The 55,342-nt window shown below is 40.8% G+C and overlaps 1 protein-coding gene across 1 annotated transcript; it reads left to right on the forward strand.

Moving 5' to 3' along the window:
* The first annotated feature begins 386 nt into the window (after positions 1-386).
* On the forward strand, positions 387-49,637 carry LOC139673555 (mucin-5AC-like). The gene is made up of 38 exons (XM_071559312.1): positions 387-507; positions 1,169-1,330; positions 12,326-12,391; positions 12,764-13,025; positions 13,434-13,548; positions 14,170-14,260; positions 15,560-15,669; positions 15,910-16,126; positions 16,992-17,117; positions 17,595-17,712; positions 18,908-19,046; positions 20,095-20,205; positions 21,378-21,447; positions 22,106-22,243; positions 22,327-22,491; positions 22,995-23,089; positions 23,886-24,012; positions 24,755-25,010; positions 26,655-26,707; positions 27,098-27,198; positions 28,003-28,154; positions 28,585-28,723; positions 28,811-28,915; positions 29,436-29,615; positions 30,838-31,077; positions 31,715-31,871; positions 32,854-32,982; positions 33,328-33,454; positions 34,138-34,181; positions 34,265-34,459; positions 35,726-43,207; positions 44,579-44,740; positions 46,032-46,075; positions 46,913-47,035; positions 47,136-47,234; positions 47,606-47,728; positions 49,063-49,108; positions 49,522-49,637. Exons 1-38 carry the CDS (start codon positions 387-389, stop codon positions 49,635-49,637), a joined length of 12,306 nt encoding a protein of 4,101 aa, XP_071415413.1.
* Positions 49,638-55,342: the final 5,705 nt, after the last annotated feature.

Below are 55,342 nucleotides of genomic sequence, written 5' to 3' on the forward strand. Positions count from 1 at the left end.
GGAGAAGCTTCCGGCAGCTTCTCACAGAAGTCACACCTGTAATCCCCCTGCTCCAAAAACCTTGCCAATACAACAATGAATCTGAGGACATTAAACAAGGTAATTATTCAGCACATACATATATACATTTTCCCAATTTAAAAAATGGCACCCAAACCTATTGAGGTAATACAAGGCATGACAGCTTTTCTAGCAGCCTGCTGCAGTCACCATGAAATGGAGGTTCCTTAGGGCAGTGAGGTGGGCGTACAGCAAGCTTGGACTAAAAGAGAGCAGATTTTGGCTGTTTTGGGAATCTGCTTGGTAGAGTGCCATGGGATAAAGGCCCAGAGGGCCCAAGAAAGCTGATTTATATTCAAGGACTTCCTCATCCAAGCTCAGGGGCGATGTACGCCAGTAAAGAGGAAGTCAGGCAAAAACACCTGGAGGTCTGCATAGATGAACAAGGAGCTCCTGGACAAAATCAAACACAAAAAGGAAGTCTACAGAGGGTTGAAGCTATGACAGGTAGACTGAGAGGAATACAGAGAGATTGTCAGAGCAATCAGGGATCAGGTTAGGAAAGGTAAAGCCCTGATAGAAGCCCTGACCAAGGATTTCAACAGCAACATGAAAGCCTTCTAAAATGCATTGGTGATAAAAGGAAGACTAATGAAATTGTGGGCCCTCTCTGGAAGAGAACAGAAGACCTGGTTACCTGGGATATGAAGAAGGCTGAGGTATTCAATTACTTTCTTGCCTCAGTCTTCAATGGCAAGTGTTCCAGCCCCACTCCCCAAGCTGCAGAAATCAAAGGCAGGAGAATGATCAGTTTCCCACTGTAGGAGAAGATCAGTTTCAAGACCATCTAAGGAACTGAAGATGCACAGGTCTATGGGACCTCATAAAATACATGCACAGGTCCTGAGGGAACTGACATAGGAAGTGGCTGAGCCACCATCCATATTTGAGAAGTTTTGGCAGCCTGGTGAATCTAGTGGCCTTCTGTGTTGGCCTTATGATGTATGTTGATGAGGGAAGAATGACTGACATTATCTGCTTGGACCTGTGCAAAGCATTTGAAACTGTCCCACATGACAACCTTGTAGCTAAATTTGAGAGACATGGATTTGATGGGTGGACCACTCAGTGGATAAGCAACCAGTTGATTGCATTCAAAATGTTGCAGTCAACAGCTCAACATCTAAGTGGAAACCAGTAACAAGTCGCATTCCTCAGGGATCAGTATTGGGACTGACATTGTTTAACGTCTTTGTTGGTGACATGAACAGTGGGATTGAGCATGTTTGCCAATGGCACCAAGATTTGCAGTGCAGTCAACATGCTGAAGGTAAGGGATTGGCCATCAAGAGGGAGCTTGAGAGTCTTGAGAGGTGGGTCCGTAAGAAATTCATGAAGTTCAAGAAGGCTAAGTGTGAGGTTCCTGCACTTGGGTCAGGGCAACTCCAAGTAGATACACTGGCTGAGCAGAGAATGGATCAAGAGCAGATCTGAGGAGGAGGTGCTGGTGTATGAGAAGTTGGACATGATTCAACATTGTGCCCTTGCAGGCCAGAAAGCCAACGGCACCCTGGGCTGCATCAAAAGCAGAGTGGCCAGCAGGCTGAGGAACATGATTTTGCCTCTCAACAGCACTATTAAGAGATCCCATCCAGCTCTGGGGCTCCCAGTATGAGAAGAACATAAACCTCTTGGATTAGGTCTAGAGGAGTGCCTCAAAGATAATCACAGGGCTGGAGCACCTCTTCTATGAGGAAAGGCTGACAGAGTTGGGGTTGTTCAGACTGGAGAAGAGAAGGTTTCAGAGAGGTCTATAAGAAAGCTGGAGAGGAAATTTTGAGAAGGGCATGTATCGAGGAAATGGCTTCAGACTGAAAGAGGATGGGTTTAGATTAGAAACAAGGAAGAAAATCTTTATACTGGGAGTGTGGTGAAGTGTTCAAGGCAGGTTGGATGGGCCTTTGAGCAACTTGTCCTGTTCATGGCAGGGAGGTTCGAACTAGATGATTTTTAAAGTTCTTTCCAACCTAAATCTATGATTTTATGGAAATTATTAAAAGTTTATCCTGATATTTTTAAAGCATGACAATTAGATAAAAAAATTATTCAGCCGGTATAGCTGAGTACTCACATAGTAAAAGTCCAAAAATCACAAAAAAAGAGCAAGAATCACAAAAAAACCAACCAACCAAACAAACAAAACCAACAAAACAAAACAAAACAAACCACAAAAAAGAGCAAGAATCACAAAGGAGGTGTTAAGCTCACCTAGGCACTATACTGATCTTAGAAGCCAAGCAAGCTATGTGCTTAAGAGCTGTTACATTTGAAACCCATGAATGACCACATTTCATTAATTCAATTTGAAATGTGTTAAAGCCATTGTTGCCCAGGTATTAGACATGAGTTTCATTTATTTTTCTTGCATTTCATTCCCCTTAGTTAAAGTGAACAGAGCAAGAGCTCTGCTTTTCCTTACCTGTCAACAGCTCAAGATACCAGTTACAGCCTCCTCTTCTAAATTCTTTGAAACAGAACGAAGAAAACTGAAGACATCACAACCGTACACTTTAATGTGTCACTCTGTAATTAAGGAACTTTGACTAATGTTACTGGCAAATGAGGCAACGTAGTTCATTTCTTCTAACCTTCAATATTCTTAGCTCTCACCTCTTTTTACATTTCAACGATCTAATCTCCATAGACAGTTTTCTTCCACATTTCATAGTACCTTGCATAAACAGTTCTAAAGTTTCTGTAACAAAGTGAAAAGCTGTAACAACAACATATAACACAGAGCTCATGGGCTCTACATGAATTTAACACTCTCTCCCCATGAGGCTGTGTGCAGCTTTGCTTTCTATGGAGAAACCTCTGTGAGATTTCTCAAGTGGTGTGACATGCTGTACTAAACAGAAAACAGACTGCAAAATCTATTCTAATATCCCTTCATAGTCTATGGCCAAAGAGCACCCATCATTTTCTTCCACAGTGGCAGTGCACATATTTATTGTAGGGCAATTAACAGGCCATTGAAAGAAAGGGTGGAGAGTGAACATGAATCCCTGGGTAGGGCTGGAAAGCAAAACCCTGGTGAGTCACCTGTAGACTGATGGAAGGAAAGAATGATTGAGACTATCAGAGAAAGGTGAGGAAAGCTTGACCAGGACAAGCCAAGGAGAGCAACTAAACCTTTACAGAGCTAGGTGGAAAGGGTGTGCCGGATCCTCTGCTTAAGTTAATATCAACTTAGTTTACGTTAATTGAACGCTGTCATTACATTACCTTACTTTGCTTACACACCACAATAGCGTCTCCTCTGACCAATCCAGCTTTTCATTTTGCCAGTTGTCATGGCAAGCAAGGATTGAGACACAATGCACAGGTAAAATCCAACCCAGGCAGAAAACCTGTGTCCCAACTTTCTCTGGGTATCACATTTGTGAAGAGGTAGATGTTCTTAACACTAGTGGAGTTGTAATCTGAACACAGAAGGCCAATGAATATGGCTTTCATTAAGAGCCTTAATAGTACCACTACCTAACTTCTGAATGTTTATCTTTGCCACTCTCTTGTTATATGATCTGCTTTCAGGTTGTAATTACAGTATTTAAAGTATATACAATATTCACATTTTATCTGGCATTTGAAATTTTACACTAAACTAGTATAACTGATTTCTCAAGTTTTGTCCATACTTCCAAGTAAGAAACCAAGGGGAAAAGGTAAAATTAGAGATATTATATCCATACTCAAAATTATTTGATTTACTGTTATGAGAGGTACTTCTAGTGATTAATCCATTGATATAGATTTTTGATACAAAATCAAAATAAGAGAAGAATATTTGTCAGCTATATCCTTGGCTGTTGCAATTACCTTCTAATAACTTTCCAATAAATGGTGCCTGTCAACTCTATGGATCTCTCCTGAATTCATTGCCATGTTAGTTGATCCTGAGATGTCAAGATAAGCTTCTGGGTTTCACATATATTAGAACAGAGAAAAACAGCCAAAAATGCAGGAAAGAATCAATAATGCTTTAAAAACCTCCCTGAACATTCCCTCTTGGAAAAAAGTACTTAGTTTTAGTGCCAGCAATACCAAAAACTGTGGTACCTTAGTGCATTCCTGGGCTACATTAACAATAAAAACAGCCTCTTAAGTTTCTGTTATTAAAATAGTTCAAAACTTGCTTCTGGGATTTCTTTGTCCTCATACAACTGAAGAGGAGAGCTTGGTCCTCCCTACCTATGTAAGTAAGTTCTTTTCACTGTATTATGTGGAAAACTCAAAAGTACTTAAATTAATTTCTTTTATTCCACAAGAACCACTTGGAACCATCACACTATCACACTATCCATGTGACCAGTGAACAAGTTTACTTAAACCTTTCTGGTTTTTATGATACTTTCATCTACAGTTATGATTCCCCCAGCAGGCAGTAAAATTTCAAATTTGCATATGCCACCTAACTAGTGACTCGAATTTCTCCTGCACCTGTTACGTTATCAACAATTTCACCCTCTCCTTATGGTGGAGTGGGAGGAAGAGAGAGAGGCTGTATGGTTGGATAGGCTGAATTCTAGAACATCATCTGACCGTCACTATTCCCTGGGGATCTAAAATTTTGGTCTAAGCAGTAGAAATCTTAACAACTCCAAAACACATAAATGTTTGAGAGAAACATCTGGGCACCATCTTTTGAAGAATGTCTTTGGATACAACTGGAACATACTTCACAACAACCACGGTGCACTGGTAAATACTTAGTAAAATAGCATAATCAAGTCTGATATGCATTGCTTTAGTCACAAAGAGTTCTAATGAGTGAAAATTAAAAACTGTCTTAGAAGAAAAAAAGTCTTAGATCCCAACGCTCTGCTTAGCAACAATTCCAGTAGGAGAGACAGGACCAAGGAAAAAGCAGCCATGACCCCACTGACAAACCTAGTCATCCTAAGTATAGATACCTTCCTCACCTTTACTAGAGGAGTAGAAAAAGCACTAATACACCCAATAGAAAACAAGGAGTTCTCTCTGAATGTTCCAAAGTAACACAAGAAGATCTTGACTTTCTGTTATGCCTTTCATGTAGAGGTGGGTGTAACTGAGAAGTGACGCAAGATCTGCTACTTCTAACCATCGCAAGTAGCCTATTGCTAAAGGTATAGGCACATTAGTTGCTGAAAGCCTTATTTGTTTGGTGGCTTATTTAATTGTTTATGTGAGACTAAAGTATATTTATTTAATGCAGCTAACTAGTCACATAAACAAGAAATCATTTGCCTTCTCTATGTACAGATGAATTTATATTCATTATGAGTACTGGCACAGAATAAAATAATGTTCTATGGGCAGGAAATGCAGTATTTTCTTTTCTCCTGGTTTATTGAAGCATAAAGATACAGATCTAGGGTGTGTAAATAGCTTACTACAGACTATGAAGATGTAACTTCATTAAACATCCTGGACATTTTGACAGAGAACATGTTTCATAGAAGGCCAAAATGTTGACTTAAGTACCCCAACATTGCCATGGCAAGCTACCATCAGTTTCCATCCAGAAATCAAAGCCAATAAAACTTCATAAAGAAACTATTATTTCTTTACCTTATAATACTAAATGAGTGAGGGTCTGATATATTGGGAGCTAAACAAAAGTAGTAATAGGGGCTGAACTGAAATAAATTGAAAGAAAATTACACCATTCTGTTAAGTAACACCGGAATGAAATATTGTACTATTACTCTCCTATTCTTTTATGGAAATATTTTAAACTGTATAATTGTGGGAGACAATTTTGGTAAGAATGCAAGGCAGTTAGGTGTCTGGCTGCGATCACACTTTACAACTAGAGCACCTTCCTGACTATGCCTCCTTCCCCTGCTTCAGCAGAAATTATAAACATCAGCAGAGACTGCAGAACTGAACCTTACCAGACATGTAGAAGGTAAAATTCCGATTTTACCCAGAGAATGTCCTTTGTACACATCCTCTCTACACCTTTTAGTATACTTTTTTTTTGGCTCCTTACTTGTGTGGTTCCCCCACCTCAATTATGTATCCCAGGTCCATCTTGCTAAATCCCCCACTGAGCAGCAGTCTTCCTTCCATTTCTTATGACAAGATTTTTTAATCCATCAACTACCTTCATTCTTGTAAACTGGTAGGATGCTGAAGCTGAAGATGAACTCAAGGAAAATGTTATATCAAGTGCTGGACTGTGCATAGTTTTTGCCACACCTAGCAGTTCTAAAAGAATAGTTTCACTGACTTTGAGTACTTTTGTCCATCTTTTACTATATTAAAGTAAGGTCTTTTGACCTTGAAAAGAGACAAATCTGCCCAGAGCAACTCATTCTACCTATCTCCAATGCCAAGATAAAAAAAGATAAAAAGACATGAAGCAGTAATACCATCCATGTTTATCGTAGTATACATTCATTCCTGCCTTTGAAATGATAATTCAGTAAAACTGCAAAAAACCAAAGTTCAGTAAAGAAAATCTGTTAAATCTTTACTAGCAAACATTTATAGGCTTGATTCATTGCCTGTTTCTCTAATTTGTAGTTCTCATAATTCTATGATATGAATGGAATTAAACAGGAGTGATACTGAAACCATGCAATCATAATCACACGTCATAATCAATCTTTTTAGTCCTATAAAGCTGGTATAAATCTGTCTGTCTGTCTGAAATTACTCCTGATATTTTCTATGAGAAGGCAAAATCAGATTACACAAAGAACTGAGAAGTAGATTGCAAGGTTTAAGCCCATCTCTAACAAATACAGTGCAGGTGAAGCTGGCTCAGTCTTACACAAATGGATGTCTAATGCCTATCAGTGTCACAGAGGGGTTTCCATAGCTTACATTCAGAGTGACCATGTGAGAGTGCAGGGCTCTTCAAGGTTATTATTCTGTTCTTTTTACAACATTAACTGCCCCAATAAGCACAGAGTAACTTCTTAATGCTGAGTCTCCACATATGAAATACTCCACAGCTCCTCAGACTACAGAACTCAGTGGGATTTTTTACCAATGATCTGCTTGGAATCAATTATAATACTGAAAAATTTAGAACAGTTACTTGCATGCTATCTGCGTAACTGTAAAGCAACACCAATTAAATTTGTTCAGGACCTCTTATTTTTGGAGAAGGAGTTGTATTTTATTTCCAGTCATGTTATGTTTCTTTATTAGAATGAACTTTAACGAAGTATATGTACGCAAATGTATTTACTCCTCCCAAAATGCAAATATGATCAGTCAGTTTCTGAGGAAGGAAGAGCATCCTCTGTTTACCTGTTCCTTTGCTAAAATCCCCCAAACCCCACCTTTCCACACTCTCTGAATCAACCTGGGACTGAAGCCAAAGTCACCTACTATATAAAAGTGACAAAGCACAGGTGAACTACTCCTGATCAACTTTAGACTCAACATCCTTGTGCCAAACTCCACTCAAGATGGGGTTTGGCAGGGGGATATGGTTACCAGAATGGGCTTTCCTGTTAGCAGTTTGCTTTATCCATCAGATAGGTAAGAAGTTGTCTTTTTTATTGGGAAAAGAAAATTAATCAGTATAGATCTAATAATATATTTCAAACAACTATACTCACTGATTCTTTTAACAGATGGTTGCATTAAACAAGATTTCTTTATATATTTTCATGGAATATTTAATGTCTGTCTATTAATTGGACTGATTTAATTTAATATTGTCTCAAACTTCTGCATGTAACTACATTTGGAAGATAGCCTTGAAGATCAAATCCAAAAGAACCATTATTCACATCTTAAAATGTCAGTTTTTCAGTATCACTTACACCTTACTAAAGCATTTTATTTCTGTTGCATTTTGCATTAGGATTCATTATGGGTGTTATGATTTTTTATGAAATCTAAACACTACATTTTCCAGCTAGATCAGAGCACTGGTCAATGTTTTCCAGTATTTTGTCACCTACCAGAGGCTAATACCAGATTCCTCAAGGTTTCCTGCAACTTCTTTTGCAAAAGAGAGTAGGAGGGAATATTCACATAGCAAGGATTTTTAGTAACTAACTGTGCACTTCTAATAGCCTATGGGAAATAGTCACATATAAACTCCAGATATGGAGTATAAGCAGGACAGGGAGATTTTTGTGATACTTGCAATCCTCATTTTGTGTCATTTTTTTATTCCTGTCAATATTATTTCCATCAGGGCTGGTCTTGGCAGTTTTTTTTAACATGCGTAATCCTGCTAAGTCAATGGAACCACTCAAATTGCAGCTACTTGCATGAGTACAAACTTGATACATCAGTCCCATTGATGTATAGTAATTTCTGCCCTGTCAGCTAACATTTTTAAATCTGCAGATTGCCTGTGTAAATTTATCTTGCATATTATTTGTGAAACATTGACAAGTGCAAATATCATTTTAGGCTGCTTTGTAGTTCATACAATAAACACCGAAATACTGAGAAGTTGATTTATATTATACTTGAAAATATAACAGTCATGTAGACTATAAATTTGTGTTTAGAATTATGCAACATCAGTAAAAAGCATTAATTGGACAAAAAAATTCTTTCTCCTGTGTAGTCCTAATCTTCTAAGCTACTTTTAAAAATGACTTGTGGTTAGACAGTGTCCAGCAAATATGTCTTGATTTGAATCACACCCTGTGGAAAATAGTGTCCAATGTTCTGACCAAAGAATATTGGTCCTATCCTATGCCATCTCCTCAAATATTCTGTGCCTACCTTTATATTTTGTGTCAAATATAAGCTTTTATAGATTGATGAAAACAATAATTGCATATGTGGATTGGCAGCTGGATATAGACTTAGCAAGATGCAGTCACATATTCTTAATAATTACATTAATTTTCAAATTATCAAAGAATTAATTACTTTAACTATTCTTACCACTGAGAGACTTATTTTTATAATAGTCAACAACACGGCATTGTGCAATTGCTAAACAAACCAATGCAGCTAGAATTTCCTTGGGAATTTTGTATTTGATAAGTAAACAAAATCCCCTACTGTTTCCTTGAGAAAAATTAACAGACCAAAATACATGCACATACTATTTTGTTCTCTTAAAACGTTCCCACGCTAGAATAAACAAACCTTCTATGATTCTAATCCTGCTGAGATTCCTATAGATGTGTTATGCGAGAGCAAACTTTGTCCTATTATTGAGACTTCAAAAGTATTTCTCTTACCTGCTCAATCTCAATTTTTCTCACCTGTAAAGTATCAATTATAATGATATAATGCACTTACTTAGTGTTATTATCTATGCTATTTCAAGATGAGCAAGAAATGGAAAATTGTTAAACTCTGTCTTATGTTATTTTTTTGTACATCACTAGTGGTCACACTAAAAAAAGTCTGCAGCTGAAAGAAATTCCAGACACTGCAGGAACTTCAAGTTATGGTGGGGCTGCCCAGAACCCTTTCCCCCAAAGCTTTGTTTCTTGGGGTACTCTTTGGGAGTGGGGGCTTGAATTCCTTCAGACAGGCATTCTTCAGCTCTGGAATCAAGTACTAAATCTGCTTACATTGTTGACACAGTCAGAACTTACATTAGAAAAATAATTTTAAAAAGAGGTGCTCCTAATCCAGTTATTTTAATGGCAAAGATAGTCATTCAGCTTTCATGGAAGTATGTGGGCTGAGCTTCTTCAGTGGAGGAAATGTTCAGCAAGGAATGTAAGCACCAAAGGGAACTGAGGTTTATGACACTCCTGGCTTCAGCACTTCCTCCTCTTTCACCAGAGTGGCTCCCATTTCAGTGAGATGGGTCTTAGGGATCAGGTCTGAGTCAGTGAACTCTTCTCACATATTGCGTAAGGAAAAAGGAGACTTCATTTATGGCTAAATTACTCGGGCAGTTCTGCTTTGACTGAGAAATTCTCAAAACACCCAGAGTGCTCACTCACATAATCCAGACAAGGATTCAGATACCAGTCATTTCATCACTTAAAACCTGTGAGGATTTAGACTTGGCAGGTTATAGGTATGTGTTAGTCAGCATGTTCCAAGCACAGTTATTCCATGCTGACTGTTTCAGTCCTTCACAAAATAAAGTAGTGGCCCTTCAACTTTTACAGGAAATGCCTGCCATGTTTACATACAGAACACAAGAGCTTAGAGCACTAACCTAGGAGGTCAGTGTCAGTCTTTTTCTAGGCATCAAAGCATTCAGGTCAGAGTTTGAGACCTCTCAAAAGTCTTTGCCTGAGGTGGGGCATCAAGAACCTTTGGTCAAATACATTTACACTATGATGCTTAAGGGCTGTCCCATGGTGTAATGGAGAGCACTCTGGACTCTGAATCCCAAGGCTGTGAGTTCAAGTCTCAGTAGGAACCGTCCCCTGGACAGTTAAATGCCTCCCTGTCATCCAATCCTGTCAGATCTTGGATGCTTAGCAGGGTCAGCCCCGGTTAGTACCGGGTGCTGTGATAGTCCTGAGGACTTCACTGTCACTGTCCAAGCTCGCTCAGCCGTGGCAGATGGACCTTAGGACTTAAACAGTGGAGCCAGTTCTGCGCACACTGTGCCTCACCTAAAAAATCCACTGCACAGGCTGGAAGGGCACACCCATGTGGGGAGAGCCCTTCATAAATTTTCGTTCATGAAGTTTGGCTATACATATATGATGCTTAAGGTTTTCTGCAAAGATGTGAGTTTGAACCACCTCAGAGCAAGTAGAGGGGTGGAAAAGGAACCTTCATTCTTCTTGTTGCTTCTCCTGTGTTACTGGTCCACCTATAGCCCTTGTGTTTTCCTCAGAGGTACCTTATCGTATCCAGATATAAAGCAAACTTAGATCCCTGATTGAGGCTTCAGATTTGCTCCCAGAGAAAAGGCCATGTGTTTAGACATTAAAGAAACTGTCATATAAATATCTGCAGCCATCAGTGGATCAAGCTCAAACTCCCTTGATTCTTTTAACCATTTCTATGCCTTTTCTTATTATAACCTAGTTACTACACAACAATTTTAATAAATTACTTGCCTACATTTTGTGAATTCTTCCTGTATTGTTTCACATATTAGTGAGATTCAGTGCAGCATTGAAATAAGGGCTGCTAACTAGTCATTAGAATCTCTTGCAGTGAATTTTGAGAGAACCAAAGAAAGCAGATATACTTGATATGTTATTTAGATTTCAAAATTTGTGCATTTGTAATAGAAAGTCTCTTTCTAGAATTACATTTTAGCTTTTTTGGAGAGCACGTTTCATTTTTTCTGATGTGATAAAGGACTCTTCCCTTAGCTTTACAGAGATGTATCTGGGTACTTTAATACTATCAAAATGCTTTGCTTTAAAAGTTCAGATACAGGATGTTACTCTTAATATGTTTTTTACTTTTTTTTTCACAGGAGGTCAAATTGGAATCCAAATACAAAGCCAAAATGGTACATTTATTTATACTGTATATTTGTATTTATTTATACTAAATAATAAAAATGCCTAAAAAACTCCTTAGCATATTGCCAGTAGTGTTAAATAAAGAGAAGTGTGTGTTAACAAGCTTCTCTGTCTAAGAACAAAAATAGATTTATTAGACACCAACTACTACACACAGATGGAGTATGCTTATATTTGTATAGTCATAGTTAGCTAAGAAAAAAATGTGTTTGTAGAGGCTGTATGCATCTGTGCATGAACATATTTATATTAAAATCAGAGTGGAATATATATGTGCAGGTCATTTTTTCCTTACAAACAAGGAAATGAAACCACTTTGACCTGGTGTAAAGTTAACAGCTGATCCTGGGAAATCAAAATGGCAATCTATCATGATTGATTTTTCCCATGTAATGATTTGTGACCATCCTTGACAAACAATTTCTGGTCATTTCTAAGGGTTTTCAGTCCCCTAACAGAAAAATATAAAACAGAGCAAAGGTGATCACTTTGTATTGCCTCCTTAGAAATAAAAAAAATATAATAAAAAGCCAGCTCTGCCTTTGTACCAGTAAGAGGCTAATTTTGTACAGCTTAGCCCTTTGTATTTTTCTGTCTGAAGCACTCCAATATGCAGAGCTGTAAATTTCTGCCTTCCTAATGCAACACAAAGTTTCATACTACAGTCAAAATTAAAGCAGAAAATTCAGATCCTCAGAGTTGAAAAGAACTCTGTATAATTTAACTATTTTGAGTTTGAATTTTAGTACGCACCTTTAACCTGACCTGTGTGAAATAAAACAGGCTTAACATTGTTTTATTGGATCTCTCTAGTCCTTTCTAGGTCTATCCTATGTTCAAAGTTTGTATTGTTATACTAGTTTTTGTTTTCTTTCTTACTTTTTTCCTAGCTTCTCTCGCAGCTTCGGCTAAGTTGAACCTCATCCCATCAATGCTGACAAATCTAGTAGTAACACGTAAGTAAAGGAAATAAAATGTATTCAGTAAGTGTTCAGTCTTAGGGGCGATAGAAAGAGGAATCTAAATCAAATGGGGAAAGACTCTGGTAAAGGAAGTAATGGGTAATTAAGAGGATAAACAGGGTGATTAAAAAATATAATCTTATACTGTTGTCCCAGCTGAACATAAAGATTTATAGGGTTATATGAGTAACAGTATGAGATGAGTGATGAATGAATACATGGAATTATAATGGATAGAACATAACGAATGGAGGTAGACAGGCAAAAACTGTTCAGTATAAAAATGAAGTCTTGGACAAGCTGATTGTCACCATGTTAATGCTGGGAATTATAAGTCATTCTTTAACATCCACTTTTAATTCACAGCTTCCAATCCTGCTCACAATGGCCGTGTATGCAGCACATGGGGCAACTTCCACTTCAAGACCTTCGATGGAGACATATTCACCTTCCCTGGGCTCTGTAATTATGTTTTTGCCTCCCATTGCAACACTCCCTACGAGGACTTCAATATCCAGATTAGGCGTGAAGTGGTGGCAAATGCTCCAACAATCAGCCGTATCATCATGAAGCTTGAAGGTGTAGTTGCTGAACTAACAAAGGGTGTTGTCATGATCAACAGCAATAGGTAAGTTTATTCATAAGACTTGTTTAGTAACCACAGGCTTTTTTTTTTTTCAAAATTGCCAAGTATTTTGGTGTATTTGGGGTGAAACAGTTAGGTGTTCTTCAATAAACCTGACAATTTCATCAACTTAAATAATGAATAAAATGCTATTGATTCTATTACAAAAATCAATCCTTCCTTTAAATGTTACCTCAAAAATAGAATTTAGGTGAAAAATAATGAGAAGTTGGATCCAAATTTAGATCTATATTTGATAATATTGGACCATCTTAGTTTAAGTTGCTTTTCTTTCAATCAAAACGCATTACTTTAGAATTCCTACAGATCCTGGACACCACAAGCCTTTATTTTCTTCTCCTCAAACATTTGAATCAGAAATTAACTGGCATTCTTTCTGCCTTTTCCCAGAGTTCAACTGCCATATAGTCAATCTGGTATTACAATAGAGAAAAGCAGCATTTACTTGAAAGTTGGCAGCAAAATCGGTATTGTGTTATTATGGAATGAAGATGACAGCATCCTGGTAAGAACTGCTCCTGGACCTGTCTACACCTTCAGGGACAAGAGCTGATCATTGACTGGGCCAGTCCCTGTCTGTTTAGGGAGTTGCTACTGCCTTCTTACATCATATTGTTGAGCAATTCTTTCCTAGTAAAGATAGGCATGCATCCAGGTAGTCCTAAAGAAAATTATATGGATTTACATCTAGTGGATAGCAGATCTCTGCTTAAAATAGGACAAAAAATCACTTTCATTATATCATTAGCTATTGGTATTTTTGTAGGGCCTAATTACCCCTTCAAATACATGTGTTTCTAGAAGAATTTCACTCTCCTAGGACTTAATTTTTGCTGTGGATTTGATTTTCTTCCTGAATAATTAATAGAAAGAGGTTGAGAGCAGTATAGATACTAAAGTGAAAACTTAAGTCTGTGTCAACAGCATCAGTAGCTTAGGCTCTGCATTTTAAGTCAAATTCAAGCCAGCTCTTTATTCTATCCTCTGTATTTGAATACAACTGCTGGATAAAATATCACAGATATGAACTAAAATACTTAGAGACGGCAGGTGTGTTTCCTGTGGTTGTGAATATATTTCAGAATGTTCATACTAAACTTCTATCAACTTACTATCCATCATTTAGCTGGAATTGAATGAGAAATATGCCAATCAGACCTGTGGGCTTTGTGGGGACTTCAATGGCTTTCCAATTTACAATGAGTTCATTTCAAACAGTAAGTTTTTTAAATCATAATTTGGTTTACAGGGCCTCCAACATGCTTTCTTTTTGGTATTCTTTTATCTCTGACATCATCAGCATTCCTCTTTCCTATACTGATAAATTGTTTACTCAGAAGATAGGATTCAATCTCTGTTTAAAGTACGTGGTTCAGAGATCAGATAATGTGATTTAATACTGTAAGTGTAAATATAGTACTGGTGCTAACAACTGATTGCATATTTCTTTATGCCATTGTCATACACCATGCTGGTATACCTAATCAGCCAACTCCATAAAAATTAGCCAGATTTCTACTAATAAGATAAATAATATAGAAATAAATTCAATTTAAAAAAGGCAATTGAATTTTGTAGACAATACATTTCTTGTTTCAGTTCTGTCTTCAAATTGGTATATCCACATTTCCCTGCTGAATTGCACAATCTTTGTAAGATCTTATCTTTATCTTATTTAAACAATCCCCAGCTTGAGCATTTTCCTAAACAGAATGACACAATCACAGAATATGCTGAGTTGGAAGGGACCCACAAGGATCATCGAGTTCAACCCTTAGCCCTGCACAGGACCATCCCCAAGAGACACACCATGTGGCTGACAGTATGATCCAAACTTTTCTTGAACTCTGCCAGGCCTGGGGCTGTGACCACTTCCCTGGGGAGCCTTTTCCAGTGCCCAACCACCCTCTGGGTGAAAAATCTTTTTCTAATATCCAACCTAAACCTTCCCTTACACAACTTCAGGCCTTCCATCAGGTCCTGTCACTGGTCACAGAGATCAGTATCTGCCCCTCTTCTTCCCCTCACGAGGAAGTTGTAACTGCAATGAGGTCTCCCCTCAGTCTCCTCTTCTCCAGGCTGAACAGACCAAGTGACCTTATCCACTCCTCACACAGCTTCCCCTCAAGCCCTTCACCATCTTCTGTGACTGGGCCAAAGCGTTAAGCTCTTTTCGTTTTTGTTGTCAAACAGCAGTCTCTGTTTTTCAAATCCCTGTTTAGAATTGTTTTTCTCTTCCCTACATGGGCTCAATACAATCTGAAAAGAGTTTGTTATTCTTCTGGTAAACATCATAGTGTGGATCTAGACATAATAGGCTGGGAATTGTTTTCTAGTATAAGTTGAGTCAGCAATGTAGTGCTTGCTTTGGAAGGACTAATGTTCATATTTAAAGACTTAAGGGAACTAACTGACTTGGCCAGTCTTGAGCCGAATTCTTGAGAGAAGAAAAAAATAACAGACAGTTGCATTGAATAAAAAAACCCAACCATCATTATTAAACTTCTTTTCTACAGGTATTAGGATGACAGCCTTACAATTTGGGAATTTGCAGAAAATGGATGGGCCAACAGAACACTGTGAAGACTCCACTTCTCTTCCGATATATAATTGCCCTGATAATTTCGTAAGGATCTTTTGACTTTTTTTTCTTTCAAAATTAATGTTCCCTTAGACAGCTTCAGACAGGTCAACAGGAAAAGCCCTCAGGCAACAGTGACTTAAAGAGGGCTAAAAGATTCTATTAAACAATAATTACACAAAGTAATCCAACCAAAAAAAAACAACAACAAAAAACCCCAAGAAACAAACCCCAAAAACCTTCTATTCATTTACTGAAAGGTTTTGTACTTTTCTTTCTCCAAAGGATGACATATGCCAGAAAACACTGACCAGCTCTGCATTTGCAGAGTGTAATGACCTAGTTGATGTTAGAGAGTACATTAAAGCTTGCGAAGATGACTTGTGCCGGTCTGAAGAATCTAAAAACGCCTCATGTATCTGTGACACCTTTGCTGAATACTCCCGGCAGTGTGCTCATGCTGGTGGGCATCCCCTGAACTGGAGAACCTCAAACCTGTGCTGTAAGTATCACTGGACATAGGCTTACTTTATGCTCAGTAACCAGCAAACAACAAGCTCTCAAATTTTGCAGAGGATGCCTGAGAAGTTACAGGCCTTTCAAGATTGTATTCTTCAGAGGATTCTGATTTAGAAGTTCCAGCAAAAGAACTAAGGATTTTAGTGCAAACTGGATTAAACAGTATCAAACACTTACATGGATACTCTAATGAGAGTCAAAGTGTAATATAACTAAATTGGACAACAAATTAAGCAAATAAAGGAGAAACGAAGAAGTAATGAGGCAAGCTTGCTTGACTTTATTCTTGTTTCTCTCCTTTTCTCATGGTGGCTACAGCATTTTTATGGTCCATTATTAACTGATCAGGGTCTTCACATGTGTTTGGCTGGTTTTGCTTGGTAGTGAATTGTTTGCACTGATTTAAACACATACTTGATTTTAATGGGGTAGCTGTTGATACTGTCACCAGCCTTTGCTGCAAAACAAAAGCCCATGATGCTGCAAATATGCTAAAGGTTTAGGAATTTGAGTCTTACACTTCCCTAGCAATACAGGTGTTCATGGGAAGGGAGTCTTGAGCAGAAAGATAGATCTTGACTTTCTGGGGTCATTACCTTGCTATCACTAGAAATCCAGTCACTGATCCAGTTCAGCACCAGTCATGGAATGCACATCACAACAGTAAAATATGGATCTAGGTGATTAAACTTGCAAATTTTGAGAGCTGGTGATCAATCTGCTGTTTGATGAGCTTCTTTATCTAGGTGAAAAACTTAAATGGACATATATATATATATTTACATCTATAGTAACCTAGAAATACTTTTGACTAAAAAAAAATAATCCTTCTTCCTTTTAAATTTCAGCCAAGAAGTGTCCTTACAACATGCAGTACCAGGAGTGCAACTCCCCCTGTTCTGATACATGCACGAATCCTGAAAGATCTCAGTTTTGTGAAGAACACTGTATTGATGGTTGTTTCTGTCCCCCAGGCAAGTTCTTAAGTACTCACATCTCTGATCCTAAAGAACAACAGCTTACCTGCAGGATTTGGGCAGGTTCCATGTGGGTTTTATATCTCATGTATTTGGATTTTTCACAGCTGCAAGTGAAAAGCATTTGTCATGTCTCAGCTGAGAAAAGTTATCTGAATTAATTGCCAATACAAGTGCAATATTCAGAAAACAGGAAAAAAGAACAGCAACCAGATCAAGACCAGTCTTTCAACCAGCTACCTGTGCTACAAAAAGTCTTTCAGAGCAGGTGGAATTTAAGAATACAAAGGTTGAATCCTTCACTGAGCAAACTGACATAGTCCTATAGTCCTACTGTCCTCAACATTGTTATGTCCATTCACAACAGCTGCAGATATGTCTCTAAGATGATATTTAGGATTTATAACAACGAAACTGTGTATAGGAAATGCCTCTTTAATTCACCAAGGTTTTGTCTTTTTTTTTTCAATCTAGGGACTGTATTTGATGATATCAGCAATTCTGGCTGCATTCCCCAACAGCAGTGCTCCTGTATTTACAATGGCAACACCTACACTACAGGAACTTCTTTTTCAGAGCCGTGCCAGACCTGGTAACCTTTGTTGCTTTTCTAACTCACTATTTCCTTTCACATATTTAATGATTTTAATTGTTTATTATATGCCATTGCATCATTGGTAATTGACATGTGTATTTAACTGACCGCTACAGTTCCAAAATACCCCTAAAGAGTATTATTTGCTTTATTTAGCAACAGCCGTAACTTGCTTTGCACTTTAACTCATGGTGATCAAAGAAAGGATTTACAGTGTTTAGATTTCTCACCAGGCAATTAAAATGCTTCCTCTTTGTTTATTTTGTTCAAACATTTGGAGTTCTGTTAGAGGAATAAGGTTGCAGTCATTAATGTATTTGCAAATATTTATTTTCTCCAGAGACAACAAGGGATGACACAATACAACCTCCATTTCACAATTACTAATCTTGTACCCATGCAATACCACATCACCTTAGAATATAGACATGATGTGCATCGGAGTAGATGTGAAATTATGTTTCATTATTTGTTAGTTAATGATACAGTTATATTAAAAATATTTTAATTTGTTATTGTGTTTTATGATAGCTGAAAAAACTCAAACAATTATTTATCCAATATCCGTTAGAGAGTTCACCTGCCCAAAGATGTATGTATGTATGGCCAAACTTCGCGAACGAAGATTTGGGAAGGGCTCTCCCCGGGTGGGAGTGTGCCCTTCGAGTCTGCGCAGTGGATTTTTTAGGTGAGGCACAGCATGTGCAGAACTGGCCCCACCGTTTTTAAGTCCCAAGGTCCATCTGCCACGGCTGAGTGAGCTTGGACAGTGACAGTGAAGTCCTCAGGACTGTCTACAGCACCCAGTACTAACCAGGGCTGACCCTGCTGAGCATCCGAGATCTGACGGGATAGGATGGCAGGGAGGCATTGAACTGCCCGGTACGGTCTCCACTGAGACTCGAACTCACGACCTTGTGATCAGAGTCCGGAGTGCTCACCATTACACCACGGGACCGCCCAAAGATAGAAAACAAATAAATAACCAAGGTGAATGGTTGCCAGCGTCATTGCTTTCAATACAGGCCATCACAAGTTCACAGTGTTTTGGAAAGTCTTGAACCCAGATTCACTATGTGTCAAACTGCAGCCTAAAGGGAAAAGCCATAGCAAACCAGCTGAACCTAACATCCCTGTCAATCCTTTCAATCTGGACCACCGTTACTGATTTCAGCTAACTTCATTCTTCCAGTACCTGTAATGGAGGCCAGTGGAGCTGCCAAGACAAGTCATGCCCAGGAACATGTTCAGTAGAAGGAGGTTCACACATTTCCACATATGATAAAAAACGTTATGATCACCATGGAGATTGCACCTATGTCCTTTCTAAGGTGAGACTCAGAGATTACTAGGTCATAAAGCCTTATACATTTATAGAAAGAAAACATGACCTCAATCAACACTTCTGAGACATAGCACTTTTGACATATGGACGTTAATTTACCTGCCGCTTAGTCAGATGTTTACTATGCTGCCATTCAAATGAAAATCATCAGTTAACTATCAGGATGTCATGCAACTATATATAGTGTTCACTGGAAAATTCCCAGTTCTGTGATAGAGTAATTGAAGAACATAGTCATTTTTAAGAATTTACTTAGTATACATTCTTCAGTGTGATTAATCCAGCTTTCTTACAGAGTTGCATAATTTTTGCCATGTTACTCTATTATACAGTATTTGGCCAAATGGTACAAGTGTGAAAAATTACACTACCAGCTCTTAAAAAACCCCACCAAAATTAAGATTAGAAACTGAAATTTGTTTAAATTCTGGGATGTTCAAATACAGAAAATCAGTTCAAGTTGCCTGATGTATTTTGCCTAGGTTTTGAACATTTTTAAACATTTATCTCAAATGAAAAAGAAAAATTAGAAGTTAATTACAATTAAAATATTTAACTATAGACATATGTAAATTAAATATTTTGATCTTTTAGGGGCTTTTTCCATTTAGTCTTTACTTTCCTTTTTCCCCACCTGCACAATTTAATAAAAGGAAATAAAATGTTGTATGTTCGCCTGGAACAAGTTTTACCTGAAATTTTGTTTAGCATGGATACTAGTTACAGAAAGATTAGAGTTACAGTAGAATTGAATCAAACATCAGAAGTTGGCATGAATAAAAGTACCGAATATGAATACGGAAAACCATCTTGATATCCATATGGATATAATCAATAAAATACATATTCTAGTTTCCTGCTCGAAATCATTATGACAGAGCAAAATTGAATCATCAGCTGAAGCAGGTCAGGGATTTGTGACAGTCTGTATCTCCTCCAAAAACAGAAATATTTTTTCAGAGTTGAGAAAAAGTTTTACAGGCATAACTTCCATATCAGACTTTTGTGAAATAACTCCTGGCATTTTTTTTCAGGACTGTAAAGATGAAACATTCACCATCCTGGTAGAACTACGCAAATGTGGCCTAACAGACACTGAGACGTGCTTGAAGACAGTGACCCTCAACATGAATAAAGGACAAACTGTAAGAATGCAAAATTTTAAAAAGATGAAGAGAAACTTGGCTTTAACTAGTCAGGGAGCTACATTTCTTTGTCAAATGTTCAACATATGCACTGAGTACATGTTATTTTTAAACAAGTGAAATTGATTTTTTTATTTAAATCAGATCAGCCATAAATTTCACTTTGTAGAATTTCGTTAGGAAACACATTGTACTCACAAAGCAGAAAAAAGCTATTTTCCCTGCCAATTAGATGAAAAAAACCATGAGCTTTAAGGTTAGTAACTACAACAGTAAGGGATGCAATTCATCACATCAAAAGATGTGTTCAAAGAAAAGATGATGATGTAATCCCCTGAAAAGCTGAGAAACTCACTTTAAAATTCCTTTAATGGCAGAGAAAATTAGTAAAGTGTACAAAGTAGAAACAGGGAGGAGATGAAATAACAAAGACCTACCCTTTTTATTGAATATCTGTTTAATTAATGCCAGTGGAGTCATCACCATTATTACTCTTTGGACTATGGTTACTCTTCACATATGGCTGGTAGCCCAGAAAGTCAACCTGGTCTGTATCAAAAGCCGTGTGGCCAGCAGGTCGAGAAAGGTGATTCTGCTCCTTGACTATGCTCTGGTGAGACTCCTTCTGGGGTAGTACAGCCAGCTCTGGGGCTCCCAGCACAGGAAGAACATGGACCTCCTGGAACGGGTCCAGAAGAGGGCCACACAAAGACAATCAGAGGGCTGGAGACCCTCTCCTTTGAGAACAGGCTCAGAGACTCAGGCTCAGAGTTGTTCAGCCTGGAGAAGAGAAGGCTCTGAGGAGACCTTAGAGAACTTCCAGTCCCTAAAGGGAGCTTAACTAGAAAGCCAGAGAGGAACTTTTTACTAGGGCACAAAATGATGGAACAAGGGGGAATGGCTTCAAACTGAAAGAGGGTGGGGTTAAACTAGATATAAGGAAGAAATTCTTTACTGGGGTAATCAAAAACTGGAACAGGTTATGCAGAGAATTTGTGGATGTCCCATACCTGGAAGTACTCAGGACCAGTCTGGATGGGGTTTTGAGCAACCTGAGCTATGAAGGTGTCCCAGCCTTTAGCAGAGTGGTTAGAACTAGACGACCTTTAAAGGTCCTTTCCAACCCAAACCATTCTGATTCACAATTACCTTTTGTTTCTCTTCCTTATCAGCTCATCGATGTCAAACCTGATGGTAGCGTGTTTGTGAACTCCATCTACACCCAGCTACCCATGTCAGCAGGTATGTTTTTTTTTTTCTAACAGCGAACAACACAAATGCTTTTGAAGTGAAGTGATTGGTGTCATAAAGAAAACAGAGACGGTACAACCATAGGCAAGAATTTAAACAATAGCAAATAGCATTCACAGACTTTTGATTTGATCACTTTATTTCCTTCTCACTGCCCAAAACTGTATGCAGAAGACTTCTTTTTACCTTCTACCTCTTGTTTTTTAACTACTACTCCTGTGCTCACACTTGCTTAGAAAAAATTTGATTTTTGTTCTCTTTCAGCAACTAATGACACTGTGCAATATCTCTGACCTCCAGATCTCCTTATTTTTCCTCTCCAGCAGAGTAAGGGCTCCAGCATATTCTGTACAAGCTTAGAAACAAATACAGAAATATTCTTTTTAACTCTCAGTGCCATATATTTTTTCCTACTTATTCTCTTTGAAGTAGTAATCTCCAACTGCTTATGCTAAGACAGTGAATAAAATTAATAACTTGGTAGTTGCAAGCCAATTTTGAACTGTAAATCTTGATTTATATTTCTGATTCATTTTCATAATGATTGGCTTTATTTCACCTGCAACAATTGTGATAGAAATTCAAGAACAGTATCATGTTTCCAGCATTTGACCTCATCCTGTGAGTGATCACTGTTTTTCTTGTGTAGCTAATGTCACCATGTTCAGACCCTCATCATTCTTCATGATCATGCAGACAAACTTTGGGGTCCAGCTTGATATTCAGTTCATACCAAAGATGCAAGTGTTTGTGCGACTAGATCCTATTTTCAAAGAACAGACTTGTGGTAAGTGAATGAAATATAAGAACATCTTGATTAATGCCTTTTGTGCAGTATGAACAGTATAAAATTTCACGGCTTTTCAACAGGTCTCTGTGGAAATTTCAATAATATCCAAACTGATGACTTCAAGGTCATAAGTGGAATAATTGAAGGAACAGCAACAGCATTTGCTAATACATGGAAAACTCAGGCTTCATGCCCCAATATCCAGCAGAATTTCGAGAACCCTTGTGCACTCAGCGTTGATAATGGTGAGTGCTTCGTATAATTTTTCCTAGTTTGGTGGGGTTTGGGGTTTTTTTTGTTCATCCCTAAGAAAAAACCCATCTGTAGGAAAGCAAAGATAAAAAATAGACTTACATGTTTAGTAAAAACATGCATCTGAAATCAGAAAAAGATACTCAAAATGAAAGCACTGAAGATAAGTAACAATGTAAAGACAGTTACAGAAACATTGCTGAAGGAAACTGTAAGGTCATTGAAAACACAGTAGGTGTCTGGGCTGACAGCTTGGTGTCAGAGAAGTGGATTATAGGAGTATCTCTGGAAACCTTTAATTCATCTCCTTCAGAAAGTCCTCTGGCTTTAAGAACCTTAGCCCACAAGCTGAATGAAAACAAAACAAAACAAAAGACAGGAAAAGGAGAGTTTTAATGAAATGTCAGAACTGGCTTCATAGACCAGGGCAGGGTGGTTTTGTGACTAATGAAATAAAAACAGTAACACGAATTTGTATTGTTTCTTCTTTTAACAGAAAAATACGCTCAGCATTGGTGTGGACTGCTAACTGACAGCAAAGGGCCATTTGCTGATTGCCACTATGCAGTGAATCCCTCTGTTTACCACACGGTACTTTGTTAGACTGTTTTTACCTTTAGAAACAATAGAAATGGAATCATTACAACTAGCTACCAGAAAAGGACTGTTCCAGACATACCTTATGCAATGCTTCTATCTGAATTTCTGTAGTGTGGCACTTCCTTCTTTCAACATGTGTTTATGTTTGTCTTGTAACATTACCTTGTTCCATTGTCAGTCTTGGCTTCAAGATCCTGACTTGCTTGCAAATGAAAAGGCAGCTATTTACTCCTGGATGGTTTCACACATATAGCAGAAAGTGTATGTAAAGGCATGTCAAATGCTTCTTTGAATATCAGTGAACTGTCATATCATCAGCCTGGTATCTCATTAATAGTCACTTGGCACAGAAAGCCCATTACCTAATTATCATAATTCTGCTATCACTGTGTTGCAAAACATTCTTCTCATTAGGAGTCCTCCAGGTACAGACACTGGTGAATGGATGTGTCTGAGCTGCATGTTGTGAACAGAGCTTTGTATGCTATTGTGCAGCTCATCCATTAATGTGGTTCAGAGGACCACGAAGCTGTTAAATATACAACAGACTTGAAGACACTATTTCCTAATAATAACTGAAGACATCAACTGAATTTCCACTACCTGCATTTCACTGCCAGGAAATTTATACAAAGACTAGCCAGTGATAAAGCTATGTTACTGGGGTCTATGAGCAAGCATATCTGAAAAAAATATTATGGAATAAGACCAGAAAGATAACATTTATTGGATTTTTAGATTGACTGTATTACCAGTGGCAAGACTTCATTGTTCTCTCCATTCTCAGAACTGCATGTTTGACACATGTAACTGTGCAAATAGTGAGGACTGTCTGTGTGCAGCCCTGTCTTCCTATGTAAGAGCTTGTGCTGCAAAAGGAATCCAGCTGCAAGGATGGAGGACAGATGTCTGCTGTAAGTACTCTTAACTATCACATTTCCTAAGAACAATTTCAATAAAAACTGCTCATCAGAGATTATTTTCTACTAATTTCTAGATAAATCAGTAACTGTAGAGGAAAGAATTTTGTTAAGTGCACTCCTGGAAGTAATTTTCTGCCATCCTCTTAGAATCAATTCATTGCTAGCAAGAGTGAATACGAATAGATGGAAAACACAGCTTGATTAGGAAAGCAACTGCTGTTATGAAAGTGCCTCCACCTGTTTCTGTTCAACTTTGAGTTTCACTACAGCTTTAACACAAGTTCCTGTAGAGAAAATGTGTATATTAGAATAACAGTACTAATAGTGCCAACCAGAACACTTGCAAATGAGAGGTCTTTGAAGCTGCATGCTGGGTTTTGCTTATCCAGTATGTCTGTTTTCAGCATACTAGAAGACATTCAGGGAGACATCTTGTCTCATACTTCAAGGAGTTTAGGAGTCTTGGCAATGAACAGCAGCACCAAATGGAGGTTTCTTCCTGAATGTTCATTTGAAAAATTATTTTCTTCCTTGCACGCATCACTTACTCCACATGTATAGTAGCTTTTCAGATCTACCTCTGGAAGTATTCAGAAATGCATTTACATGAAAGATGCAACATAAGCGGAGGTGCACAGTATTGTTTACATGTTATTTCTAGTTGTGTTGTGGATCTTTTTCCCATGAGAATTTACCTTCTGTAATTAACAATCTATTTTTTTCCTCTCTCAAGCAAAATATACCACCTCATGTCCCAAATCCCTAAGCTACAGCTATACCATCTCTTCCTGTCAACCCACTTGTCGGTCTCTCAGTGAGCCTGATGTCACATGTAACATTAAGTTTGTCCCAGTTGATGGCTGCACCTGCATAAATGGAACCTACATGGATGAAAGTGGCAAATGTGTGCCTGCTAATGAATGCCCCTGCTACTACAGAGGAACTCCCATACCATTTGGAGAAGTTGTCCATGAAAATGGGCATGTATGGTAAGTGAATCTTTTGAAAAACATTCAAGCAATAGCATGCATATTTTCTCATTAAAATCTGTTGCATTTAAGCTGGTTTCATCCTGCATCCTGAATTTCAATACAGTGCTCTTCTCTTGAGCTTCTTCAAATTTAAGCTCTTCCAATTTTATTTTCAACTGTTACAAATGGTGTTGTTACAGTAAAATCAAAAGTGAGCAATTCAGATCTATAGAAAAACCCTGTGAGACTGAGCTATCAGCCAGAAGCAGTAAGGAGCTCAGCTGCTGGTGGCTGATAGGGAGGAGGCTACTCCCCAAGAATTCACATAGTAGGAATTCACAGGACTCTGCAGAGACACGAAAACAGCCAGGGTGAAATAATATAAACATAGGACTTGTGAGAGATAGGCTTTAACCAATTGAAGTATCTGGCATGGTGGTGTGTAACTCTTTTAGCCAATAAGTTGTAGTATTAACCCTATATAAACTGTGTGCTTTGTGTAATAAAAGGTCTTCACTATGAATCTCATAGATTGGTGTGAAGTCCAGTTCCTCCGCCGTTTATAAATTGTTTACTTTAAAATGGTACATATTCCCCTGAGCTGCAAGAGAGGGACATAGAGCAGAATGAAGCTACTAAAATGAAAAGTGAAATGGTTAGTGACCTCTTACACCACTTAAATACACAAAAGCCTATGTGGTCAGATGTGGTCCATCCAAGGGTACTGAGGGAGCTGGTGGAAGTGCTCAGTGAGCCACTTGTAATCAACAGTCCTGGGTACCCAGTGAGGTCTCAGTTGGCTGGAGGTTACCAAATGTGATGTCCAACTACAATAAAGGCCCCTCACTACAAAAAAAGACATTGAGGTGCTGGAGCAAGTCCAGAGAAGGGCAGCAGAGACGGAGAAGTGTCTGGAGCACAAGTCTTACAAGGAGCAGCTGAGGGAGCTGGAGTTGTTTAGCCTAGAGACAAGGAGGCTCAGAGAAGACCTTAGCACTCTCTACAACTACCTTAAAGGAGGTTGTAGTGAGGTGAGGCTTGATCTCTTCTCCCAGGTAACAAGTGAAAGAAACAGAAGAAATGGCTCCAAGTTGCATCAGGGAAGCTTCAGATTGGATATTAGGAAATATGTCTTCACTGAAAGGGTTGTCAAACATCAGAACAGGCTGCCCAGGGAAGTGGTGGAGTCACCATCCCTGGAGACATGCAGATGTGGCACCTGGTGACATGGTTTAGTGGTGGACTTGGCAGTACTGGGTTAACAGTTGGGCTCAATGATTTTATGGGTTTTTTCCAGCCTAAACGTTTCTATAATTCCATGATATTCCTAGGTTGATAGAGCAATTATATGTGCACTTTTTATTTAATTCCATAATTTTTCAAGTATAAAATTATGGCAATATCAGCAAGGAGAGATCACATGAGAATGTAAGTAAGAAGCAGGGACATATGCTCATTTACAATTTATGAATTTTCCTGTTAAGTAATAATGAATATCATATGAAAGCAGCATGTGTAATGTTATTGAGGGAAATTCTTTCATAAGACTGCAAAACAGCATTTTGGAATACCTTTAAAAATTCTGATTTGACAAGGGATAAGTAGCTCTCAATCTCAATATATGGTTTGAGAAGGAAAAAAATGTTTTCCCCTCTCTCACAGCAATTGTGTCCAGGGAAGACTGAATTGCATTGGAGTACTGAAACCAAAGTCAGGTAAAAATAATCTTCCACTTTTTTTTTCTCTTTGCCAACAAATTTTGGACAGAATAGTTCATAGAATTAATACTTTTTAATGGATTTTTAATAGAAGTATTTCTGAGTTATAGTGCAATAGTTATCACAAAAGGCAGGACTGAGCCTAGATTAATCATCAGACCTCTTTTTACATAGACTTTTTTTCTAAAATACTGGGGGGGGGGTGTTAGGATTCCTGGTAATTCAGTGCTCTGAGCTGTATCTAATAAGCTGATTGAACAGAGACAACAATTTCTACGAACTGAAATGTGGAATTTCCAAAGAATTTCTGGATGGTTTTAATGGCTACAGCTGTGGAATAAACCTCACACCATTTCTTTACTACTCTCACCTCTTTCCTTCCTCTAGTCTGTAAATCTCCCATGGTCTACTTTGACTGTACAAACAACACTGCAGGAAAAACTGGAGTAGAATGTCAAAAAAGTTGCCAAACTCTGGATATGCAGTGTGTAAGTATGTCACGGCTGAATGAAATGGTGCTTTCAGGTTTTGTCTGTGCTCTTACTGCTAAAGTAACTGCTCTGTTGGATCTACTCTACATCTACAACACAGACACTTCATTCTTGTAGCAAAAGCCTAGAATGATGTTATGAAGTATTAACAATGGGACACTTAGATCAAAATATAATAAAGTAACATCCAAATTAAATCTTAAGATTAATGTCTACCTTTCTTCAGCTACTGCAGGTAACCGTAACTAGTAGTGAAAAATCAAGGGCTCTATCACAACACTTGACTTCTGGAGGAGAAAGCTAGTGGCTAAAAACTGGCTAGGAGAAATGATTCTTTCTCATACCATGCTGCATTTATGAACCTCTTGCACATCTAACTATGTTACTTCACCTAGGTTCTTGGTGGCCCCATGTCATTTCACCAATAAGTACCATATGAGAGAAATGGATTTCAATGTAACTCAACAGACTGAAAAACAAAATAACTTACTTTTCTTTTAAAAGTCCATTCAGTCACTAATTACCCACGACAAAATTCAAGATCCAATGTATTTTAGATTTCACAGGTTGCAGCAGAACAATCAGTATTAGCATACATAAAACATTTACCTTCAACAGATTTATATTCTGTAATCAATAGCTAATAACTTTGGGTTTGTTCCATTGTCCTAGAAGTACTTTGTAGTTCTCTCCCATTTAAGCTGGGCATCATAAAGTATATATAAAAACATTTTATGAGATTATTCAATTTTTCAATGTGATTGTTTCATTCTGAAATCGCCTTTCTCTTGTATTTTCCAGTATAGCTCGCAGTGTACATCTGGCTGCGTGTGCCCAAATGGGCTTGTGTTAGATGGAAGTGGTGGTTGTATTCCTGAAGAGGAATGTCCCTGTATTCACAATGAAGCCATGTATCAGCCTGGGGAAAAGATCAATGCTGACTGTAACACCTGGTAAATATATCTGTAGAAGTAGCATTCCTAGTTCCATCATTTGCCTTTCTAAAGACTGTAAAACAGTGTAGCAGTGAGGAAAGATCTGAATTGCACTTTTAACCAGTTGATGGATCTTTTAGTTTTGGAATACACTGTATTGTTCAGGTTGGTCTGTGATCTTTATCAGACAGACAAAGCACAGAATTGGAAGAAACCTTTAGGACTACAGAGTTCATGAAGTATCTTGTTTTGCCATTATTGTATTCAGAGTACCAGAACAGACCTTTGATTTAATTCTTTAAAAGAAAAATATAAAATACTATTTTAACTCCAGAATTAAGATAACATTTACCAGGGATGAGTTGCCAAGCAAACATTGATTGTTTGGCTATGTCTACACAAAAGAGTGAGTAGTTCTATTACTAAAATATTTTATTCTCTTTTCTAGTGTATGCAAGAACAGAAAGTGGGAATGTACCAAAAATCAATGTCTGGGCACTTGTGCTGTTTATGGAGATGGTCATTATAATACCTTTGATGACAAAAGGTTCAGCTTCAATGGAAATTGTGAATACACACTAGTCCAGGTACTGATTGTTAGCAATAGCAAATGAGAGGCAATCTTGATCATATCTGTAAAAATAATATATTTTTAAATGTTATTCTCTACACAGGACCACTGTGGCACAGCCAGTGGGACCTTCAGGGTTGTCACTGAAAATATTCCCTGTGGCAACACTGGAACAACTTGCTCAAAATCCATCAAAGTTTTCTTAGAGGTAAGGTTTTGAACATAGACCAGTTTTGTTCTGTATCTGTTAAGGCTTAGGAAAAGCCTAGACATCTATTGCTTCAAGGGATTTGAAAAATACTTTAAAACACAATTCAGCTATTAAATTAGGTTTATATTAGATGTAAGTGAAATATTTGGTAGAGCTCCCAGCTTTCTCTATTTTCCATTTCCCACACTATCTTATACCACTCTTGGTAAAACTGCAGTTCTGCAGGAAAATAGTCTTTAGCAAAAATCTAGCCTATCATGTCAGAAGATTCTTTTATGCTATGCAATGTAGTTCCTCCACAATGGTCAAAAGACCCTTTTTTGGCCTATGCCATTTAAAATATCTTTTACCTTGCTTCCAGGAACCTGAGATCTGAACTATATAGTTTTATTTCATTTTGATTATTTGTTTTCATTATATTAACTATTCATAGTACCCTTAAAAACAGAAAAACATATTTGAGAGCACAGCTGCAGCTACTGAGCTAATTTCTAATTACCTTTTCCTCCTGTTTCAGAGCTATGAACTGATACTTGGTGAAGAACATGTCAGTGTAGTAAAGAGAGGACAAAACGATACGGTGCCATACACAGTCCGCTACATGGGTATGTACTTGGTAATTGAGACCACTAGTGGACTGATTCTCATGTGGGACAAGAAGACCAGCATCTTCATCAAGCTCAGCCCTGATTTTAAGGTGCGGAACTAGCAGTGAAATGGCAATTTACAGTGCAGATTTGACTGGGTGTGAGTTTGTTGAGACCTTGCCAAGATCCTGAGCAGATGATATCTCTAGTATTCCTGCAGGACATCCCATGTTGTTTTTCATTCCTCTGGTGCCTCAGGAAGCTATGTCATCATCCTGCTGCTGTTCTGATCTCTGAAGGCAGCTTTCAGTGCCTATTTGGCCTGACAGAACTTGAATTGGCAAACTGCAATTTTGGACTTGACTTTGTGAAAATTACCCACTGAACCCTGGCAAAAGTTATCAGATATTATTAAAATTACATAACTACATGTGTATAAATCCACTGAGTAGTCTTGGTCTTGAAAGCAATCCATTATTTCCTCCTTTCATTGACACACAATTCAAATTAGCTTACTTTAAGAACAGGGAAATGTATTATGAGTGAAAGCCTCTTGTATGCTATTTTTCACAAGCTTATAACAACGTAGGTTATAACTAAAATACATTCCCATTGTCATACATTTTCCTAGCTTATGATATATAAGTACTAAAAACTGTAGTAAATAACAAATTTGCTATCTTATTGTATACCATACTGACATTTAAATTAGTTACATAAATTAAGTGTACTTTAGAACTAGACATACCACCTTGCTTCAGTACTATAGGTTCTTTTGGTGCCTGACACACTGACATTTTATAAAAATGGTAGTAATATGGAAAGCATGCACCTTAGATTCATAGAGAAAGCATAGCATCTATTGCAGCCTAACATAGCTGTATGATCCACAAATTTAGAATGAGGGATATTTCTAGGCGTACAAGGAAAATGTAATTTCTTTTTATATCTATAAGCAGTCTTAGTGGCAAAGACTCAATGAGTAGATTATGTGGCTGAACTCTAATATTTATGGCAGCTTTATAAGATTATTTTTAGTCAGCTGAGTCCTCATTTCCTTGTCAAAGCAGAAGGTTACAATGACAAAGATGGTTCCACTGTTCAAAGATGGTTCTTTTCTGTTCAACCCAGAAAAGAAGAAAAGTCAAGAGTGGTATCCTTCTACCCTTAGTGGTCATGGTTCTGTTGCTGAGGAAACAGCATGAAGATGTTCAGGACTGATAAAATGGAATGGCACCATTCTAAGAGCTGAATCTGATGTATTCTTTCAGTCTCAGATGTTGTTTCAAGATTTATGACATTCATTATTATTTTATTTACTTCCTTTTGCAGGGCCAGATCTGTGGCCTCTGTGGAAATTATGATGGCAACAGCATCAATGACTTTACTACAAGGAGTCAATCTGTAGTAGAGAATGTTCTAGAGTTTGGAAACAGCTGGAAAGTATCCTCTACGTGTCCTGACGCTTACAGCATCAAGGACCCATGTTCTACCAACCCTTACCGCAAGTCCTGGTCAGAGAAGCAGTGTAGCATCATCAACAGCAATGTATTTGCTGCCTGTCATTCTCAGGTATTACCAGGGCAGAAGTTTTCTGTGTGAAAACTAAATCTGTTTGTCATTGAAGGTGCTCTCCTCATATGTTTTAACATGCATGCCTTATTTATTAGCATGTTTCACTTCAGACAGCGTCAGGAAAATTTCAGTCTGAATCCTGCTCAATGGGATAGCTTTATAGTCCCCTACCTGAAAGAAATAAAAAGATGCTAAGTTCATAAGAATTACTGACATATTACAAAATAATAATTCCATAATTACTATATGTTTCCTTATAGATTGACCTGAATAAAAATTCTCATATACCAGGTAAAGAAAACAAGTTCAACATAGTAATAACATAGCCTTTATCAAACACTAAGAACCTATCAAACATTGCCAGGTAAATCTGTGCAATTGACTATTATTTTTGGGGAAAATGAATCTAATCTTCCACCAGGACACATGTCTGGGTGTCAGAAAATCTGTCAATATGTGATTTGGATGTATATTTTGGCATCACCTCTGGTGTTTAACGCTGTCTTACAAAAGAAAAAGAAATTACTAGTGGAGGCGTTTCTTCTGAGATACTACAATTTTAAGAAAACTACTCCAGCAAAGCTAAGAATTTAGAAGGCAAGATGTATAGTATTACCCTTCTATTTAATAACAGGTTGAACCAGCAAAATATTACCAAGCATGTGTGACAGATGCTTGTGCCTGTGACACTGGAGGAGACTGTGATTGCTTCTGTACAGCAGTAGCTGCCTACGCTCAAGCATGTAGTGAAGTTGGTGTATGCATAGCCTGGAGAAGCCCATCAATTTGTCGTGAGTTTTAGGTCATAAATGCTTCTTCTGAAAGTGCAGTTAAAAATACAGTGCCTTGCAGACATCCTTGAAACGTGCTCTGGGTATCTAACATATGTGGGTTAGAATCTCACTGTGTAAATTTTTCATGCTTAAGCTATTCACACTTTTTGTTTTTTCTGAACATGTCTGTGCTGGTTTGGAGAAATGAACCCAACTAAAAGAGGTTGTAAGTCAGAGTTACAATTTACTAAAAAGATTACAATAAATACAAAGATACAGAGAAAAATTGGTTTTAACCCATAAAAGAACAGATGTATAACCTGGCACCCTGGGGCATGAACAGAATAGTGTTTGTTAGCCCCTGTGCTGAGCACCATGCAGTCCCCCTGAATACAAAATAAAAGGAAAGGAAAACCTGTTGGTGAGGATGATGGTCACAGTCTGATCAAGAGTGGCAGTCACAGTTCTGTTGAGGTTCTGGTCCTCCTCTGGATCTGACAAGTGGTACCATAAGTCCCAAAACCCCAAGATTATATATGTTCAGATTTAGGTGAGAATACTCAGTACCTACACCAGAGCAGAGAGTTTCACAATGGGTGATTTAACTCTGTGAGTCATGGGATATTTTTGGAATCTTTGATGGCCTAGGCCATTGCAACTGCCTGTTGTGCCAGTCCCTAATAGCCCATTAGCAGACATCACCCCTCAGGCTCGGTGTGAAGGTGCTGATGCCACCCCAGAGCAGCGGAGTTATCACAGCTGAGTCACTGGTGTGAAGACAGAAACATACCCATGCCTCACAGGGTTCTTTAACACCCACCTCGTAGCCTGAGGTGTCAGATGTGCCCCAGGGCAGATGCTGCAAATGATCTATTATTAACAGTTCATCAGAAATTACACAGAGAGTGTAGAATACATGGTTTTGGTTACATCTATACAGTGATAAACTGGTTCCGGCCACTGTAACTAGGACACTGTCCCACTTTCTGTTTCTCCTTAGCCCTGTTCTGTGATTACTACAATCAACAAGGAGAATGTGAATGGCACTATAAGCCCTGTGGAGCCTCCTGCATGAAGACCTGTAGGAACCCAAGTGGAAAATGCCTCAATGACTTGCCAGGTTTAGAAGGTAAAAAGAGCTGCAAGTACCTTTTAGTGGGTACATATTATTAATTGTCTTTAATGGAGTGTATTTTCCCCATCAGCTGTATTTGCACAATTTAACTCTCTTCAATATCATGACATCCACATGAATGGAGGCAGAGTATGGAAACTGGAGTTAAAAAGATCTCTAGGATGAAGTCCTTGTGGATGGGCTCTGCATTACTTACTAGAGTTACTGGAAAAAATAAAGTAAAAATGTAAAGACTATTAAAAACAAGACCTGCAAACACATTCTGAGCAAATAAAACTTTTGCGGACTGCACCTCATACTTACCTTTTCTACTTGTACATGACCTCTTCCTTCCTCCAGGCTGCTACCCTAACTGCCCACCAGACAAGCCATATTTTCATGAGGATCAGATGAAGTGTGTTAGTCTCTGTGACTGTTATGATGACGAAGACGGAAAGATATACAAACGAGATGAATGTAATATATGGTAAGACTTAATATACCATCCTCATCATATACAAGGAAAAAGATCAAAACAAAGTGGGAAATTGCATGTTCCTTTTACATGACAGGATTAGGTTATGTCGCTTGTGTAAAACTAATGACTTACTATCCAATTATGGTTTTCTTATTATATTAGTCAGAAGATTTTGCATGATTTTCTGTTCTATTCCTTTGCTCCTGATTAAATTGCAAATCCTCAGTGTAAAGATACATCAAGAACAAGAGGACCTTTATGACTAGGCTTTCTCTATTTCTCATTTCTGTGGCAGGAAAAATATCATACTAGGACTAAAGATACCTGCTTCCAAGGACTTTATTACATACTTATATTGCTTAAGTATTTAGACTCTCCCTTTCTAGCCTGCTATTTAGTATAAAAAGATTGTAAGTGTAAGGAAAGTGATATGAAGGAAATAAGGAAACTTTTCCTTAAGATTTCTACCTGTAGCTTTGCATGAAATTTAACTTCACTCCTATTCAAAAGTTTGGGTTTAATATTTTTAAAGATTTGGGAAAATAATGGCCAAAAAGAAGACAAAATCAACTGGATACTAAAAGAATAAGCACAAGTGCTTTACCTTTTGAAGCCAATATATGTCAGAAAGATAACTAATCAAGTTACTCCACGATCAAAAATTATATGGGTTTTTATGCTTTCTATTTCAGCGAGTGCACATCAGAAGGTCTGCACTGCAAGTTCGATGATAAAGGTAAGACAGCTAAGAAAACTTAAGAAAATATTGGATATTATCTTTTCATAGATGCCTGACAATAAACTTCTTCTAAATTACAGCCTGCCACTGCATTTATGAAGGGAATAGTTATAAATATGGTGAACTCATCTATAATACCACAGATGGAACTGGATGGTGTCTCAGTGCAACATGTGATGTCAATGGAACAATAAGCAGAAACACATTTAAATGTGGCATTTTTACATCAACCCCATTTACATTTTCTACAAGTCAGCCCACAACTACTACTTCAGGTATGCATGAATAATCTTTAAGATAACTGAAAAATCTCTGTGAATGACTGAAAACTCCCTGAAAAGCAGGACCTTTTTAACAGTTAATGGTCTATAATTTTACTTGAAAATGTTCATTCTTCTGGAGCCACCAATTCACCTGGCAGCTTCAGTTGCAAAAGAAGACCATAATCAAGGATGTAGAAATGAGTACAGCACTTTTTTCGAATTCAGTCTCCCCTGTTTCACCATGGTTTTTCCAGTGGGAAAAAATAATGGAGCTTATTAATAATTAAATCCTGGAGAATCTTTTCACTTCCTTGCGAGCAAAAACCAGCAGTACTAGACTAGTTTCTGAAAACATGAAAGATAATTGCTGCCATTTCTTAAATTACTGAGCATATTAGTACAAACTGAAAACAAGAAATTTATTTTAAGGGAATGCTCAAACTATTTATAGCTATTGTTTAGAACCTTTCCTAATTGTATTTAACAACCAAATGAACAGTTTCCTTCTACTTCTGCAGTACACTTCTATTTTATTCCTGCAGTTAATTCATTATAGTGACCAAATTCTCAGTAATTTTGAGAAATATTTCCACAAAATTTTACTACAGCAAGAACTAAATATTAAAATTTAAGTCTTCTGTTAAGTAACATTCATATGAAGAAAGTGGTATCTGTTCCAAATGGTCATCTTCATAATGCTAAGACCATGAAAAGAAATATTATTAAAACAACTAGAAAATACTTACTAGATTATGTATTTTATATATTATATGTTTACTCTCCATTATATTGCACTGTATATAAACTACATATATGTTAACTATATATTTCATATTTTAGGTTTATAGATATGTTACATGTTATAATACTGAAAAAGTAGAAAAACCATTAGCCTCTAAAAATGTTTTAAAGTCTGCATGGTTATGCAGTTAAGGGTAAAGAAACAGAGATAATACCAGGGAAAATAAAACCTCCACTACTTATACCACAGCAATTATCTAAGTACGGACATACCATGCAAAGGATATCAGGTTAGCTATATTTAGCTACAGTTTTTTAATAGATATCATAGAAAGTACTGCTATAATAATAATACAGACAAAAGGTCAAAACCTACTATAGAAATTAAATTCAAGACTGCCTAAGCAAGTTCAATAAATTAATACATTGTATAAAAAAATCTAGACAACAAAAAATATAAGGAAGATTAATAAATTTTTCCTAGCAGTTTCTTTAATAAGAGTAGACAAGACTTACCATTCCTTCTTTTAATTACAGAAATGACAACTGCAACACCAGTGACAACAGTATGTGTGAAAAATGTGTGTGCATGGTCAGAATGGTATGATTCCACTCAGCCTGAGAACAAAGAGAATAGTGGAGATTATGAAACATTTGAAATTCTCAAGAACAAAGGATACAGTGTGTGTACAAATCCAAATGGTGTTCAATGCAGAGCCAAAGAATACCCAGATACAGAAATTAACAACCTTAACCAAACAGTGCAGTGCAGTCTAAGTGGAGGACTAATATGCAATAACCAGGACCAAGAATCTAAGCAGTGCTATAATTATGAAATCAGAGTATCATGCTGCAGATACATACCATGTTCAGAAATACAAACCAGAACACCAACAACCACAGAAGAATTCACAATGACTACTGCAGTAGGATCAACACAATTCACAGTACAGACAAAGATAAAACCAACAACACAAAAACTAGAAACAGAAGTGCAAAAAAGTGAAGTAACTACAACAGCACCGAAAGACAGAGAAAGAACGACTACTCTGGCTGAAACTACAGTTACAGCAACAACATCTCAAGTCTCACAAACAGCTTACCAAACCACATCTCCCACAGCAGAAACCTCCCTTGTGACAACCCAGGCTTCAACACCACTCAATACCATCCACACTGTCCCTGAATCAAAAACAAAAACCACTGCTGGCACCACAGCTCTCTCCAGTACTACTGCCCTGTCAACACAAGGCACAACTGTCATCACACGCACACCATCAGTGCCCACCCCAGCCACTAGCACTGCCAGCACTTCCAGGACCACAGCTGGAACCACCACAACACCCTCAGCCACACCTGCTCCAGGACAAACCTCCACTGTGGCAACCCAGCCTCCAACATCACCCACTACTGCTTCCACCACCCCCCAAGAAAGAATAAGAACCACCGCTGGCACCACCACTGTCCCCACGACCACAGGCACAGCCAAAGAACGCACAACCGTCAGCGCCACCACCACCAGGACCTCTCCCCCTCAGACCGAAGGCACCACCATCATCATCACACCCACTCCATCAGTGCCCATGTCGGCAACCACCATCATTGCCAGCACCTTTGAGACTACAGACATCTGTCAGGAACACTGTGCCTGGACGCAGTGGTTTAATGTGGACTCCCCTGAACCTGGTAGCCAAAATGGAGACATGGAGACATTTGAAAATATCCGAGCTGCTGGGTATTCACTGTGTGACAAACCAAAAGACATCAAGTGCCGTGCTAAAGATTACCCTGAAAGAATTGTGCAAATAATGGGACAGAAATTTGAGTGCAGCCTTGACACTGGGCTTCTGTGCAGAAATACAGATCAGACTGAAAAGTACCCCATGTGCTTTGACTATGAAGTCTCAGTGCTCTGCTGTGACCGTAAACATTGCCAGACAACATCAGCAAATCCAGGGACCACAGTAAGGACCTCCACTACATATTACGGTACAGAAACCACCACAGCAGCAACATCCACTGAGCTACCAAAAACTAATGTCCCCACCTTTCCCCAACGACAAACGACAACCACTGGAAGAATAACAGGGGCCCTAAGAACCACTATACTACAAACTGAAGGCACAAAATCCATTATCACACCCACACCATCAGTGCCCACCCCAGCCACCAGCACGGCCAGCACTTCCAGAACAACAGCAGGAACTACCACAACACCCTCACCCACAACTGCCCCAGGACAAACCTCCACTGTGGCAACCCAGCCTCCAACATCACCCACTACCGCTTCCACCACCCCCCAAGAAAGAATAAGAACAACCACTGGCACCACGACTGTCCCCACGACCACAGGCACAGCCAAAGAACGCACGACTGTCAGCGCCACCACCACCAGGACCTCTCCACCTCAGACCGAAGGTACCACCATCATCATCACACCCACTCCATCAGTGCCCAGTCCAGCCACCAGCACTGCCAGCACTTCCAGAACCACAGCTGGAACTACCACAACACCCTCAGCCACAACTGCCCCAGGACAAACCTCCACTGTGGCAACCCAGCCTCCAACATCACCCACTACCGCTTCCACCACCCCTGAAGAAAGAATAAGAACCACCGCTGGCACCACAGTTGTCCCCACGACCACAGGCACAGCCAGAGAACGCACGACCGTCAGCGCCACCACCACCAGGACCTCTCCCCCTCAGACTGAAGGCACCACCATCATCATCACACCCACACCATCAGTGCCCACCCCAGCCACTAGCACTGCCAGCACTTCCAGAACCACAGCTGGAACCACCACAACACCCTCAGCCACACCTGCTCCAGGACAAACCTCCACTGTGGCAACCCAGCCTCCAACATCACCCACTACCGCTTCCACCACCCCCCAAGAAAGATTAAGAACCACCGCTGGCACCACGGCTGTCCCCACGACCACAGGCACAGCCAGAGAACGCACGACCATCAGCGCCATCACCACCAGGACCTCTCCCCCTCAGACCGAAGGCACCACCATCATCATCACACCCACTCCATCTGTGCCCACCCAAGCCACCAGCACAGCCAGAACTTCCAGGACCACAGCTGGAACCACCACAACACCCTCAGCCACACCTGCTCCAGTACAAAGCTCCACTGTGGCAACCCAGCCTCCAACATCACCCACTACCGCTTCCACCACCCCTGAAGAAAGAATAAGAACCACCGCTGGCACCACGGCTGTCCCCGCGACCACAGGCACAGCCAAAGAACACACAACCGTCAGCGCCACCACCACCAGGACCTCTCCTCCTCAGACCGAAGGCACCACCATCATCATCACACCCACACCATCAGTGCCCACCCCAGCCACCAGCACGGCCAGAACTTCCAGAACCACAGCTGGAACCACCACAACACCCTCAGCCACACCTGCTCCAGGACAAACCTCCACTGTGGCAACCCAGCCTCCAACATCACCCACTACCGCTTCCACCACCCCCGAAGAAAGAATAAGAACCACCGCTGGCACCACGGCTGTCCCCACGACCACAGGCACAGTCAAAGAACGCACGACCGTCAGCGCCACCACCACCAGGACCTCTCCTCCTCAGACCGAAGGCACAACCATCATCATCACACCCACACCATCAGTGCCCACCCCAGCCACCAGCACTGCCAGAACTTCCAGGACCACAGCTGGAACCACCACAACACCCTCAGCCACACCTGCTCCAGGACAAACCTCCACTGTGGCAACCCAGCCTCCAACATCACCCACTACCGCTTCCACCACCTCCGAAGAAAGAATAAGAACCACCACTGGCACCACGGCTGTCCCCACGACCACAGGCACAGCCAAAGAACGCACGACCGTCAGCGCCACCACCACCAGGACCTCTCCTCCTCAGACCGAAGGCACAACCATCATCATCACACCCACACCATCAGTGCCCACCCCAGCCACCAGCACTGCCAGAACTTCCAGGACCACAGCTGGAACCACCACAACACCCTCAGCCACACCTGCTCCAGGACAAACCTCCACTGTGGCAACCCAGCCTCCAACATCACCCACTACCGCTTCCACCACCTCCGAAGAAAGAATAAGAACCACCACTGGCACCACGGCTGTCCCCACGACCACAGGCACAGCCAAAGAACGCACGACCGTCAGCGCCATCACCACCAGGATCTCTCCTCCTCAGACCGAAGGCACCACCATCATCATCACACCCACTCCATCTGTGCCCACCCCAGCCACTAGCACTGCCAGCACTTCCAGAACCACAGCTGGAACCACCACAACACCCTCAGCCACACCTGCTCCAGGACAAACCTCCACTGTGGCAACCCAGCCTCCAACATCACCCACTACCGCTTCCACCACCCCCCAAGAAAGAATAAGAACCACCGCTGGCACCACGGCTGTCCCCACGACCACAGGCACAGCCAAAGAACGCACGACCGTCAGCGCCACCACCACCAGGACCTCTCCCCCTCAGACCGAAGGCACCACCATCATCATCACACCCACTCCATCTGTGCCTACCCCAGCCACCAGCACGGCCAGAACTTCCAGAACCACTGCTGGAACCACCACAACACCCTCAGCCACACCTGCTCCAGGACAAACCTCCACTGTGGCAACCCAGCCTCCAACATCACCCACTACCGCTTCCACCACCCCCGAAGAAAGAATAAGAACCACCGCTGGCACCACGGCTGTCCCCACGACCACAGGCACAGTCAAAGAACGCACGACCGTCAGCGCCACCACCACCAGGACCTCTCCTCCTCAGACCGAAGGCACCACCATCATCATCACACCCACACCATCAGTGCCCACCCCAGCCACCAGCACTGCCAGAACTTCCAGGACCACAGCTGGAACCACCACAACACCCTCAGCCACACCTGCTCCAGGACAAACCTCCACTGTGGCAACCCAGCCTCCAACATCACCCACTACCGCTTCCACCACCTCCGAAGAAAGAATAAGAACCACCACTGGCACCACGGCTGTCCCCACGACCACAGGCACAGCCAAAGAACGCACAACCGTCAGCGCCATCACCACCAGGACCTCTCCTCCTCAGACCGAAGGCACCACCATCATCATCACACCCACTCCATCTGTGCCCACCCCAGCCACTAGCACTGCCAGCACTTCCAGAACCACAGCTGGAACCACCACAACACCCTCAGCCACACCTGCTCCAGGACAAACCTCCACTGTGGCAACCCAGCCTCCAACATCACCCACTACCGCTTCCACCACCCCCCAAGAAAGAATAAGAACCACCGCTGGCACCACGGCTGTCCCCACGACCACAGGCACAGCCAAAGAACGCACGACCGTCAGCGCCACCACCACCAGGACCTCTCCCCCTCAGACCGAAGGCACCACCATCATCATCACACCCACTCCATCTGTGCCTACCCCAGCCACCAGCACGGCCAGAACTTCCAGAACCACAGCTGGAACCACCACAACACCCTCAGCCACACCTGCTCCAGGACAAACCTCCACTGTGGCAACCCAGCCTCCAACATCACCCACTACCGCTTCCACCACCCCCGAAGAAAGAATAAGAACCACCGCTGGCACCACGGCTGTCCCCACGACCACAGGCACAGTCAAAGAACGCACGACCGTCAGCGCCACCACCACCAGGACCTCTCCTCCTCAGACCGAAGGCACCACCATCATCATCACACCCACACCATCAGTGCCCACCCCAGCCACCAGCACTGCCAGAACTTCCAGGACCACAGCTGGAACCACCACAACACCCTCAGCCACACCTGCTCCAGGACAAACCTCCACTGTGGCAACCCAGCCTCCAACATCACCCACTACCGCTTCCACCACCTCCGAAGAAAGAATAAGAACCACCGCTGGCACCACGGCTGTCCCCACGACCACAGGCACAGCCAAAGAACGCACGACCGTCAGCGCCATCACCACCAGGACCTCTCCTCCTCAGACCGAAGGCACCACCATCATCATCACACCCACTCCATCTGTGCCCACCCCAGCCACTAGCACGGCCAGCACTTCCAGAACCACAGCTGGAACCACCACAACACCCTCAGCCACACCTGGTCCAGGACAAACCTCCACTGTGGCAACCCAGCCTCCAACATCACCCACTACCGCTTCCACCACCCCCCAAGAAAGAATAAGAACCACCGCTGGCACCACGGCTGTCCCCACGACCACAGGCACAGCCAAAGAACGCACGACCGTCAGCGCCACCACCACCAGGACCTCTCCCCCTCAGACCAAAGGCACCACCATCATCATCACACCCACTCCATCTGTGCCCACCCCAGCCACCAGCACTGCCAGCACTTCCAGAACCACAGCTGGAACCACCACAACACCCTCAGCCACACCTGCTCCAGGACAAACCTCCACTGTGGCAACCCAGCCTCCAACATCACCCACTACCGCTTCCACCACCCCCGAAGAAAGATTAAGAACCACCGCTGGCACCACGGCTGTCCCCACGACCACAGGCACAGCCAAAGAACACACGACCGTCAGCGCCACCACCACCAGGACCTCTCCTCCTCAGACCGAAGGCACCACCATCATCATCACATCCACTCCACCAGTGCCCACCCCAGCCACCAGCACGGCCAGCACTTCCAGGACCACAGCTGGAACCACCACAACACCCTCAGCCACACCTGCTCCAGTACAAAGCTCCACTGTGGCAACCCAGCCACCAACATCACCCACTACCGCTTCCACCACCCCTGAAGAAAGAATAAGAACCACCGCGGGCACCACGGCTGTCCCCACGACCACAGGCACAGCCAAAGAACGCACGACCATCAGCGCCATCACCACCAGGACCTCTCCTCCTCAGACTGAAGGCACAACCATCATCATCACACCCACACCATCAGTGCCCACCCCAGTCACCAGCACGGCCAGCACTTCCAGGACCACAGCTGGAACCACCACAACACCCTCAGCCACACCTGCTCCAGGACAAACCTCCACTGTGGCAACCCAGCCTCCAACATCACCCACTACCGCTTCCACCACCCCCCAAGAAAGAATAAGAACCACCGCTGGCACCACGGCTGTCCCCACGACCACAGGCACAGCCAAAGAACGCACGACCGTCAGCGCCACCACCACCAGGACCTCTCCCCCTCAGACCGAAGGCACCACCATCATCATCACATCCACTCCATCTGTGCCCAGCCCAGCCACCAGCACTGCCAGAACTTCCAGGACCACAGCTGGAACCACAACACCCTCAGCCACACCTGCTCCAGGACAAACATCCACTGTGGCAACCCAGCCTCCAACATCACCCACTACCACTTCCACCACCCCCGAAGAAAGAATAAGAACCACCGCTGGCACCACGGCTGTCCCCACGACCACAGGCACAGCCAAAGAACACACGACCGTCAGCGCCACCACCACCAGGACCTCTCCTCCTCAGACCGAAGGCACCACCATCATCATCACACCCACTCCACCAGTGCCCACCCCAGCCAATAGCACGGCCAGCACTTCCAGGACCACAGCTGGAACCACCACAACACCCTCAGCCACACCTGCTCCAGAACAAACCTCCACTGTGGCAACCCAGCCTCCAACATCACCCACTACCGCTTCCACCACCCCCCAAGAAAGAATAAGAACCACCGCTGGCACCACGGCTGTCCCCACGACCACAGGCACAGCCAAAGAACGCACGACCGTCAGCGCCACCACCACCAGGACCTCTCCCCCTCAGACCGAAGGCACCACCATCATCATCACACCCACACCATCAGTGCCCACCCAAGCCACCAGCACTGCCAGAACTTCCAGGACCACAGCTGGAACCACAACACCCTCAGCCACACCTGCTCCAGGACAAACCTCCACTGTGGCAATCCAGCCTCCAACATCACCCACTACCGCTTCCACCACCCCCGAAGAAAGAATAAGAACCACCGCTGGCACCACGGCTCTCCCCACTACCTCTCCCCCTGAGTCCAGAACCAGAAGCTCCACAGGTGTGTTAGAAATTGTTTCACGTCCTGTTTACTCTACTCTAGAAACTGTTCTTTCCACAACTTTCAGTCCCAGAATCACTTCAGGTATATGATTGTCTGCGTCTTTAATGTTTTTATTCAGGTTTTTCCTGAGAACAGAATTCATATCATTATTTACTGTGATTTCTGCCCCCAAATGAATCTCTTGATTTTATCTTTCCATGACCATCTCTATTTTTTCAAACCAATTTTTAATCCCTCTTCCCCTCTGTCACTAAGTATTCGTGTTATTCACCTGGGTTATCTTCATGATACTATTCCTTAGTTCAAGGGAGAAAGTGGGAACATTGAACCTTTGGAAAACTTCAGAGCTAAATGTCTGCAAGCTCCAATGTTCACGCAGGTAATCAGATGGCTAAGCAATGAACTTGCAGTAAGAAAGGAAGTTTATTTTGGTAACACTACATAGCTGCCAGAACTAACAGCTGGGTGCCAAAAAACACACACACAGGCTGCAGGTCCTCTTGGCTACATATATCAAAGGGCTTTAGACATGGACTGTGCTGCCTTCAGAGCTGTTCTCCTTCCCTCCTTCTCTTCACTTCCCCCACTTGTGAGAGAAGGAATGCTTCTTTTCAGGTAAGTTATTTGTCTTATCTTGCTTAACCAGAAACAGCTCTGAGGGAAAGAGTAGTTGTTCTCACACATTCTCAATATATGTTTCTTTTAGCAAGGACAGGTTTCTTGAGCAAAGAGAAGTTTCCAAACCATTTACCTCCTTGATCATTTCTTGTGCAGGGCTCCCTCAACCTCCACAATTTCATATGTGTGCCAAGTGCCACATGATATTGAACATGTAACTAAAAAATTTCCACCATCTCCACTTACAAATAGTTCAAATATTTCAACACAACAAAAATGTTTGCTTGATTTGCCTGAATGTCGAAAAGACCTCTCGAATATATTAAAATTATTATATCAAAATCCTGTTCTTCAAATTAAATTGTTACTTGTGTTCAACAGTTGCTACAACTGGTACATCACAATCAAGTCATGTTACAACAAGCACTTCTGCAATCTTCAGTTCTTCTGCCAGCACATCTGTGTCAAGGGAAGCCAGTACCCATGTTTCATCAAACACAAAACCTTCATGTTTTTGTCATGTGTTTGATACTTTATTTTCTCCGGGTAAGTGTCTTATTTTCAGATTACAAAAAATTTCTTAAGCAACATAAACCCTTAAGACACTATTTAATTAAAGATAACCACTCAAAATCATCTAAACACAGAACTTCCTATAGATGAATGCGCTTCATCTTTTTACATTTTCTTGGTTTGTATCCCTAAGAATTTCATTGGTTCTGTAATTTCTCCTCTAATTTTCATCTACAGGGGAAGTGGTATACAACAGAACAGATCGAGCTGGCTGCAATTTTTATGCACTTTGCAGCAACGAATGTGAAATTGAGCCATTCCAAGGGCCATGTCCTCTGACAACTCCTGTGCCTTCAGTTGCCTCAACAACTACAACACGAGGCACCTCATCCACAGATCGTACATTGTCATCTGCCTCACCAACAACAGCAACATCCCTCACAACTTCAGTAGAAAGAAACTGTACTGATGTCAATCCCCCACGAAAGGTGGTTCCCTCTTCACTTTCTAATATATCACTGTTGCAAAACCAGGCCAGTTTCTGTCCACTAATAGCCAATTCAAACCAACCTCTGTGTATTTCAATAAGTAATTTGGTTGTGTAACAAATGACCTGAAAACACACAATTCTTTAACCTGGCATTACCAGGCTTTTAAGTAATCTGTAGTTGGAAAATCTCACTAAGACCACAGCAGAGACTTTTGTTTTTAACAAAAGACATTTTTAATGTCATAGAAATAAGCAGACTACTTATGAAAAGTAAAATATAATTCTTTCTAAGCTGAAGAAAATTCTGATTGTTCTCAGCATTCCTGCTCTTAAATAGCATGCTAAGAAAACTCTAATCTGACCTTTTGACCAATTTTGAAAGTCTATCTTAAGTTGAAACAAAACAACTAGGGTGAAAGAGCATTTAAGAAAAAAATCATTTATATATTTTCAGCCTGGAGAGACCTGGACAAGTGAATGCCATAAGTGTGTCTGTGACTCCCTCACTGCTACTGTACAATGCCAGCCACTCCCATGCCAAACTAAGAAACCAATTTGTGACCTAGGTTTTGTTCCTATGGCTGTACTACCACAAAAAGACCCATGTTGTCCTGAATATGAATGCCGTAAGTATTTAAAATATACATATAAATACCACACAACACTCCAATAAACTACATATGCACTGCTGTTAATATCTAAGGAAGTTCTTCATGTATCACAGTAACAGCAAAACCTTAATTTGTTCTGTCTTAGTGAACACAAGTCAATTTTCAGCTAAACGTGCATTAGAGTCAATATTACACCCAAGCCATGTTCTGAGGTCATAAACAATATGACCTCAGAACATGGCTTGGGTGTAACTAAAGCATCTTTGAATATTATTGGACTTGTAGGGTTCAAAGAGGAAACAACCAATTTAATTTGAAGTGAACCAGATATTGAAAGGGCAAGTAAAGGATTTTTCATGCATAGCTTGAGTTTAAAGCTAATCCTCACCAACTCTTCTAGCTAATTTCAGTGATGAAACTTTACTTAAACTTCAAACTACACTACACATGAGGCATAAGCATATAAGAGGTATTGAATTTAAGTTTTCCATACTCTGTGTTACTAACAAAACTTGATGACATCTTGACTTCTCAGGAAGTCTCACAATTTGAGTTTACTCTGGAATTAAATTTTTGTTTTGTTTTTCAGAACGAATACCTGGTGTCTGTGTGATTAATGACACATTGTACACGGTGAGAATGTTATAGCAGTATATTTCTGGAAGTGAAAAGTATATCCTTTCTACCAAAATAAGATTTTGAGATGGTTCTTTTCTCAGTACCTGTGGGATTTTTTATCTCTAGCCATTAATAGGAAGTTGCTTTTTAGTGTAAAAAAAAAAAAATCACAGAAGTGGTTTTCAGCATTTAGCATAAAATCATTTTTAGCATTTATACTTTCTTTTTAAGCTCCTTCCCAATTCTAGAATTAATGAATTTCAATAAAAACCTGATGAATAGCCCAAACTCAATCTCTTGTTGGAATAAGCACAGAGAACCTTAAAAAACCAAAGCTAGCATTTTTATTTGATAGCTAAATCTTTTTGCTAACGTTGGTGCTTAAGTCATTAACTCAAAATTTAAACATTAGCACTGGAGCCTTTGGGGACACATTCCAAGAAACCTAAAATTCATGTGTAACTTTGTATCTCTACTTACTTATATGCTCATTTTAATCTCCATTTTTCAATTACAATTGTTTTACAACCACTGAACGTGATTATACAGAAAAAGTATTCTTACATGGAGCATCGAAAAGCTGGTAAAATAATGAGACAGTATAAACTAATCTTACCTTCATTTTATTGATTTACTATTCTCTTTTACATTGCTTCATTTAGTTTCCTCTTAATGTGTGCTTTCCTCTATGGCATGAAGCCAAACAACACTGCTCAAAGAGAGCTGAAGAACTCAGTCAAGACTTGGATTTCAGCAACCTTAATGATTCTCAGGAATGCTTTCAGCTCTGCCTATACTTTATATGGAAACTGTTGCCATTTGCATGTGGGTTTTTTTCTTTTTTTCTTCCAGGCTGGAAAGTCAGTAGTAATCAATTCATGTAAGAAATGTACCTGCAGTTTTGAGAAAGATCCAGCAACTAAAGCAAACATTGTGCATTGTGAAACAGTTCAGTGTGAAACATCTTGCCCACTGGTGAGTTGTTTCTCTAGGCTGCCCAGTCAGCCCTCAATTACAGCAAGGAACTCCCCATGACCAATTCAACATACTTTCTTTTTCATCTCCTTATGAGTAGGGTTATCAATATATGACGGAGGAAGGAGAGTGCTGCGGGAAGTGTATCGAAGTAGCTTGCAAAGTCAAACTACGTAACAACACTGTTCATGTGCTCAATGTAAGTATTCCTTTCAAGTTTAGATCTCTCTGTTAGCCCAAATAACAGCTAAGAGTCAATTCGTGTCCCTTAGTAGTAAAAATGTAATACTGAAATTACTCTGAAAACACATCAGCTTTCTCAGGTGAACACTTGGAACAACAAATTCTTGATATGTGTGGTTAATGGGCAATGGTTTCTAATTTGGGTTCTGAGTGTTCAGATCCAGGATTTAAACTTTCAAGCTAGCTACAGTTTGCAGAATTTTATTTTTGTCACTTGGAAGAAGTTCAGAAGGATCTGAGAATCTTTGAGGTATGAGAACTTAAATTGCCTCTGACATACCTGATCACAAAAAAATCCCAAATTTTGCTTTTCTTATAAAATCTTAGGTAAATGAGATCCTGCCACTCGACCAATGCAGCCATTACAAATGTGAAAAAATTGAAGATCAGTTTGTTGCAGTCCAAACTAAAAAAGTATGCCCCGAGTACGAACCTGGAGAGTGTGATCCTGTAAGTTTTAATCAATTCTTCATTGACTGAATGCAGTTTAAAAGAACAAGGAGGGGCAAGGAAGAATGCAATAATTTCACTGAAGTTGCAGGAATGTCTCAAGAAGGAAATTAGTCTTGGTTTAACATTAGTAATAAGAGAAGCTTAGTATTTTTTTTGAGACTATAAGGATTCAAGACTTCTATGGTGAGGACAGCAAGTCATTCATCATTTCATTTAGGGTTCATCACAGAGGAGCCTTTTGCCCAGTAGCAGTACTACTGGTGAACGGAGCTGCATCCAGCTGGCGGCCGGTCACCAGTGGTGTTCCCCAGGGGTCTGTGTTGGGTCCAGTCCTGTTTAACATCTTTATTGATGATTTAGATGAGGGGATTGAGTTCATCATCAGCAAATTTGCTGATGATATCAAGTTGGGAGGGAGTGTGGACCTGCTGGAAGGCAGGAGGGCTCTGCAGAGGGATCTGGATAGACTTGAAAGATGGTCTGATTCCAATGGGATGAAGTTCAATAAGGCCAAGTGCCAGGTCCTGCACTTTGGCCACAACAACCCTCTGCAGCGCTACAGGCTGGGCACAGAGTGGCTGGAGAGCATCCGGGCAGAAAGGGACCTTGGGGTACTAATTGACAGGAAGCTCAACATGAGCCAACAGTGTGCCCAGGTGGCCAAGAAGGCCAATGGGATCCTGTCCTGTATCAAAAATAGCGTGGCCAGCAGGACCAGGGCAGTGATCCTTCCCCTGTACTCTGCGTTGGTGAGGTCACACCTTGAGTATTGTGTTCAGTTCTGAGCCCCCTCAGTTCAGAAAGGATATTGAGGGGTTGGAGCGAGTCCAAAGAGCAACAAGGCTGGCGAAAGGACTGGAGCACAAGTCCTATGGGGAGAGGCTGAGGGAGCTGGGGTCGTTTAGCCTGAAGGAGGCTCATAGGTGACCTCATCACCGTCTTTAACTACCTGAAGGGAAGTTCTAGCCAGGTGCGGGTTGGTCTCTTCTCCCAGGCACTCAGCAATAGGACAAGGGGGCACAGGCTTAAGCTCTGCCAGGGGAAATTTAAGTTGGATATCAGAAAAAAATTCTTTCCAGAGAGAGCAATCAGGCACTGGAATGGCCTGCCCAGAAAGGTGGTGGATTCACCATCCTTGGAGGTTTTTAAACTGAGATTGGGCGTGGCACTGAGTGCCATGATCTAGTAAATGTACTGGAGTTGGACCAAGGGTTGGACGTGATGATCTCGGAGGTCTTTTCCAACCCAATCGATTCTATGATTCTAACTCACATTCTTACTCATGACTGTCATTTGTGCACTAATGCTAATCCTCTTCTACTTTTACAAAGGATGAAACAGAGACTACTCCCGATGGCTGCTGCAAAATATGTAAACGTAAGTAATGCTGTGTTTACATGTTCTACTTGAAGAGGATTGTGTTCAACTTGTAACTATCTTTGAGTGGATGGAAGGATTCTTCATTCCCCGTTTTCACATACTCTATATATGGAGACCCTGAGTTTCACTATTTATTAGAAAGGAAAATGCAGATTCCTTTTCCTGATACTTAGTATCACTAATAAAAGCAGCAATGCTCAAGTCTCTGCACTATCTTCCAAAGACATTTTACAGCTGAAATCAAAGAATAATCTGAAAACTCCAGATACATTACAGAGTACTCACCTCCACCCCACCACATAATGCAGATTCTCACTAATCAGACAGTATGCACTTCAAAACTGTTTTAGCATTCATTTACTTTTGAAGTAGAGATCTAAAATATACTTCTCCCTTCTCTTTTTATGAAGCTACAAACTGCAAGCCTTACAGCAAGAAAACTGTGATCCGCCACGCTGACTGTGAATCTTCTGAACCTGTTGAGCTGTCATATTGTGAAGGAACTTGTCCTGGCTCCTCAGTGTAAGTTTTAAAGATCTATCTAACATCTCTATGGCTTCATATATACTTCATTTTTACTGGTCTCTCATATTAATCAATCATCCCAGGGAACTGAGGGAACTGGAAAGTGCTCACCAAGTCACTTCATTTGTCAGCAGTCCTGGTTAACCATGGAGGGGTCCCCATTGACTGGAGGTTAGCAAATGTGATGTCCACCTACAGGAAGGGTCAGATGAAGGATCCAGTGAACTACAGGCTCATCAGCCTGACGTAGGTGGCAAGGGAAGATCATGGAGCAGTGGGATCATCTCAGCCAGCACAGGATTGTGAAAGGCACATCCTGCTTGACCAGCCAGATCTTCTATGGCTGCAGATATTGTCTACCTGGACTTTGGTAGAATTTGACACCACTTGCCACAGCATTCTCCTGAAGAAGCTGGCAGCCCATGGCTTGGACAGCTGCACTGTACGTTGGGTAAGACTGGCTATATGGCCAGGCCCAGAGAGCGGTGGTGAATCGAGTTACATCCAGGTGGTGGCCAGTCACTTCTGGTGTTCCCCAAGACTCAAGTGTCGTGTCCAGTCCTTTTTAATATCTCTATCAATGATCTGGATGAGGAGATTGAGGACACCCTCAGTCAGTCTGCAGGTGACACCAAGTTGGGTGTGACTGTTAATCTGCAGGAAGGTTTTCTCCAGAGGCATCAGGACAGGTTGGATAGATGGGCCAAAGGCAAGTGGATGAGGTTCAACAAGGCTCAATGTCAGGTTCTGCACTTGGGTCCCAACAAACCCATTCAATGTTACAGGCTTGGGGAAGAGTGGCTGATCAAGAGTCAGCTGAACATAAGCCAGCAAGCAGTGTGCCCAGGCGGCCAAGAAGGCCAAAGGCATCCTGGTTTGGTTCAGAAATAGTGCCGTCAGAAGGACTAGGAAAATGAATTTCCCCCTGTACTTGGCACTGGTGAGACCACATCTCATCAAGTCCTGTGTCCAGTTCTGGACCCCTCACTACAAAAAAGACACTGAGGTGCTGGAGCAAGTTCAGAGAAGGGCAGTAGAGGTGAAGAAGGGTCTGGAGCACAAGTCTTACAAGGAGCAGCTGAGGGAGCTGGAGTTGTTTAGCCTGGAGACAAGGAGGATCAGAGAAGATCTTAGAACTCTCTGCCCTCTACAACTACCTGAAAGGAGGTTGTAGTGAGGTGGGGATCGATCTCTTCTCCCAGGTAACAAGTGAAAGAATGAGAGGAAATGGCTTCAAGTTGCACCAGGGGAGCTTTAGATTGGATATTAGGAAATATTTCTTCACTAAAAGGGTTGTCAACATCAGATCAGGCTGCCCAGGGAAGCAGTGGAGTCACCATCCCTGGAGGTATTTAAAAGACATGCAGATGTGGCACCTGGGGACATGGTTTAGTGGTGGACTTGCAATCCTGGGTTAATGGTTGGACTCCAGCTGAAAGGTCTGTACCAACCTACATGATTCTATAATCACAAAACAACAACAAAGTTAATGTGCTTATATGATTCCATTGAATTGAATCAGATTCAGTGAAATCAAGAACAGTTTCACTATTAAAGAGGGGCAATTAAAATCATATTCATAAGTGTGTCAGAGAGGGAGGAAAAGAGGATGTAAAAAAAACCCAAACCAAACACCACACCAAAACAAAAGTCACTGAGCAGGTTCTGTGTGTCACATTTTACTGAGATGTATTTTTTCTCCCGGTGGAACACAGGTATTCTCTTGAAGCAAACCAGATGCAACATGAGTGTAGCTGCTGCCATGAGTTGAGCACCCAAATGAGAGAGGTGACCCTGACTTGTCAAAATGGAACAAGCATCAATTATAACTATGTATACGTGGAAAAATGCCAGTGTATGAATGGTTGCTCTTCACAAACCTCTGCAGCACATGACTCCCAAATGCAACAATCTGGAGGATATGGCTCCCAATTGCAACAGGCTGCAGCACTTGGGTCCCAATGGCAAATCAGCAGAAGTACTAAGATATGATCATTGGAAAAAGAAGGCAGAGATCCTAGGGAAGATGGAATCATGTCTTCCCCAGAATAATATGTGCTCCTTCTTTAACACATCTTACGTCAACTTCTGTTATCACCTTTTCTCATTTCTTACTTGTAAAAAAAATAAATAAATAAAAAGTCAAATAATTAAATTGTAGTGTTTGACTTTTTTAAAGTGATACAGTATTGAAGGGTAAAATCAGATGACTGAGTAAAATACCTTGTGTAAATTACAGAAATATGCAAACACATTCCTACTTGATCACTAAACCATTATTTTCTGAAAAAAGAAAAGGATTAAGTGATCTCTAAAAAAATAAAACCAGAAAACATTGCAGCTACATTGTACTTCTTGTGCCAAGTGAAAGCTTTACTTCATAACATTTTGATAGAAGTAATAGTTCTAACACATCACAGTCACAAAGCCGTTTTATTTGATCAATAGAACTTTCAGCATTTTTCAATTTCAGTGACTGTCTGACACTCATCTTCATTATGCAAATGATAGAGAGTCCAGTGCCATCAGGAAGTTTTCTAACACAGATGGGTGTATTCTCTAGCAGCCTTTGGGAATGAAGATGCTCTAAAAAGCCCTTTTCCTGTACGAGATAAAATTCACTCAGCCAGGTCTAAACAGCTCCTTCCACTGGCATAAAAGGTACAAAGAAAAAGCTTCTCATTTGTTCACTCTGTTCTAGTTGCCAAGACAGTGGGATAGCAGGCAGGTGATAGTTTATTCTTCCTGTAATACATGAAGAGTTCCACAAGACTACTATAAAAGGAGGGGAAAACAGTATTCATCACTATCATTTCATGCTTAGATCAAAAGGTATTTGACTGTAGAAATCACTCATGTGCTTTTCATGTGATCACTGACAAAGTTATTCATGTAGTCACCATGCTTAGTGCTCACACACTTTCTCACATAAAAAGCTTCATAAATTCCATTTTTCTCCATCGCAGTGCCAGGGATTATGTTACTTGGCAAACTACCGTGGGAACATCCACTGGGACACCAAGGTACTAAGCACCTTTTGACCACTGCTGGGTGCAGTGTGGTTGTGTACCCAACCCTGCTCGAGACCAGACAGGCATCACAACTGGTACAGTCCAGTACCCCCACCCGGACTGAATACCAGTTAACATCTGGGAAGCTAAAATCACCCATAAAGACAACAGCAGTTGATCTAGAGATACCTCTTAGTTCCTTGCAGAACAATTCACTGGTGTCATCATCTTGACTGGGTGCTCAACAGTAGCCTCCCACAACAACACTTCCTTTATTTGCTTTCCCCTTCATGCTTTTCTAGAGGGTCTCAAACTCCTGCCATTCCCATGAGTAGCATATGATCCAACCCCCCTTACATACAGCACAACCTCCCCTTCACCTGCATTGCCTGTAACTGTCCATCATGACACACCACAGGACACATCCCATCAGATTTTGCTTAAGCCAATGATGTCATAGCTCTGGGACTGGGCCACCACTTTTAGCTTCTTTTGTTTGTTCCTCAAGCTATGTGCATTGGCATGTATTTCAAATGTGCTCCAGTGTATTCACACATCATGGCACAGTGAAGGACCTTGCTACCACTCTATCAAACACCAGAGTGCGGCCACCAGGCTTACCCTTTCTCCCTTCAAACTCTTTCAACAAGCCCTGTACCCCTGTGCAAAGACCCTTTTTCCCCTTTGAGACAGTTGTACCCCATCGGTTGTCAGCAGGCTTCGCATCATGGAGACCAACCCATGATCAGAAACCCCAAAATTTTAGTGACACTAGTCATGGAGCCAGGTAATGCTCTGCTGGTTCTTATTTCTTCCCTCATCATTCCCTGGAGCTGGAAGGATAAAGCAGAACACTATTCATGCTCCTGATCCCAGAGCAACCAGCAATCCCAAGGCCCTGAAATCTCCTTTGATAGCCCTTGGCCTTCATACTGCAACTTCATCGCTGTCTACATAAAAAAGCAATAATGCATAATAACCCAAGGGCTGTACTAGGGTTGAAAGTTTCCTCATCACATCTGTAACCCGGCCCCCAGCAAAGCCTTAATAAGTGGGCCTACTCAGCAAATTGGATCTTCTCTTTCCCACAGAAGAGGGTCTCCTATTAAAATAACTCATTTGGTTTTTTTCTGGAAGCAGTTTTGACATAGAGTATAGGGCAACTTAACCATGGCGGCTTTTCCAACACAGACGAATCATCAACCTTACCATTGCTCAGTTTCACTTGTAGTGCCTGGTAATTATTACACAAGAGTACTGGGGAAGTTGGGGTCATCACTGAGGAGTGTGCCAGCTATCCCAGGCATGAACTTGTCACCATTTCCCTCACTAAGTACACTTTTATAACTACTTACTGAATCATTTTTAAGATAGCATTAATTTCAAATCAAGCTGAATACTCCATATTAAGCTGAATACTATTCCAGAGATTAGGAATTTAAGACAGAAAAACATTGTCTTGTGACAGTGTCATGCTCCTGAATCTAACCCATAAAGAAACATGGACAGCACAGACATGGAAGATAACCTCAGTGTACTTTTTCACTCACTGAAGCTATTTTATAATGGGAAGTAATTTTAAAATAAATTGAATCATCCATCATTCACTTTCAATGATAAATGCATTAAACTTCTAAAAGTTGTCCATTTGTGTCTAGTGCGCCTCACTCACAACAGTAGTACACGTAGTATTTTAAAAACATGTTCTAAGTGAACTCTTTTGAGTTCTTGAAACAGCAGTGCTTTCTTAAGTTTTCTCACACATGGAAACACAGATGTTGCTAAGAACAATTTCAATCTACTTGCTTTCCATAAATTCACTTCTCCCATCTACATGCAAATTTTCCTTAAAAAGTTATGGTATAACATAAGTATAATCTATTTGTTCCTACAAAATTAATTCTGCTTTTTGGCAAGATAATAAAGACTTCTAAAATATACTGCTGAAAATAGATAGACTTGCATTTCTAAGCTTCCTGAAGATCTAGAAGACAAAGCACAAGTCTCCAGAGGCTACAACTTAAAACTTCAGAGAAGATTGCTAAAATGGGGTTTCATTTTTTCTAATTATTCTAAGACTATACATATTTGCATTTCTTCCTAGAGACCCTGCTCTCACTGATGTTCTGAAATGTTTTAATAATCCAAAATACACTGACTTATCTTCACACCCATACACATCATCACTGGTTGAGTATCATTAAAACAGAAAAGCTAATAAAAATATAAAATGCCAAATAGATGCTTCGGCAACCACAAGAACATCAACATTTGTTTAAAGTAAACTAGTTCTCACTTTTCCTCTCTCTCAAAGTACAATGGAGAAACGTGAAAGCAAACTGAAAGGTTTACAAGAAAAATTGTGATAGAAACTGACACTCAAAAGCTAAAAGAAAGCATAATTTGAACACAGTTCTATTTCATAGAAGGTACTCAATACATGAAGGACATAGATTGAAGAAAATTCAGTTGTGAGATTCCTCTCAGGTATCATTTATTTTAAAAAAACTAACTCCTGATTAAAAACCCACTACTAAATGGACAGTAAAACCCAAAATGCCAAAACATTAGCTTGATACTGCACTAATATTTTAGACTAGCAGTTGATTAATAATCCCTGAGCACAACAATGCTGTTAAGTGAGAAAAAGGGCCTCAGATAGCTTTGCAATCACAGAAAGAGATGCTATGCAAAC

Source organism: Pithys albifrons, chromosome 6 (assembly GCF_047495875.1).
Source record: "Pithys albifrons albifrons isolate INPA30051 chromosome 6, PitAlb_v1, whole genome shotgun sequence".
Classification (NCBI taxonomy): domain Eukaryota; kingdom Metazoa; phylum Chordata; class Aves; order Passeriformes; family Thamnophilidae; genus Pithys; species Pithys albifrons.

Bases quoted from the DNA above. Each gene is read 5' to 3' on its own strand.
- LOC139673555 (XM_071559312.1), top strand. From the start codon at position 387: ATGTACGCCAGTAAAGAGGAAGTCAGGCAAAAACACCTGGAGGTCTGC. The intron at 17,118-17,594 runs GCAAGTTCTTAA...TTTTCAATCTAG, and splicing joins TGGTTGTTTCTGTCCCCCAG to GGACTGTATTTGATGATATC. The intron at 28,724-28,810 runs GTACTGATTGTT...TTCTCTACACAG, and splicing joins GTGAATACACACTAGTCCAG to GACCACTGTGGCACAGCCAG.